Source organism: Lolium perenne, chromosome 5 (genome assembly GCF_019359855.2).
Source record: "Lolium perenne isolate Kyuss_39 chromosome 5, Kyuss_2.0, whole genome shotgun sequence".
Classification (NCBI taxonomy): Eukaryota; Viridiplantae; Streptophyta; class Magnoliopsida; order Poales; family Poaceae; genus Lolium; species Lolium perenne.
In genome coordinates, this window is record NC_067248.2 from 21,236,507 (window position 1) to 21,308,595 (window position 72,089).

At 46.8% G+C, this 72,089-nt stretch overlaps 2 protein-coding genes across 2 annotated transcripts; both read right to left on the bottom strand.

The window, feature by feature from the left end:
• Window positions 1–5,324: 5,324 nt before the first annotated feature.
• Window positions 5,325–6,667, bottom strand: LOC127304537 (uncharacterized). Its single transcript, XM_051335187.2, has one exon. The coding sequence runs from the start codon at window positions 6,621–6,623 to the stop codon at window positions 5,481–5,483; it is 1,143 nt and encodes a 380-aa protein (XP_051191147.1). The 5' UTR covers window positions 6,624–6,667; the 3' UTR covers window positions 5,325–5,480.
• An 18,297-nt stretch (window positions 6,668–24,964) lies between these two features.
• Window positions 24,965–27,102, bottom strand: LOC139831422 (uncharacterized). The gene is made up of 2 exons (XM_071820695.1): window positions 25,449–27,102; window positions 24,965–24,993 (listed from the first exon to the last, which is right to left on the bottom strand). Exons 1-2 carry the CDS (start codon window positions 27,100–27,102, stop codon window positions 24,965–24,967), a joined length of 1,683 nt encoding a protein of 560 aa, XP_071676796.1.
• Window positions 27,103–72,089: the final 44,987 nt, after the last annotated feature.

The window sequence follows — 72,089 nt, forward strand, 5'->3', positions numbered from 1 at the left end:
GTCCCTTTGGTCCAGGCAACCTCCACAACAGGTATGTATAGTGTGGCACCGCCATAAATCTAGCATATGCTGGTCGTCCCAACAGAGCGTGGTATTGCGACGGAAAATCCACGACTTCAAATTCCAGCCTCTCGATTCTATAATTTTCTCGGGTCCCAAACTGAACGTCGAGATTGATCTTCCCCAATGGATAACTTGGTTTCTCCGATGTGATGCCGTGGAACCTTGTGTCTGTTGGCTTCAAATTTGCTAAGGATATGTTCATCTTCCTCAATGTATCTGCATACATAAGGTTTAGGCTGCTGCCGCCGTCTATGAACACTCGAGAGACATCAAATCCCGCGATAACTGCTGGCAGAATAAGTGCTGACTGCCCTGGTCGAGGAACTTGCTGCGGATGATCTGCTATGGTGAAGCCAATATCTTGTCCTGACCAATTAAGATACTCAACTGTTGGTGGAGGCATTTTTTCTGCCATAAACACCTGTCGTGAGATTACTTTCTGAGCTCTATTGGACGGCCTTCCCTTCTGAATCATTGACACCGCTCCGTTGGAGTTAGGATCAACATAAGGTGGTGGTGGAGCTGCTGCCGCTATTCTGAGCTGATGCCGATTGTCGTCTGTAATCGCGGGAGGAGGCGGCAAGTGAATCTCGCTTCTGGGTTCTCGAGGATTTCTCTGTGTTGCCCGCGCATTAGCGTGCTCTGCATACCTTAGCATTGCCTGAAAATTTCGACAGTCTTTCTGCAGGTGCCCTGACTGTCTTTTACCGTTGCTGTCGAGGAAAAAGTGCATTTGACACGGCCCATTCATCATCTCTTCAGGGGATACGAAAGGCCTTGGGAACCTAGGCCCGCTATTTTGCCTGTTGTTGTGAGGATCATCCCTGTTATCACCTCGCTGTTCACTGCTTCTCTGATAATCATCTCTGTTGTTTCCTCCTGTGTTTGCCCGAAAACCTGCCGAAATTTGCCCTGGAGCGTCATAGTTCGGGTACTGCCGAGGAAATCGTCGCCTCGGTTGATAGTTTCGACCACGGTCCTCCTCTGGCGACCTGTGCCGTTTGTTGTGGACAGCATCTTCTCCATCTGCCCATCTGTTTGCTATTTCCATTAACGCGGATACTGTCTTTGGATTGGTCCTTCCCAAGTCTTCGACAAAATCTCCACGCCTGATTCCTGCGACAAACGCATCTATTGCTCTCTCGTCAGATATATTTTCTGCCGAGTTTTTGATGATATTCCACCTTTGGATGTACTTTCTCATTGGCTCATCTGGCTTTTGTCGACATGCTCTCAACTCCTCTAACGACGCAGGTTTTTTGCACGTGGACCTGAAGTTCTTGACGAACACGTCCTCGAAACTTTCCCAGCTGTCGATAGATCCTGGAGTGAGTTTCTTTATCCAAGATCGTGCGGCTCCACTCAAATGCACCTGGATGCTTTGCATAGCTGTTGCCCTGGTTCCTCCTGTGAGCTTCACTGTCTCGAGATAATCAACTAGCCAATCCTCTGGATCTTGAAGGCCGTCGAACTTCTTGAAGTTGTCGGGTAACTTGAATCCTGAGGGGACTCGAGTTTTTCGGACTCTCCTCGTGAAGCATGGCAAGCCGCACATATCTTCGTCATTAAGCTCCGGAGATTGCCGATGATCCCGTCTGCTTTGCCGCGCTCTGTCGACCCTTGCTTGTGCTGCTGTGTCTCTTGCTCCACTTGGTCCTTCAGGTGCTGCCGCTGTTGCTGCTGCAGGTCGTGGACTATTTTGCCTTGCCGCTCCTTCGGGAGGCGTTGATACAAACGCTGTCCCCATAGCTCCAACTCCTGCTACCGCCATATTGTATAGTGTCTCCCTTGGATCACCTGGAGGTGGTTTAGATGCGAGGATAAAAGCATGTGTCGCCATATACCCAGCCTCTGGTGTCTTAGGGATGATGTTTCCTCTTGTATCTATCGACATGAAGGACATGTCGAGGTTTTGGACCAAGTGCTCTCTTTCTGCCTCGGGTATATGTTGCAACCTTGATCTTGCTCTGTTCCGCGCCTCCCTGTGGCTATCACCCGAAGTTCTAGATTGTCGACTTAGATCTGCCCTTCTCCTGCTAGATGCAGAAGCTGCCTCCTTTCTTCTGTTTAACTCAGCTGTCTGTTTTTCCAATTCTCTTGCAGCTCGTGCGAGCCTATATTGATATGCTTGCAATTCCTCTGGTGTGGCTGTGGTGGCCATTGGTTCTGAACCGTTCATAGCTCTCGCGGCTCTATCCCACGCTGCTTGCGAAAGCTGAACTCTGTCTCGCGGCTGCGGCCCGACGTATTTATTGCCCAGGCCTTGTCGCAGATTGGAGGGATCGACGTATGAATTTCCCAGATCGTCGAAAGCCTCAGATGTTTCCTCTTGATCTTCAATGGCATAAATCTGATGATACTTTGTACTCAGATCTATGTTGGGTTTGGTGACATCATCGTTGAGATTGATGAAGACCTTGCCCACTGTGATAGATTTGTCGATGAAGTCGTAACTGTCGACATCGCTTGAGCCATCGCTTATATATGAGTCCGCAGATGACTCAAACGACATGTCGTTGAAGATCTTGGCGAGTTTCTCTCTTGCTCTGGTGCTGACGTAGCGTGTCGACGAAGTTTCTTCTTCTCCTGACTCGGTTGACGATGTATAGCTTGAAAAATCGGAATCGACCGCCGACGATCCCGACGAAATCGGAATTTCGTCACGATACGATCCTTCCTTCTCGACGCGAAAGTGAAACCTTCCGAACGTCATCTCCATGGGCTCCGCCAGATACGCATATGCATCCAAACGGGAGGGTGGGTGAGGAACAAAATCGACAGGACCAGCAGCGATCTGTTTACCTCGATCCATTGCGTTGCTTGCGGTTGACGATGTCGAAGATCTTGAACGTGCCATCGAGATCAGATCCTTACGCCTCTAGTTCCCACAGACGGCGCCAATTGACAGGGTATCAACTTGTCAATGCCTATGGATTGTAGGCTAGGGTTTAGTTGGAAGTAGAGGGCAAGTAGATTTCGAAGGTTTCAGCCGAAAAGTACTCGACGATTATGAGAACTAGGGTTTGCAACAATGATTCGATGATCTCTTCGTCCCTCGACTCCCCCTTTATATAGGAGGCGGAGCCGAGGGTTTCGTTTTGTACAAGTTACAGAGTCCGGGACGGTTTCTAACTCATCCCGCCAGATTACAAATAACACTTCCTATTACAACTCTAACTTTTCTTAATATATCTTGGGCTCCTGAATCTTCTTATTCTTCGGGTAGTGGGCCTTCAATAAACCCCGGGTACTATCTTCGGCAGGCCCATTTGGGATGCCTATGTCACCAGGTTCGGAGAGAAGCCTGGCGGAGCAGAGCCGGACGACACCGCAGCAGGCGGCACAGACCCGGGCGTCGACGGCGGGGTCGGTGGCGGAACGTCACCGCGTGTCGAGGACTCGCCCGTCGATGCGATCTGGGTGATCGCGGGCGCAACCGCAGGGACAAGCGAGGGCGATGAAGAGTCACCCGATGCGGGGAGCGTCGCCATGGCGTTCGATGCCATCGATGTGAAGGAGAACGTGGCGGCGGAAGCCGACGGAGGCGGAAGCGAGAGGGCGGCGGATCGGCCGACCTAGGTCAAGAGCGTTGCTCTGATACCATGAAAGCGTAACTAGGGAAAGAGAGATTGCGCTGACCCGACGTGCCTCGTCGGGTAGGGATCGTTTTATTATATATTATATATGAGGTATAAGTACAGAGTCCTATACCTATACGTATACAAGTCATACGTATATTCTAACAGCGTAAATTTTCAAGGGTAATTTCACAACATATTTCCTCCACGGTGCAATGGTCATCTTTTACCAGTTCATGCACGATGAATAGTGTCCACGCATGAACAGTGCCTTGAACCAGCATTTTTACATTTGCTGACGAAATTTATTTTAATATTTTTTCCAATGATTTAATAACTTCCGATAGTAATTTATTGGTTGAAGTCCTCAGATTTGGCAAAAAAAATTAGAGTAATTTGTTAGTGAAAGTCTTCAACTCAAACAGTAGTTCCCCTACGGTAACAATATCTAATAAAAAAAATTCAATTTCGGTCGTCAATTTCGCAATAGTATTCTTCAATGGTGCACGACAAGTAATTTTTTCCAAGTAATCCTTCGACAAAAAACTTCATCCTTACTCTGAAGCAGTTGAACTCCTCAAAGAGTCTACACCAAATACATCCATATATGCGTTCAGAGTTTCTTCCATTCGTGATTTATTGAAGGAAAGGGATATAACTGTAGTCAAAATTAGCCGTGAGGCCAATATGGTCAGCCACGAGCTAGCAAAGATAGGCAGGGTTAGTATAGATCAGACGTTTGGTTTGTGAATTTCCCCTCGGCAGTAGGTCGGGCGCTATACCATGATTGTAATCCCCCTATCAATTAATATATGTCCTTTCCCCCGCAAAAAAAAAGTCACCTAAAATAATTATCGAATAGTAATAATGATGACTATTATTATCAAATAGTAATTCAACAGTGCATAATTTTTTTAGGCCATTTTCGTACCATATTTCCTCCCTGGAGCAACTATTCTTTTTTTAGCACTTTTTCAACGAAAAAACTTCATCCCAACTGTGATTCGCCTAAAGAAATTATCCAACAGTAGCTCCAACAATGATTGTCTATTAGTAATTTTCTACCAGAGTTATTCATCGACGTTAGTTTCCCAACAATGTTTTTTCAACGGTGCAAGAACGATAATTCTTTATTTATGTTGCACTACAAAGTTGAAATTGGTTGGAGTTCCTGAGTTATGTAGATCCAGATAATATTCTTGATTTTCTACTATTCATATTTTTTGTGAGAATGTTTTAGATTTTCTCATTGATTTATGATCTAGCACGTGATTCAAAACTATTCGCTATATGAAAAATGTCAAAGCCTACATATAGATTATACGAGCTAAAAAGTAGGTACATATATATTCTATGCAGAAAATGTGTACATATAGATGATAATATATTGTGGTAATCTAGTTAGACTTAGCAATTTAATTCATAAGTAAAACTCTATTTTCCTTCATTTCGCTTATCCGACTCCACTCACGAGCTACCAAAATAGATGAAGTTGTAAATAACTAAACATGGAATTAACCATCCACAATGTATCTACTTGCTTTTTTCAAAAAAAAATTTGTACTTTCTTGCTTGTCAAACACTCTTATAGAGTAACAAGGTGAAATTGAACATGTAAGTTTAATATCATTAGAACAAAGTCGATGCATTCAATATCGCTCACACGTGCGCGGCGTGCGCGCCTCGCGAACCCATAAGAATAGACACATAGTTGTAAAATTACTCCACTGAACGTACACGCCTAATCTGAAAATAAAAGAAACTGAACACTCCTTTCTTAATAGTAGGCATTGAACTATGTATAAGAATAGGAATCTGAATTTTGATCCAACACATGCATCAGAAACTTTTCATGGCTCCCAGGCAAGACCTCAAATCCGGCATGTATGGGCACTCGTACTTGTCGCAAAAGGCATCGCATACTTTGGACGTCATCCCTGTCTCGAGGTTCACCATGAAAAGGCCACTGCCTGCATGAGTCAAGAACAAGGAGCCGCTCTGGTCGCACATTGCTGCGATAGAGGGCCTGCAAAGTGCGAAAGGATCGGACATGAGATGTACCGTCTTGTGAAGCGCCCACGTGCCGTCGTCTTGAAAATTCCAGATGGAGATGACAGGTTTATTATCCACATAAACCAAAGAGAGACACCCCAAAGCTGAACTGAACAGGCGAAGTGCCCCTTCGTTGCGGCGGTTTATGCCCGCGTGCAGCGGAAGGTCAATTCGGCGCGCCGACGCCTCGGTCTGGCCGAGGCGCACGGCCAGTACTGCGTCCACCGCGAACCGATGGTTGTAACATATCCAGTGGATGTCGCCATGGTGGACGACGGCAGGGAAGCGGAGGTAGACCGCCATGTTGTCAGGCAGTTGGGCTGTCACCGCCATGCCCCACTGTCCTGTTTGGGAGGAGAAAACGCGCAGGACGATCTCGTCTGGTGCATGTGCGTCTGGATATCTTTTCGTCGATGCAAGCAAGCGGAAAGAGGAGCCATCTCCGTCCAGAAATGCTAGGCTCTCGAGGAACGATATGTCAGGGACAGGGAGTGGGGGGAGAAAGGTGGAGGTCCCGGCCATGGGATTGCAGACACAGATCCTGATGGAGTCGCAAGAGTAGCCCTTGACACGGCGGAGCGCAATAAGCCCATGTCCGCCTGACGCGACAGCGTCGAATCCGCTGAGGCTGGCCGCGTTCGGCAAGAAGTGGGACAAGTGGAAGACGGAATGAGGGCGGCCGATGAGGAGGAATCGCGTGGGACGGCCGAGGTACCGGCGGCGACGGGGTCGCTTTGGAGAAGTGTCCCGGAAAAAGAATCCGAGGAGGGGTGAGGGAAAGGACGGCTCTAGGATGAGGCGGCGCCATGCTTTGCAGGTGGCCGCACAGCGGACGACGGCGACGGCGTCGCCCACGCGGGACAAGATCTCCATGAAGATGTCCGCCGGGAGATGTGGCAGCCGCAGAGGCGCATCCGCCGGCGAAGCCATGCACCGACGACCAAGAGGCGAAGCTCTGTTTAGACTTTAGAACACTAAAATAATTTGGTTTGAGAGAGATCGGAATACAACAAGTTTGGTCCAAGTTATTACACCGGCCCCACAACTCTCCAAACCGTTTAGGTTTAGGAGACAACTCCTTATCAACTGGGTTTGACTTTGTTTTGTCGCCCACGTCACCTAGAGAATACATATGAGCCCGCACGCCATATTCTTTCCATCTCTTCTCACTCCTATCAACAAAAGAGGGTGAGGTGGGATACGATTCTTGTAGTTACCAAACTGAAAGTCTGAACGTTGCACTGCAAAAACAGAAAACACAGATCGCATGTAAACATGCGACATTTCTGATTCTGTTATTCAGGGCATGTGCAATGGTTGATAAGACTATCTTATCTTAATCCTACCACGTAATCTAGATATAACAAAAAATATGATGTACAATGAGTTATTTTTTAGTCTTATCTTTAGCAACGAGACATCTTAAATTTGTGGTGTGAAAGATTGTGCTAAGAGATGATCTCTTAGCTAAGAGAAGGCATAGTCTTTTTTTTATCTTTCTCTTTCCTCCACCTCAGCATTTACCCTACGTGGCACTGCTAAGATATCACCATTGTACATGCCCTAAAGGCGATTACAGGGCAACTAACTAGCTCACGATCCGATTCTGTCGCGCCATCCGATGACCTCAGCGTGCGCCTGCCACTAAGAGCATCTCTATTTCTCTAGCAGATCCCCATTCCCCGCATAATAACCGCCGATTTTCGGTTCGGAGACGGAAAAAAGGGACCGTTCAGATCCCGCATCGGACCCTCATTTCCAAAAAAACGGGCCACCCGATTCGCGCCGCGGAAACCCCAACTTCTCGGGTTGGAGAGGCTGTGCGAGCGCGAACCCCATCTTCTCCCCCACGTTGGCGCGAAAGAATTTTCAGCTCGCACATTCCCGCTTCCACCCCACCTACCGCTCCGGATTCTGCCGACCCCGCCCATCTCCAGCCACTGCAACCCCAGCGTCCGGACCGACATGGATGCAATCAACCCGCCGCTGCTCCCGGGCTAGGCCGCGCCGCGCGGACCAGCTCCACCGACCGCATTTGGATCCAGCGTCGCCGCGGCAGCCGCCACCGAAGGCGCTGTGGTTGACGTGCCTCCCGTTGTTGCTGCTCCGGGAAAGCGGAAGCGACTGGGGCAGCACGTCATCCCTGCGCCTCCCGCTGCAGTTGCCCCTCCCGCTCCGGCCAAGCGGGTGAAGCGGCCGAGCAGCAAGGTGTCGGCCCTGGCGCCGGCACCGAAGAAGGCGACAAAGAAGGCTGCGAAGAAGCCACCCGCTGCCAAGATGGTGTCGCTGACTGCCTTGACGGCAGCGATGGTGACGGCTCTGCCGGAGTCGGGTGATGCGCACAAGGTGGTCGACAAAATTCCCGCCGTTGACGACACGTCGGAGTCGTACATTGACATGCTCAACCATGCTACCGTCCACATCGACTCGCCGCCGCTTGCAGATTACGGTGACTACCATCGGCGAGGGAGAAGCTGAAATGGAAGAGATCGAGGAGGGAATGTCCGATGAAGCGGTCGCCAAGGCGAAGGGGGAGTGATCCGGACCGGCAACTACACCGAACTCGAAGATGTGATCTTGATCCGTGCTTGGGAGGCAGTTTCGATGGATGCCATGACCGGCACCGACCAAACCTGCAAGAGGTATTGGTCACGCATCGAGGATAAATTCTTCCAATTGATGCCACCTCTCTCTACTACTCCGGTTCGCTCCTACCGCTTGCTCCAAGGCCGATGGGACACCATCAAGTCAGCGTGCAGCCGGTGGTCAGGTTGCGTCGAGGGCGTGAGGAACGCGCCACCGAGCGACACTAACGTCGGCGATTGGGAAGCTATTGCGCAGCAAAGGTTTCGGGAAATGCCGGGTTTGAAAACATACCGTTCAAATTCGCTCATTGCTATGCCCTTCACGAGCACAATCCGAAATGGAAGTTTAGGGAACAAGAGGCGCCACCGCCAAAGCACAAGCTTATCGAGTTGGAGGACGCGAAGGAGGATGACATGCTTGAGGCCAAGAAGAACAAGAAGCGGCCGGATGGATGCAAGGCAACCAAGGACAAGATCAAGAGACAAGGAGAGGCTGCATCATTGTCTCTCAAGATCGATGTGATGGTCAAATCCAAAGAGGAGTTGTTCATGAAAACTTTGGCGGTAAAGAAGGAGATGATGGAGGCGAAGGCCAAGGAGAAAGAGACAAAGTGGACAACGCTCTGGAAGGATGCAAAGCGCAAGGCTAGCATTGAGGAGAGGAGAGCACGCGCCGAGGTGCACCGTGCCGTGGCGGAGGTCATCGCGGCGGAGAATGCCACTATGATGATGAACCCGGCCGGATGTAACTTTTTCCCACGATCGTTTTGATATATTATACGCTTTTTTCCGACGTCGTAGGCAAAAGTTAATGCCATTTTACCTTTTTCTGTAACTTTTTATGCAAAAAAATTGAAATCCAAATTTCTTAATTTTCCCTAATAGTAGGTTGCGTAACATACATGAATCTCAATATATTTTATTTTTTGAATTTTCTATCATTTCCTTTTCTATTTTACAGTGTTAAAAAAGGCGATCCAGGGGGGTGGAGGTGCGTGGGGAGCAGAAAAACCTTTTGCACCGGTTCTTAACACGAACCGGTGCTAAAGGGTTCGCGGCTGACGCCAACCCTTTAGCACTAGTTCGTGTTACGAACCGGTGCTAAAAGTCCCGCACGAACCGGTGCTAATGCTCTTTAGAGAAAAAACCAAAGCCTTCTTTTTCTACTAGTGAGAGAACCCACGCAGAGTGTACATTAGTCAAAAGTTTACCAGACTTTTCTGACAACACCTGATTTATCAGTAATTTTTCAAAGCAATTCTTCGGTAAAAATGCCATCCTCAATTGAATTCACCTAAAAAATTATCCAACAGTAATTCTAACGATTATTATTTATAACAGTAATTCAATGTTGCGTAAATTTTCAAGGGTAATTTCACAACATATTTCCTCCACGGTGCAATGGTCATCTTTTACCAGTTCATGCACGGATGAATAGTGTCCGCGCATGAACAGTGCCTTGAACCCGCATTTTTACATTTGCTGACAAAATTTATTTTAATATTTTTTCCAATGATTTAATAACTTCCGATAGTAATTTATCGGTTGAAGTCCTCAGATTTGGCAATTTTTTTTATAGTAATTTGTTAGCGAAAGTCTTCAACTCAAACAGTTTTTTTTTGAACATTATATTAGACAAGCAAGTCGCCTCATTAAAAACCTTCCAGCCCCCTTCGGTACCCTGGAAGGAAAAGAGTGCGTCAAGAACTTGCTGTCCCCAATCAAAGTATGGTTACATCATCCACCAACTGTGGATACAAGAAAAAAGGCGGGCTCTCAAGCCAAAAATTACAATTTGGATCTTCTACAGATCTAGCTATTTGATGAGCCGCTTTGTTTTCTTCCCTTGAACAGTGTGATATGGATACTTCATTGAAGCCAGCCATCATAGTCCTGCACTCGTCCAAGTAGGCCACGCCAATAATCCTATTCTCAAGAGGGAAATTATACGCATTGACCAGATCTAGGCAGTCTGTCTCGACAATCATATTGTTACAGCCAATGCGTTCAGCCAACTGTAGCCCATCCCTTACCGCTTGAGCCTCTGCGGTAGTAACATCGATGACCCCTTCAATTTCTACTCTGCAAGCTGCCAGAAACTGACCTTGCGAATCTCTGATGATGCACCCCGTGGAGGCCCTCCTCGTCGCTAGATCAACTGCGGCATCAGTATTTAATTTAACTTTACCTCCCGGGGGTTTAGTCCAGCCTTTTTTGATCGTCCCATTTCTATTTGCTCGTGCCCGGTTACAGTTTGCCACCATTGCCTTTATGGACAGCGCCATTCTGCTTGGGGATGGCGCTTCACCTTTATGCTTCAATTCTCTGCGTCGCCACCAGATGAACCAGGCTGCCGTGGCTATCACTTCTCTCGTCTGAGAACCTCCAATTTGGTTAGCAGCTAGTTGCTTGGATCGGAGCAGCGTCTCCAAGATGACACTACCAGACCGATCCTCGTCAGCAGCTGCTTGAATAATATTCCATATACCCAGAGCCTCCCATGTTTCCTTTGCTCGATCACACTTGAAAATCATATGAGCAATGTCTTCCGCTCCCCATTCGCAAACCGGGCATTGTCCCGATCCACCAAGATGTCTATTTGCTAAAACGCACATACACGGTATGATCCCATGTAGAGCTCTCTAGGTAAATATTTTCACCTTGGCTGGTACTGTTAGCTTCCAACAAATATCCCAGACTGGGTTTATTTCAGAATTTCCAACTTCATCTCTTCTCCTCGCTCTACTCCCGTATTGGTGTTGCCATTCCATATGATATGCTGATTTTAACGAGAACATTCCATTCTTTGTACCGATCCAGGCTATAGAATCCTCCTCCGCCAGTGGTGACAGGGGAATAGCTTGAATTCTCCTTACATCTATTGGATAGAAGATATCATGCAGCATTTGCTCATCCCAAGATCCCGTACCTGGGTCTATCAGGTCCTCCACCTTGTCAATGATAACATTGTTACCCCTAGTAAGCACTCTGCCATTGGGGCTGTTTGTGTTGGAGATATGCCCAAGAGGCAATAATAAAAGTGGTTATTATATATCTTTATGTTTATGATAAAAGTTTATATACCATGCTATAATTGTATTAACCGAAACATTGATACATGTGTGTTATGTAAACAACAATGAGTCCCTAGTAAGCCTCTTAACTAGCTTGTTGATTAATAGATGATTAGTTTCATAATCATGAACATTGGATGTTACTAATAACAAGATTATGTCATTATATGAATGATGTAATGGACACACCCAATTAAGCGTAGCATAAGATCACGTCATTAAGTTATTTGCTATAAGCTTTCGATACATAGTTACCTAGTCCTTTCGACCATGAGATCATGTAAATCACTTATACCGGAAAGGTACTTTGATTACATCAAACGCCACTGCGTAAATGGGTGGTTATAAAGGTGGGATTAAGTATCCGGAAAGTATGAGTTGAGGCATATGGATCAACAGTGGGATTTGTCCATCCCGATGACGGATAGATATACTCTGGGCCCTCTCGGTGGAATGTCGTCTAAATAGCTTGCAAGCATATGAATGGTTCATAAGAGACCACATACCACGGTACGAGTAAAGAGTACTTGTCAGGAGACGAGGTTGAACAAGGTATAGAGATACCGATGATCAAACCTCGGACAAGTAAAATATCGCGTGACAAAGGGAATCGGTATCGTATGTGAATGGTTCATTCGATCACTAAGTCATCGTTGAATATGTGGGAGCCATTATGGATCTCCAGATCTCGCTATTGGTTATTGGTCGGAGAGAGGTCTCAACCATGTCTACATAGTTCGCGAACCGTAGGGTGACACACTTAAGGTTTGATGTCGTTTAAGTAGATATGGAATATGGAATGGAGTTCGAAGTTTTGTTCGGAGTCTCGGATGGGATCCAGGACATCACGAGGAGTTCCGGAATGGTCCGGAGAATAAGATTCATATATAGGAAATCATATTCCAAGTTTGGAAATGATCCGGTGCATTTATGGCATGTTTTAGAAGGTTCTAGAAAAGTCCGGAAGAAAGGCACTATGGAAGGTGGAGTCCCGGAGGGACTCCACAAGCTTGGCCGGCCAAACCCTAAGGGAGGAGTCCCAGGTGGGCTCCACCTGAGGTGGCCGGCCACCCCACCTAAGGAAAAGGTGGGAGTCCCACCTTGGGTAGGACTCTCCCCTTGAGTAGGTTTTCCACCTTTGGGAAGTTTTAGTGTTGGGGTCTTATTCGAAGACTTGGACTACAACTCTTGGGGCTTCCACCTATATAATGAGGGACAAGGGGAGGGTGGCCGGCCACTCTTGCCTCCAACCTTGGCTGCCCCCTTCATGGCCGGCGCCCAAGGCACCCCTCTCCCCAAACCCTAGCACCCCTCCTCCACATACAACTCCAGCATATGATTAGGCGAAGCCCTGCCGGAGTTCTCCATCGACACCGCCACCACGCCGTCGTGCTGCCGGGATTCCAAGGAGGATCTACTACTTCCGCTGCCCGCTGGAACGGGGAGAAGGACGTCGTCATCAACACCGTACGTGTGACCGAGTACGGAGGTGCTGCCCGATTGTGGCACCGTCAAGATCTTCTACGCGCTTTTGAAAGCGGCAAGTGATCGTCTACCGCAGCAACGAGAGCCTCCTCTCGTAGGCTTTGGAAATCTTCAAGGGTTAGTCTCGTTCATCCCCTCGTTGCTCCCATCTTCTAGATTGCATCTTGGCTTGGATTGCGTTCTCGCGGTAGGAATTTTTTTATTTTCTATGCAACGAATCCCTACAGTTTGGCAGCCATGGATCTTGCCATATGTTAATATCCGAGCCAGTACCAACTCTCCATATATAACCTCTCTTAAAAGTATTCAGGCCCGCCATCAAACTCTGCCAGGTGAAAGATGCACCTTTTTTTAGCTCAGCATGCAATAGATCACCTGAGGGATAGTATTTAGCTCGCAGGATTTGAGCACATAATGAATCAGGGGCTTCTACCAGTCTCCAAATCTGCTTGGCTAACATAGCCAAATTAAAACAATGTAGGTCACGAAAAACCATACCCCCTTGTTTCTTTGGCGTACACATTTTCCACCATGAGTACCAGTGCATCGCCTTCTTCCCATCCTTTTCACCCCACCAGTAGCGAGCAATAGCAGCCGCAATGGCCTTACAAATTCCTTTTGGCAATTTAAAAACAGACATAGCATATGATGGAATTGCCTAAGCCACTGCCTTCAGTAATATCTCTTTCCCTCCCATCGAGAGGTTTTTCATATTCCATCCACTAATGATTTTGCACACCCGGTCCACCAAGTGTTGGAAGCAATCCGAACGATCCACTCCTACATGTGATGGAAGACCAAGGTATTTTTCTGTTAAAGCCTCCGCCTCAATATGAAGGGCTGTGCATACAGCCAACTTGCTTTCTTCTCCTGTATTAGGGCTGAAGTAAATACTTGACTTTGGGTCACTCACCAATTGTCCAGAACTGGCACAATACAAGTCCAACACCCTCCGAACAGCTGCAGCATTAGGCGCATCCGCCTTCATTAGAATCAGTGAATCATCGGCAAATAAGAGGTGAGATACCGATGGTGCCCCGCGACACACTCTGACTCCTTGAATGCCACCGCTCTCTTCTTCATGTGTTAGCAAACTTGAGAGACCCTCAGCACATAGCAAAAATAGGTACGGCGAGAGTGGGTCTCCCTGCCGCAGCCCCCTTGTCGGAGTAAAAACCTCCGTCTCATCTGAGTTAAACCAAACACGATATTGGACAGTGGTAATGCAAGACATAATCAGATTTGTCCATTGCTCCACAAAGCCCAATCTGTTCATCATATCTCTCAGAAAACCCCACTTCACTCGATCATATGCTTTATGCATATCTAGCTTCACCGCACAATAACCATGCTTCCCTTCTCTTCTTCCCTTCAGAGCATGCACACATTCATAAGCTACCAGGACGTTGTCAGTAATCAACCGACCCGGTACAAAAGCACTCTGACTTATACTGATAATTTCAGGCAGGATAATCTTCAGCCTATTAGCGAGCACCTTCGAGATTATCTTATATAGCACATTACAAAGACTGGTTGGTCTGAACTGTGTAATCATCTCCGGGCTCTCCACTTTCGGGATAAGAATTATTGCCGTCTCATTCCACCCTACAGGAATTACACCTGTTTGTAAAGAAACCAAAACTTCATTAGTAATAGCACCGCCTATATAGGGCCAGAATTTTTTGAAAAAAATAGCATGCATTCCATCCGTCCCTGGTGCTTTGAAATCACCAATTGCAAAAAGAGCCTTCTTCACTTCTTCCTCCGAGAAAGGAGCAACTAGTCTTTCGTTCATCTCAGTAGTTACTCGAGGTTTTACCCTTTCAATCAAGGTCGGGTCAGTAGCTCCCACCTCCGAAGAAAACAACTGTGAGAAATAGTCCTATATGATCGGTTTAATCATAGCATCCCCTTCTCTCCATACTCCATTATCGTCTTTTAACTTTACAATTAGGTTCTTTTTGTTTCTTGCTTTTGCATAGTTGTGAAAAAAGGCCGAGTTTCGATCGCCATGAGTCAACCAGTTCACTCTACTTCGTTGCTTCTTGTAGATCTCCTCCTGCTCAAGGATCCTTTCTATTTCCTCTGTAAGTTCCTCTTGCCTCTTTGAATTTTCTTCCGACAACTCCCCTTTAATCACGTCTTCAAGTTGTCTCGCCAAAACCTTTAGCCTGGCTCTCGGTTTTTCCAAAACGGTACCATCCCAGGCATGTAAAGCTTTCTGAACTGAAGAAACAGCTCTGGCTACGTCACCGCCATTCTCAGTTAAACTTGCATCCCACGCTGCCTGTACTACCTCGCCAACTCCCTCTTCCTTCAGCCATTTACCCTCAAACCTCTTCCTTCTCACTTTCCTAGACATTGCAGTCGCTTTGTATTACTTAGTATCTAGCAGGATCGGTCGGTGATCCGATCTTAAACCCTCCTGATTGGACAAACATGCATAGGGGAAGAGCTGAGCCCATGTTTCATTACTGCATGCACGGTCGAGTCTCTCTCTCATACCCGATGCACGCCTGCTCCTCTTTCTTCTCCACGTGAAGGTATCGCCTATATATCCAAGGTCCTCCAAACCACAATCGGAGAGGCCATTCCAAAAAGCTTGCATATATTGCATGGGTCTCGGGTTGCCGCCCTCTTTCTCATGGCTATATAGGATCTCGTTCCAATCTCCAATCACCACCCATCTCATTTCTATCAGCCCATGAAGCTCCCTCAACCGCTCCCAGGTTTTGTACTTGTTCTCCCAAGACGGCTCACCATAAATGCATGTTAGTCTCCAGCTAGTCTCGTCGTCATCACCATCTACTAGGGCATCTATATAATTGGTATGGATATTAATCTCCTGTAACTTCACCTCATTTTTCCAAAGCATAACCAGGCCACCACTTCGGTCGTCACTCTCCGCAACTATGATTTCATCCATATACGTTTGTACTCGTAAACGTTCTGCTCCCTCCTTATTCAGATGAGTCTCCGAAAGAAACATCACCTGGGGGTTGTTTCGCTCCTGGATTTCTCGGAGCGCCCGAACTACCGCAGCACTCCCCAAACCACGGCAGTTCAAAGATAGGATTCTCATTGGGACTGGCGGCACCCCTCGAGGGAGCCCGCCAAATTTCCCGATTTATTGTTGTTTTCAGCTCCGCCCTTTTTAGCTCTCTTGTTTCCTTTACTGTCAACCGACGAGGAGCTGTTCTCATCGGTCTCTTCTGGCATGACCACCTCTGTTGGGTTAGCCACCACTAATTGACCATCAATCACCCCAGTCTCATTATCTTTGTCGAAGTTCAGTCTCTTCCGACCGTTTAAGCTCTGGTCCCTCATAACAATATCTCTAGTTTTTATTGGGCTTGTACCAGTATCCTTGAGCTCATCAGTATCCTCTTCCTCAACCTCCTGGGGGTGTCCCCTTCCACCCCTGCCGAGGCCACCACGTCCCATCCTTCCTCCACCCCGAGTCCTATTAAAAGCACTGCCAATATTGGTGCGAGGCAGATTATCAGCATATAACCACTCCTTATACTTCAAATCCTTTTCTTCATATACTCCCCTGCCACACTCCTTATACCCATGTCCAAGACGTCCACATGCTTGGCAAAAAAAGGCCAATTTTTCATATCGGACCACAAATAACTGCCTCTGATTATTCCTAATGAGCGATACCACCCGGGTCAGGGGGTTTCGTACATCATATTTCACCCTTACTCTGACATAATTTCCTCTTATCCCATCAGTTTTAACCGCAATGACTTTCAGTCCAGCACGCTCCACTAATTGGGTAATAATTTTCAGCTTACAAAACCCCTCTGGTAGTGCATGGATCTGAATCCAAATGGCCATGAAAGCTAGCTCTATATCTTCAGCTCTTGAGAAGCCATCGTATGGCTCAATCAACACTGCCCAATTGCGGAATAGCCAAGGACCATACTCCACAATTCGCTCCCAATCTCCCAGGCACGAAGCATGTAGAGTAAAAAGGTTTTCGCCAATCGATCTGAATTTCACAGGTTGCGCTGTATTCCATGCTGCCCTCATCTCACCGAAGAACGCCGCATGGCTAAACGACTTGTCGGTTTGCACTTTTGCAACTGCCATCCATTGAACGCTCTCCTTGATCTCCTGATCATCTTCGTCCACAACCAAGTCGTTGAATTCATCATCTTGCAAGTCTAGTTGTTCTAGCATCACATCGATACTCACCGGATCCTTGCCCTTCATCCGCAAGCTATCTCCACTTGTCGCCGATCTTGCATCCATCTCTGAAGCCATCCGATCTACGGAGGAGACGCCTGATCCGTCAGACCCCTACCCCCAGACCCAGAGCCCCCACACCAAGGCCGGGAAGGAGAGCGAGTCTCCCCCTTAGTCAGCCCGAGCGCAGGAGAGTCTGAGAGGGGAGCAGATTCCAACGGAGACGATCAACCAGGGTCAGATTGGAACTCGCCGGCGGGATCGCCGCCAGGAGGATAAAACCCTAGCGTGCTAGGGGATTAGTACGTTCAACTCAAACAGTAGTTCCCCTAAGGTAACTATATCTAATTAAAAAAATCAACTTCGGTCGTCAATTTCGCAATAGTATTCTTCAATGGTGCACGGCAAGTAATTTTTTCCAATTAATCCTTCGACAAAAAACTTCATCCTTATCTTAAGTCACCTAAAATAATTATCGAATAGTAATTATGATGACTATTATCTATTACGATGAAGGACGGCTCTAGGATGAGGCGGCGCCATGCTTTGCAGGTGGCCGCACAGCGGACGACGGCGACGGCGTCGCCCACGCGGGACAAGATCTCCATGAAGATGTCCGCCGGGAGATGTGGCAGCCGCAGAGGCGCATCCGCCGGCGCAGCCATGCACCGACGACCAAGAGGCGAACCTAGCTCTGTTTAGACTTTAGAACACTAATTTGGTTTGAGAGAGATCGGAATACAACAAGTTTGGTCCAAGTTATTTACACCGGCCACTCAACTCTCCAAACCGTTTAGGTTTAGGAGACAACTCCTTATCAACTGGGTTTGACTTTGTTTTGTCCCCCACGTCACCTAGAGAATACATATGGGCCCGCACGTCATATTCTTTCCATCTCTTCTCACTCCTATCAACAAAAGAGGGTGAGGTGGGATACAGTTCTTGTAGTTACCACTTTGAAAGTCTGAACTTTGCACTGCAAAAACAGAAAACACAGATCGCGTGTAAACGTGTAACTTTTCTGATTCTGTTATTCAGCTTATAAAGGCGAATACAGGGCAACTAACTAGCTCGCGCCCATTCGACCTCGCATAATGACCGCCGATTTTTGGTTTGGAGGCGAAAAAGGGACCGTTCAGATCCCGCATCGGACTCCCATTTCAAAAAAAAAAAAATGGGCCGATTCGCGTCGCTGAAACCCCAACTTCCCAGTTTGGAGAGGCTGTGAGCGCGAACCCCATCTTCTCCCCCAAGTTGGCGCGAAGGAACTTTCAGCTTGCACGTTCCCGCTTCCACTCCACCTACCGCTCCCGATCCCGATTCTGCCGCTCCCGGCCACCGTAGGCCCCGCGTCCGGATAGACATGGACGCAATCAACCCGTCGCTGCTCCCGGGCAGGCCGCGCCGCGCGGACCAGCTCCACCGACTGCATCTTGATCTAGGGCCGCCGCGGCAACCGCCACCGAAGGCGCTATGGTCGATGCGCCTCCCGCTGCTATTGCTCCGGGAAAGCGGAAGCGGCTCGGGCAACACGTCGTCCCCATGCCTCCCGCTGCAGTTGCCCCTCCCGCTCCGGCCAAGCAGGTGAAGCGGCCGAGAAGCAAGGTGTCGACCCCGGCGCCGGCGCCGAAGAAGGCGGCAAAGAAGGCTGCGAAGAAGCCACCCGCTTCCAAGATGGCGTCGCTAACTGCCTTGACTGTGGCGATGGTGACGGCGCCGCCGGAGCCGGGTGATGCGCGCAAGGTGGTCAATGAAATTCCCGCCGTTGACGACGCGCCAGAGTCGTATTTTGACATGCTCAACGATGCTACCATCGACATCGACTCGCCGCCGCTTGCGGATTACGGTGACTACATCGACGGATTGGAGGAGGGGCTCGAGGGCGAGGAGTTTGAGGAAGAAGAAGACGCTGACGGCGAGGAAGAAGATGAATTGGAAGAGATCGAGGAGGGGGCGTTCGATGGGGCGGTGGCCAATGCGAAGGGGAGAGCGATCCGGTCTGGCAACTACTCCGAATTTAAAGATGTGATCTTGATCCGTGCTTGGGAGGCTGTCTCGGTGGATGCCGTGACCGGCACCTACCAAACTAGCAAGAGGTATTGGCAACACATCGAGGATAAATTCTTCCAATTGATGCCACCTCTCTCTACTACTCCGGTTCGCTCCTACCGCTCGCTCCAAGGCTGATGGGACACCATCAAGTCGGCATGCAGCCGGTGGTTAGGTTGCATCGAGGGCATGAGGAGCGCGTCACCGAGCAGCACCAACGCCAGCGATTGGGAAGCTATTGCGCATCAAAGATTTCAGGAAATGCCGGGTTTGGAAAACATACCGTTCAAATTCGCTCATTGCTATGCCCTTCTTTAGTACAATCTGAAATGGAAGTTGAGGGAACAAGAGGCGCCACCGCCAAAGCACAAGCTTATCGAGTTGGAGGACGCGGAGAAGGATGACGTGCTTGAGGCCAAGAAGAACAAGAAGAGGCCACATGGATGCAAGGCAACCAAGGACAAGATCAAGAGACAAAGAGAGGTTGCATCATCGTCTCTCAAGATCGATGTGATGGTCAAATCCAAAGAGACGTTGTTGATGAAAACTTTGGTGGCAAAGAAGGACATGATGGAGGCAAAGGCCAGGGAGAAGGAGGCAAAGTGGACGACAGTCCGGGAGGATGCAAAGCACAAGGCCGACATTGAGGAGAGGAGAGCACGCGCCAAGGAGCACCTTGCCATGGCGGAGCTCATCGCGGCGGAGAATGCCACTATGATGATGAACCCGGCCGGCATGGATGAGGCTAGCTTTGAGTGGTGGAAGCTTACGAAGACGCAGATCTTAGCGCGGAGGAGGGAAGCTGCACGCGGTGCCATGGCTGCCGCGATGAATGCCGGAGGTGAAGACGCTACGGCGAGTGGTCGAGGCCATGTCGACGCGTCGGCAACCGACAGTGACGCGTGATCACTTCCCTCTTTCATGATGTGATGTTCGATCTTCTTTTGGATCCGTGTTTCATGTATGATCAAGTACTTTGAACAATCTATTTTTGCATGATTATGTTGCTACCGTTGAGAATTATCGGATGATTTGGATAAACCTTGTGCTTGCGGTTTTTGGTTGCGGGCCGAAAAATGGCTGCGCAATCCAGACGCGCCAAACGTGGCCCACATAACATCATATTCGGGAATATGTTGTTATGCGGGCCCCATTTGGCGCGTGTGGACTGCGCGGCAGTTTTTCGACCTCCAAATCACGTTTGGGGTGGCCTGAATATGCGAATTTGGGGTTTGCGATTTGAGGGTTCTGCTATAGATGCTCTGACTAAAAACTAGCTAACTACTTAACTGAAGATCCGGTCACAGCCTAGCTCTAGTGCCGTTGCTAAACTGGACGTGATCAAACAGGTGATTGTGCCTTATTACAAGAATAAGTAAAGCTAAAATGTGTGCAGAGTTTAGGATAACATTTCACCCCCTTAAACTCAGCACACCTACTTTATCTCGATGATTCCAAGGGCTTGCCTCATTTCCACGAAACGAACACGCCCGGGAGGTTTTGTCAGAATATCGGCAAGCTTCAACTTCCATCTGATCAGCTTCAGCACAGTCTCTGATGAAGTGGTGCTTGATGTTTATGTGTTTGCTTCGGTCATGGTGAACCGGGTTTCGAAGAGAGCAATTGCTGTCTCGTTGTCCATCATCAGTCTAAATTTTGCTGGAGATTTTCCTATCATATTCCCAAGGAGACAACTGAGCCACAACCCCTGAGATGCCGCTACAAGTGATGTAACTCCGCCTCACACGAATACTGTAAAGACCAGGTGATTAGGTTCTTGCCAAGGAAGAATGTCATGCCAGTGGTGCTCTTCCTACCATCCAGGTCTCCGGCGTGGTCGTTGTCACTGAAGCCAACCAACTCTGCTATGCCACTTCCTTTCCTGTAACAACACCCGTAAGACAATGTGCCCTGGATGTATCTAAGTATTTGTTTCACCGCTGCCCAATGACTCAGACTTGGCTTCTCCATGAACCCGCTAGGTATCCCACGGCATGAGCAATGTCTGGGCGAGAATTCAACAGGTAGCGTAAGCTGCCGATCACACTTCAATACAGAGTGGCATCGACCAGCTCAGCACCGTCCTCCTTCCTCAGCTTCAAGCGGCACTCCATGGGAGTGTGAGAGATGTTGCACTTGCTCATCCCAGCAGTCTCAAGTACCTTTGCAGCATAGCTCTTCTGATACAGCGTGATTGCACCCTTCGACTGCACCACCTCGATCCCTAGATATCAAGTAAAGGGACCTAGATCGCCCATCTTGAACATCCGCTGCATCTGCTGCTTGAATTCACCGATCGCCGCCATGTCCGTGCCAGTGATGATGAGGTCATCAACGTACACACAAACCAGGAGGTATGAATCAACGTTGTTGCGTCGATACAAGGCGTGCTCCAGCGGGCTGCGCACGAACCCCAACGACGTGAGCTTGTCGGAGGTCGTAGAGAGCCTTCCACGGCCTCAGCACTGCTTCCTCCTTGCCGTCGATGTTGTATCCTGGCTGCTGTCAGAGGTACACCTCCTCGCTCAGTTCTCTGTTGAGAAAAGCGGACTTGACGTCCATGTGGTGCACCTCCCAGCCGGAGTAAGTTGCCAGAGCGAGGAGAAGGCGCACCGTCTCCATCCTGGACACCGTAGCTAAGACTTCCTCAAAGTCAACCCCCTGCCGCTGCGCATATCCCTTGGCGACGAGGCAAGCTTTATGTTTGACGATAGCGCCCATCGCGTCGCGTTTGACCTTTTACACCCACTTCAAGCCACTGGCTTTGTGGCCTGCTGAGAGCGTCGCACGCTCCCAGGTGTTGTTCTCGGCGATGGAGGCCTTCTCCTCGTCCATGGCCTTTCGTCATGCAGCATCGGCGATTGTTGTGGTGATGTCCCACACTTCTTCCGCCGTGAGGATGCACAAATCCTCGTTAGGTGGCTCCGTGGTGGTGTCGCCCTCTGTTGCGTCGTACACGCATGAGAGGCGCCTATAGCGGATCGGTCCGAGGTCCACGTCCTGCCCTTCGTCATGTGAGGGTGGTGTTCACAGCGAATCGCCGGCGTGCCCGCTAGATACACTACTAGGAAAAGCCTTATTGCCGGCGCACCAAAAATGGCTATTGCCGGCGCACCAGTGCCCGCCGGTGGGAACAGGCCGGTGGTAATGGATTACCACCGGTGCACCAGCTGGTGCGCCGGCGGTAACATGAGTTATCCCCGGCGCACCTGCCTAGTTCGCCGGCAGTAAGTTATTCCAGGAAACAAAAAAAAAGCCTTGCGGGGGCGCTTTTACAAGCAGCCCCCTACGTTCAAAATAGGAAAGCAGTCGAGTCCTAGTTGTTTGTTGCACAGATCTGGATCTTGAGGCCTAGGAGGAGCTCGAGGCGGTGTCTCGGAAGAGTGGTCGTCGGATCCCGAGGCCGAGAAGGAGCACATGGTCGTCGGTGAAAGAGTAATAATCAACTGTATGTATGCATACTGTATTCATCCTCGTGGGGTTTCAGTTATATAGAAGAGTTACAGTTGAGATCCATCTAAGTAGGATTATGCACAATGTGCGATAATGCACAACGTGCGGGAGAGGTAGAGAGAATAGCTGCAGTAGAATCGGTCTTCGGTGGAGTCCGTTATCACATGTCTAACATCCCCCCGCAGTCACATCGTCGGCCCGGCGAACGGTGAGACTGGTACGGAACTCGTTGAAGACGGCAGTAGGAAGACCCTTGGTGAATATATCGGCAAACTGAGAAGTAGTTGGAACATGCAACACCCTGAATTCGCCCAAAGCCACTTTATCCCTGACGAAATGGATGTCGATCTCGATGTGCTTGGTCCGCTTATGCTGAACAGGATTAGCAGACATGTAGACAGCAGAGACATTATCACAATACACAACCGTACACCGAGTAACAGGTCGATGAAGTTCCTGCATTACCTGTCGAAGCCAACAACACTCTGCAACAACATGGGCAACAGCTTGGTATTCAGCCTCAGCACTGGAGCGGGACACGGTAAGTTGCCTTTTGGAGGACCAGGAGATCAGATTATCGCCGAGAAAGACGCAGAACCCTGAGGTGGAGCGACGGGTGTCGGGACAACCCGCCCAATCCGCATCAGAGTAGGCCACAAGGGAGGAATCAGAGGTGGGAGTGATGGAGAGGCCGTGATCAAGGGTACCTTTGACATAGCGAATGATTCGTTTGACGAGATTGAGATGAGGGGTGCGAGGTGCATGCATGAATAGACATGCTTGTTGAATGGCGTAAGAGAGATCGGGACGGGTAAGGGTGAGGTATTGCAACGCACCGGCGAGGCTGCGGTAATGAGTGGGATTATCCAGGAGGTCACCGTCATGGAGAGAGAGTTTGGAGCCGGCGTCGATAGGGGTGTTGGCAGTGTTGCACTCGGTCATGGCAGCACGATCAATAATGTTGAGGGCGTACTGGCGCTGAGAGAGAAACATACCCGCAGAAGAGTGAGAAACAGAGATGCCTAAGAAATGGGAGAGAGGGCCGAGATCGGTCATGATGAATTCGGATTTGAGAGAAGAGATGATTGTCTGAAGGAGAATGGTGGAGGAGGCCATGAGCACTATGTCGTCTACATAGAGAAGTAAATAAGCAGTTCCGGTCGAGGAATGATGGATAAAAAGAGAAGTGTCGCAGCGAGATGATGTGAAACCGGAGGAGGTGATGAAGTGGGCAAAACGCTGAAACCAAGCACGTGGTGCTTGCTTTAGACCGTATAGGGATTTTTGGAGAAGACAAACATGATCGGGTAGAGCAGAATCTTCAAATCCCTTGGGCTGCTGACAGTAGACTAGTTCGTTGAGGGTGCCATGAAGGAAGGCGTTTTTAACGTCCATTTGATGGACGGGCCAGTGAGAGGAAACGGCAATGGAGAGTACAAGTCGAATGGTGGATGGCTTAACGACGGGGCTGAAGGTTTCGTCGTAATCGATGCCATGTTCTTGGCTAAAACCGCGAACAACCCAGCGCGCTTTGTAGCGAGCGAGAGTACCATCGGAGTTGTATTTGTGGCGATAGACCCATTTGCTGCTAACGATATTGGCACCGGGAGGAGATGGAATAAGACGCCATGTATCGTTGAGGAGAAGGGCATCGAACTCTTCACGCATAGCGCGAGCCCAATGAGGATCCTGGAGAGCAGAGCGGTAAGTACGAGGAATGGGTGAGATGGAAGAGGTGGTGATGAAATTCAGATGCTTGCGGGGAAGCTGAAAACCAGATTTGGCTCGTGTGCGCATGGGGTGAGGATTGGCTGGTGGTTGCACGAGAATGGCATGAGAGGGGATCACCGGAGACGGAGTGGGGTGATCGGAAGATGAGGCAGAAGAGGTGGGCGCCGGAGAAGTAGAAGGAGTGCTGGTTGTCCGTGGCAGAGAGGGTGGGGAGGAGACTGCGGTGGCAGCCAGCCGGGGCAGAGATATAGGAGAAGCTGGTGCCGTGGTAGGCTGCCGCGGCAGAGGATCGGGGGGAAAGTATGCCGAGGCAGCGCCGGTAAAGGAAGAGGATGGGGAATCAGGGATGGGTTCATCGTGGGGAAAGTCATAGGATGGAAGATCGGGAATAGGGTTGGTAGAGAACGGAAAGATGGCTTCGTCGAACGTGACATGGCGGGAAATGATGACTCGATCCGAGTGGAGATCAAGGCAGCAGTATCCTTTGTGTTGAGTGGGGTAGCCGATGAAAACACAAGGGATGGATCTAGGGTCAAGTTTGTGGCAAGTCTGAGCTTCGATGTTTGGGTAACATAGGCAACCAAAAACCCGTAGATGATCGTAGGTGGGCGGCGTAGAGAAGAGAGCTTCGTGAGGAGTGGAGTTAGGGATAGATTTAGTTGGGCGCAGGTTGATGAGATGAGTGGCAACGTGCATGGCCTCAGCCCAAAACCGAGGAGGCATAGAGGCCTGAATCAGAAGGGTACGAATGACGTTGTTAGTAGTCCTAATGGCGCGCTCGGCCTTGCCATTTTGGGGAGAGGTATAGGGGCAGGAAAATCGGAAGAGAGTACCATGAGGGAGAAAAAGAGCACGATTCAGTTGGTTATCAAATTCCCTACCGTTGTCACATTGGATGTTAGCAATTTTTAAGTTGAAATGAGTACTGACATATGCTTGGAAAAATTTAAAAACGTCATGTACTTCAGATTTCGCTTTTAGAGGATATGTCCACATGAAGTGGGTATAATTATCAACGATTATTAAATAAAACTTATAACCAGAAGGAGTGACAACAGGGGCAGTCCAGAGATCACAATGTAGAAGAAAGAAAGGCCTAGATGAAGTGCTAGTAGATGGAGAAAAGGGCAGCCTGACATGCTTGCCTAATTGGCAGGCTTGACAAAGGCGCCGTGAATTATTACATGGAAAAAGTTTTCGAAAAAAGCTAGAGACGCCGGGGTGTCCAAGGCGACGCTGCCAGAGCTCCGAGGCGGCTTGAGTGGTGAGGAGCAGCGCCGTGGACTGGGGAAGCAGCGGATATAGATCGCCGTCACTGTTGGTACGAAGTAGATGAGCCTTGGTGCGCAGATCCTTCAAAGATAAACCCCAGGGGTCAAACTCCATAGAAATGAGATTATCACGGGTTAATTTGCGGACAGAAAGAAGATCCTGGATAATATTCGGAGCCACTAGGATATCATTGACAGATAGGGATCGAGCAACAGTAGGTATAGTAGATGAACCGATATGAGAAACAGATAGATGAGAACCGTTGCCAACAATGACAGGTGGGAAATTTGAGACGGGAGTGAGAGAGGCAAGATTACCATGTGCTGCAGGCATGTGTGAGGTAGCACCCGAGTCCGCAACCCAGCCGCTGTTGGAGCTGTTGATCGACAGGTTATGCAGGGCCTGCGTGAGACCTGCCTGCTCGACGGAGGTGTTGTACGGTGAAGTCATCTGCTGCTGCTGCTGAGGCGGAGGCGGCTGCTGCATGTGCTGGGACGGCGCGGTCATGGTGAACGCGGATGGAGCAGCATAGGGCGACGGAGTGCCGTAGGGTGGTGTAGGAGCGAACTGGTGCGGGGCGGTCGGCGTAGCAGCGAACGGCGACGGGGCGTCGTACTGCACCGGCGACGGGGCGCCGTACTGTACGGGCGCGAGGGTGGTGAAGGCATACGGGCGGGCCCCGAGGACGCCTGGACCAGCGACGCCGGGAGGCGGCGCGTAGACGGGGACGATGCCAGTCAGGGGCGGACGCGCACTAGCGTTGGCAACGGGGGTGTAGCCCGTGTGCTTGTCGGTGCGTTTGCGCTTCTGCTTGCCCTGAGTAGGAGAGGGCGAGACTTGGCCGCCGCCGCCATATGGAGGCCCGTAGGAGCCTTGCCCACCATGAGAGCCGCTGGAGTAGAGGGCGGTGGGGGTGTCGGGCTCAGCAGCCCGTGGGCCGCCAAGCCTGTCCTCGTCGAGCTGGACGGTCGACTGGGCGGACGCGAACGTCGGCGCGGTCGTGCGTTCCTCCAGGAGCTGCCCGGCGGTGCGGTGACGTTTGTCGAGGCCGCACAGGAAGTAGACGACGAGGTCTTCGTCATCCAGAGGCTTGCCGATGTCGTGCAGTCCGTGGGCGATGCGCTGAAGATCGGAGGCGTAGACGGCGACGGACTGGTGACCCTGGCGCAGATCATGGAGGTCAGAGAGGAGTTTCACCTTGCGCGAGCGGACATTGCCGGTGAACATGGTCTCGATGGTGCTCCAGAGGGCGAAGGCGGTGGCCTTGGTGTTCATGATGAGCTGCTTGAACACCGGCGTGCAGGTGTTGTAGATCCAAAGCTTGACGACGAACTGGGTGCGGCGCCATTCGCGATCTCCTTCGTGGTTGTCGAAGTCGGCGGCAATGTGGTCCTCGACGCCGTGGAGGCTGATGGCGAGCTCCATGTCTTGACGCCACATGGAGTAGTTGACGCCGGCGAGATCGAGCTTGTGGTGGACGTAGAAGCCGATGTTGAGGCCGGCGAGGTAATTGACGCGGGCCTCGGGAGACAGGGTAGAGAGATTGGGTAGGGGGGCAGAGTCCATAGAGAGGGAGGAGGAGGTTTGGGAGGCGGCCGGCTGTCTACATGGCTCTGATACCATGAAAGAGTAATAATCAACTGTATGTATGCATACTGTATTCATCCTCGTGGGGGTTCAGTTATATAGAAGAGTTACACACGAAGGAGGAGAGGAGAGTACAGTTGAGATCCATCTAAGTAGGATCATGCACAACGTGCGATAATGCACAACGTGCTGGAGAGGTAGAGAGAATAGCTGCAGTAGAATCGGTCTTCGGTGGAGTCCGTTATCACATGTCTAACAGTCGGAGCTCTAGGCCGTCGTCGAAGCTCTAGGCGGTGTGGTCGTCGGAGCTTGAGTCAAGGAGGAGCTCGAGGCCGAGGGGTGGAGGAGGAGGTTGTGGCTCTTCGTCAGTAAAGCTCGAGGCGATGTGGTCACCGGAGCTCGAGGCCGAGCAGTAGGAGGAGGAGGCGGTGGCTCTTGGTTAGTGGAGCTTGAGGCCAAGAACACGGCGTTGTGGAGGAAGAGCAAAAAAGGAAGAGAGGAAGAGGGAGGAGAGGAGAAGAGGGGGAAATGATGAAGGCGAACAGGAGGACCCGTGGTTTCAATGTATATACCTAAGGTTACTGCCGGCGCACCTAGTAAGGTGGTGCATCGGGGGTAATTTTTTATTTCTTTTCACCAAAATCTAAAACCTGAAAAAGTCATGTTTCTGTTATGAATTTGACAAATCCATTTTTTGTCCAAACGACCGTAGGTGGTTGAATTCGAATAGGAAATTTCGCGTAGATACTTTTTGATATAAAAAAGTTTTTCATCGGAGGTCGTATGCAACAAGAATTCCCGTTTTACCGAAAAATGACGCCATTTTGCATAATATATCGAAATTCATGTTTCTAAATTTTCATTACAACTAGATGGCATAACTATTGGTCATCTCGAAGGATTTATTTTTTTGAAATTTCTATCATTTTTCTTTATTTTTTCCAAAACTGAAAAGGCGGGTCCGGGGGGTGTGGAGAGAAAAATCTGTGCACCCTTACCACCGGTGCACCTCTATGGTGGTGCACCGGTGGTAAATAGTCTACCACCAACGCACCAACATAGAGGCGCGCCGGGGGTATGTTGGAGATATGCCCAAGAGGCAATAATAAAAGTGGTTATTATATATCTTTATGTTTATGATAAATGTTTATATACCATGCTATAATTGTATTAACCGAAACATTGATACATGTGTGTTATATAAACAACAATGAGTCCCTAGTAAAGCCTCTTAACTAGCTTGTTGATTAATAGATGATTAGTTTCATAATCATGAAACATTGGATGTTATTAATAACAAGGTTATATCATTATATGAATGATGTAATGGACACACCCAATTAAGCGTAGCATAAGATCACGTCATTAAGTTATTTGCTATAAGCTTTCAATACATAGTTACCTAGTCCTTATGACCATGAGATCATATAAATCACTTATACTGGAAAGGTACTTTGATTACATCAAACGCCACTGCGTAAATGGGTGGTTATAAAGGTGGGATTAAGTATCCGGAAAGTATGAGTTGAGGCATATGGATCAACAGTGGGATTTGTCCATCCCGATGACGGATAGATATACTTTGGGCCCTCTCGGTGGAATGTCGTCTAATGTCTTGCAAGCATATGAATAAGTTCATAAATAGACCACATACCACGGTACGAGTAAAGAGTACTTGTCAGGAGACGAGGTTGAACAAGGTATAGAGTGATACCGATGATCAAACCTCGGACAAGTAAAATATCGCGTGACAAAGGGAATTGGTATCGTATGTGAATGGTTCATTCGATCACTAAGTCATCGTTGAATATGTGAGAGCCATTATGGATCTCCAGATCCCGCTATTGGTTATTGGTCGGAGAGAGATCTCAACCATGTCTACATAGTTCACGAACCGTAGGGTGACACACTTAAGGTTTGTTGTTGTAATAGTAGAACTTGAATATGGAATGGAGTTCGAAGTATTGTTCGAAGTCTCAGATGAGATCCCGGACATCACGAGGAGTTCCGGAATGGTCCGGAGAATAAGATTAATATATAGGAAGTCATATTCCAAGTTTGGAAATGATCCGGTGTATTTATGGAAGATTCTAGAAGGTTCTAGAAAAGTCCGGAAGAAATCACTAAGGAAGGAAGAGTCCCGGAGGGACTCCACCTCCCCATGGCCGGCCAACCCTAGAGGGGGGAGTCCAAGGTGGACTCCACCAAGGGGGCCGGCCACCCCCCTTCATGGAAGGGTGGGAATCCCACTTGGGTGGGAGTCCCACCTTGGGTAGGTTTCCCTACTACATGGAAGGTTTTGGGTTGGGGTCTTATTCGAAGACTTGTAGTCCAACACTTGGGGTTCCACCTATATAATGAGGGGCATAGGGGAGGGGGCCGGCCACCACAAGCCACCAAGATGGCCGCACCCCATAGAGGCTGGCCACCCTGATACGTCTCCGACGTATCGATAATTTCTTATGTTCCATGCCACATTATTGATGTTATCTACATGTTTTATGCACACTTTATATCATATTCGTGCATTTTCTGGAACTAACCTATTAACAAGATGCCGAAGTGCCAGTTCCTGTTTTCTGCTGTTTTTGGTTTCAGAAATCCTAGTAACGAAATATTCTCGGAATTGGACGAAATCAACGCCCAGGTTCCTATTTTGCCCGGAAGCATCCAGAACACCCGAGAGCCACCAGGGAGGGGGCACAGGCCCACCAAACCCTAGGCCAGCGCGGCCAGGGGGGGGGGCCCGCGCCACCCTATGGTGTGGGCACCCCTTCGACCCTCTGGCGCCGCCTCTTCGCCTATTTAAAGCCTCCGTCGCGAAAACCCTGATACGTTCGACGAAACCCACAGAAACCTTCCAGAGCCGCCGCCATCGCGAGGCCAAGATCTGGGGGACAGGAGTCTCTGTTCCGGCACGCCGCCGGAACGGGGAAGTGCCCCCGGAAGGCTTCTCCATCGACACCGCTGCCATCTCCACCACCATCTTCATCACCGCTGCTGCTCCCATGAGGAGGGAGTAGTTCTCCATCGAGGCTTGGGGCTGTACCGGTAGCTATGTGGTTCATCTCTCGCCTATGTACTTCAATACAATAATCTCATGAGCTGCCTTACATGATTGAGATTCATATGATGATGCTTGTAATCTAGATGTCGTTATGCTAGTCAAGTGAATTTTACTTATGTGATCTCCGGAGACTCCTTGTCCCATGTGTGTAAAGGTGACAGTGTGTGCACCGTGTGGGTCTCTTAGGCTATATTTCACAGAATACTTATTCACTGATGAATGGCATAGTGAGGTGCTTATTTATATCTCTTTATGATTGCAATGTATTTGTATCACAATTTATCTATGTGCTACTCTAGCAATGTTATTAAAGTAGTTTTATTCCTCCTGCACGGTGTAATGGTGACAGTGTGTGCATCCGTGTTAGTACTTGGTTTATGCTATGATCATGATCTCTTGTAGATTGCGAAGTTAACTATTGCTATGATAATATTGATGTGATCTATTCCTCCTTTCTTAGCATGAAGGTGACAGTGTGCATGCTACGTTAGTACTTGGTTTAGTCGTATTGATCTATCTTACACTCTAAGGTTACTTAAATATGAACATTGAATTGTGGAGCTTGTTAACTCCGGCATTGAGGGTTCGTGTAATCCTACGCAATGTGTTCATCATCCAACAAAAGTGTAGAGTATGCATTTATCTATTCTGTTATGTGATCAATGTTGAGAGTGTCCACTAGTGAAAGTCTAATCCCTAGGCCTTGTTCCTAAATACTGCTGCGTTACTACTGCTTGTTTACTGTTTCACTGTGTTACTACTGCTGCAATACTACCACCATCAACTACACGCCAGCAAGCTATTTTCTGGCACCGTTGCTACTGCTCATATATATTCATACCACCTGTATTTCACTATCTCTTCGCCGAACTAGTGCACCTATTAGGTGTGTTGGGGACACAAGAGACTTCTTGCTTTGTGGTTGCAGGGTTGCATGAGAGGGATATCTTTGACCTCTTCCTCCCTGAGTTCGATAAACCTTGGGTGATCCACTTAAGGGAAAACTTGCTGTTGTTCTACAAACCTCTGCTCTTGGAGGCCCAACACTGTCTATAGGAAAAGGAGGGGGAAGTAGACATCAAGCTATTTTCTGGCGCCGTTCTTGCAGTGAGGAAAGGTAAAAGGTACTCACACTCCGGATCTCGGCTACTAAGCTATTTTCCGGCGCCGTAAGTACTCAAAGCTATTTCCTTTAGATCCTGCAATTGCAACTTTTTGTTTCTTGTTTACACTAGTAAGGCATAATGGACAACAATGAGCTTTTTACTCTATTTCCTGATTTAAGACATGGATGGTTTGATCCGAAAATTAAAAAACCCATGGAACATATTAGTATGAACACTTTGAACACCATTGTTGCTAATGATGTGGAAAATTCTAAGCTTGGGGAAGCTGGTTTTGATGAGCATGATCTTTTTAGTCCCCCAAGCATTGAGGAGAAAATTTACTTTGATGATATTTTGCCTCCTATTTATGATGATTATAATGATATTGGTCTTTTAGTGCCGCCTACTATGGAGAGTAATTTTTATGATGATAATACTATGCCTCCTACACTTGATGAGAATAATAATGATAGCTACTTTGTTGAATTTGCTCCTACTACAATTAATAAGAATAACTATGCTTATGTTGGGAGTAGTAATAATTTTATGCATGAGACTCATGATAAGAATGCTTTATGTGATAGTTATATTGTTGAGTTTGCTCATGTTGCTACTGAAAGTTATTATGAGAGAGGAAAATATGGTTGTAGAAATTTTCATGTTACTAAAACACCTCTCTATGTGCTGAAATTTTTGAAACTACACTTGTTTTATCTTCCTATGCTTGTTACTTTGCTCTTCATGAACTTGTTTATTTACAAGATTCCTATGCATAGGAAGCATGTTAGACTTAAATTTGTTTTGAATTTTCCTCTTGATGCTCTCTTTTGCTTCAAATACTATTTCTTGCGAGTGCATCATTAAAACTGCTGAGCCCATCTTAATGGCTATAAAGAAAAGAACTTCTTGGGAGATAACCCATGTGTTATTTTACTACAGTACCTCTATTTTATTTTGTGTCTTGGAAGTTGTTTACTACTGTAGCAACCTCTCCTTATCTTAGTTTTGTGTTTTGTTGTGCCAAGTGAAGCCTCTAATCGAAGGTTGATACTAGATTTGGATTTTTGCGCAGAAACAGATTTCTATCTGTCACGAATCTGGGCTGTTTTCTCTGTAGAAAAATCAGAAAAATATGCCAATTTACGTGCGTGTTCCTCAGATATGTACGCAACTTTCATTAGTTTTGAGTTTTCTGATCTGAGCAACGGAAGTATTTATTAAAAATTCGTCTTTACGGACTGTTCTGTTTTGACAGATTCTGCCTTTTATTTTGCATTGCTTCTTTCGCTGTGTTGGGTGGATTTCTTTGTTCCATTACCTTCCAGTAGCTTTGAGCAATGTCCAGAAGTGTTAAGAATGATTGTGTCACCTCTGAACATGTGAGTTTTTGATTATGTACTAACCCCTCTAATGAAGTTTATGAGAAGTTTGGTGTGAAGGAAGTTTTCAAGGGTCAAGAGAGGAGGATGATATACTATGATCAAGAAGAGTGAAAGCTCTAAGCTTGGGGATGCCCCGGTGGTTCACCCCTGCATATATCAAGAAGACTCAAGCGTCTAAGCTTGGGGATGCCCAAGGCATCCCCTTTTTCATCGACAAATTATCAGGTTCCTTCTCTTGAAACTATATTTTTATTCGGTCACATCTTATGTGCTTTACTTGGAGCGTCTGTATGTTTCTTATTTTTGTTTTCGTTTGAATAAATTGGATTATATCATGCTTGTGTGGGAGAGAGACACGCTCCGCTGTTGCATATGAACACATGTGTTCTTAGCTTTTAATATTCATGGCGAAGTTTCTTCTTCGTTAAATTGTTATATGGTTGGAATTGGAAAATGATACATGTAGTAATTTGCTATAATGTCTTGGGTAATGTGATACTTGGCAATTGTTGTGCTCATGTTTAAGCTCTTGCATCATATGCTTTGCACCCATTAATGAAGAAATACATAGAGCATGCTAAAATTTGGTTTGCATATTTGGTCTCTCTAAGGTCTAGATAATATCTAGTATTGAGTTTTGAACAACAAGGAAGACGGTGTAGAGTCTTATAATGTTTTCAATATGTCCTTTATGTGAGTTTTGCTGCACCGGTTCATCCTTGTGTTTGTTTCAAATAAGCCTTGCTAGCCTAAATCTTGTATTGAGAGGGAATACTTCTCGTGCATCCAAAATCCTTGAGCCAACCACTATGCCATTTGTGTCCACCATACCTACCTACTACATGGTATTTTCCGCCATTCCAAAGTAAATTGCTTGAGTGCTACCTTTAAAATTCCATCATTCACCTTTGCAATATATAGCTCATGGGACAAATAGCTTAAAAACTATTGTGGTATTGAATATGTACTTATGCACTTTATCTCTTATTAAGTTGCTTGTTGTGCGATAACCATGTTCACTGGGGACGCCATCAACTACTCTTTGTTGAATTTCATGTGAGTTGCTATGCATGTTCGTCTTGTCTGAAGTAAGAGCGATCTACCACCTTATGGTTAAGCATGCATATTGTTAGAGAAGAACATTGGGCCGCTAACTAAAGCCATGATCCATGGTGGAAGTTTCAGTTTTGGACAAATATCCTCAATCTCATATGAGAAAATTATTAATTGTTGTTACATGCTTATGCATAAAAGAGGAGTCCATTATCTGTTGTCTATGTTGTCCCGGTATGGATGTCTAAGTTGAGAATAATCAATAGCGAGAAATTCAATGCGAGCTTTCTCCTTAGACCTTTGTACAGGCGGCATAGAGGTACCCCTTTGTGACACTTGGTTAAAACATGTGCATTGCGATGATCCGGTAGTCCAAGCTAATTAGGACAAGGTGCGGGCACTATTAGTATACTATGCATGAGGCTTGCAACTTATAAGATATAATTTACATGATACATATGCTTTATTACTACCGTTGACAAAATTGTTTCATGTTTTCAAAATCAAAGCTCTAGCACAAATATAGCAATCGATGCTTTTCCTCTATGGAGGACCATTCTTTTACTTTCAATGTTGAGTCAGTTCACCTATTTCTCTCCACATCAAGAAGCAAACACTTGTGTGAACTGTGCATTGATTCCTACATATTTGCTTATTGCACTTATTATATTACTCTATGTTGACAATATCCATGAGATATACATGTTACAAGTTGAAAGCAACCGCTGAAACTTAATCTTCCTTTGTGTTGCTTCAATGTCTTTACTTTGAATTATTGCTTCATGAGTTAACTCTTATGCAAGACTTATTGATGCTTGTCTTGAAGTACTATTCATGAAAAGTCTTTGCTTTATGATTCAGTTGTTTACTCATGTCATATACATTGTTTTGATCGCTGCATTCACTACATATGCTTTACAAATATTATGATCAAGATTATGATGGCATGTCACTCCAGAAATTATCTTTGTTATCGTTTTACCTGCTCGGGATGAGCAGAACTAAGCTTGGGGATGCTGATACGTCTCCGACGTATCGATAATTTCTTATGTTCCATGCCACATTATTGATGTTATCTACATGTTTTATGCACACTTTATGTCATATTCGTGCATTTTCTGGAACTAACCTATTAACAAGATGCTGAAGTGCCAGTTCCTGTTTTCTGCTGTTTTTGGTTTCAGAAATCCTAGTAACGAAATATTCTCGGAATTGGACGAAATCAACGCCCAGGTTCCTATTTTGCCCGGAAGCATCCAGAACACCCGAGAGCCACCAGGGAGGGGGCACAGGCCCACCAAACCCTAGGCCGGCGCGGCCAGGGGGGGCTCGCGCCACCCTATGGTGTGGGCACCCCTTCGACCCTCTGGCGCCGCCTCTTCGCCTATTTAAAGCCTCCGTCGCGAAAACCCTGATACGTTCGACGAAACCCACAGAAACCTTCCAGAGCCGCCGCCATCGCGAGGCCAAGATCTGGGGGACAGGAGTCTCTGTTCCGGCACGCCGCCGGAACGGGGAAGTGCCCCCGGAAGGCTTCTCCATCGACACCGCTGCCATCTCCACCACCATCTTCATCACCGCTGCTGCTCCCATGAGGAGGGAGTAGTTCTCCATCGAGGCTTGGGGCTGTACCGGTAGCTATGTGGTTCATCTCTCTCCTATGTACTTCAATACAATAATCTCATGAGCTGCCTTACATGATTGAGATTCATATGATGATGCTTGTAATCTAGATGTCGTTATGCTAGTCAAGTGAATTTTACTTATGTGATCTCCGGAGACTCCTTGTCCCACGTGTGTAAAGGTGACAGTGTGTGCACCGTGTGGGTCTCTTAGGCTATATTTCACAGAATACTTATTCACTGATGAATGGCATAGTGAGGTGCTTATTTATATCTCTTTATGATTGCAATGTATTTGTATCACAATTTATCTATGTGCTACTCTAGCAATGTTATTAAAGTAGTTTTATTCCTCCTGCACGGTGTAATGGTGACAGTGTGTGCATCCGTGTTAGTACTTGGTTTATGCTATGATCATGATCTCTTGTAGATTGCGAAGTTAACTATTGCTATGATAATATTGATGTGATCTATTCCTCCTTTCTTAGCATGAAGGTGACAGTGTGCATGCTACGTTAGTACTTGGTTTAGTCGTATTGATCTATCTTACACTCTAAGGTTACTTAAATATGAACATTGAATTGTGGAGCTTGTTAACTCCGGCATTGAGGGTTCGTGTAATCCTACGCAATGTGTTCATCATCCAACAAAAGTGTAGAGTATGCATTTATCTATTCTGTTATGTGATCAATGTTGAGAGTGTCCACTAGTGAAAGTCTAATCCCTAGGCCTTGTTCCTAAATACTGCTGCGTTACTACTGCTTGTTTCTTTGTTTCACCGTGTTACTACTGTGCAATACTACCACCATCAACTACACGCCAAAGAAGCTATTTTCTGGCACCGTTGCTACTGCTCATATATATTCATACCACCTGTATTTCACTATCTCTTCGCCGAACTAGTGCACCTATTAGGTGTGTTGGGGACACAAGAGACTTCTTGCTTTGTGGTTGCAGGGTTGCATGAGAGGGATATCTTTGACCTCTTCCTCCCTGAGTTCGATAAACCTTGGGTGATCCACTTAAGGGAATACTTGCTGCTGTTCTACAAACCTCTGCTCTTGGAGGCCCAACACTGTCTACAGGAAAAGGAGGGGGAAGTAGACATCACACCCCCTCTCCCAAACCCTAGCCGCCCCCTCTCTCCTCCACCTCTCCGGCACGCTTAGCGAAGCTCCGCCGGAGTTCTCCATCGCCACCGCCACCACGCCGTCGTGCTGCCGGAGTCAAGGAGGAGCTACTACTTCCTCTGCCCACTGGAACAGGGAGAAGGACGTCGTCTTCATCAACACCGAACGTGTGACCGAGTACGGAGGTGCTGCCCGATCGTGGCACCGTGATCAAGATCTTCTACGCGCTTTTGCAAGCGGCAAGTGATCGTCTACCGCAGCAACAAGAGCCTCATCTTGTAGGCTTTGGAAATCTTCAAGGGTGAGTCTCGATCATCTCCTCGTTGCTCCCGTCTTCTAGATTGCATCTTGGCTTGGATTGCGTTCTCGCGGTAGGAATTTTTTTGTTTTCTATGCAACGAATCCCTACAGTGGTATCAGAGCCGTGTCTATGCATAGATGGTTGCACGAGTAGAACACAATGGTTTTGTGGGCGTTGATGCTTATGTTGTCTTTAGTTTGAGTACTTTGCATCTTTGTGGCATATGAAGCGGCTCGAGCTAACTTTACATGACCGCGTTCATGAGATTTGCTCCACGCTCGACATGCAACTTGTATTGCATAAGTGGCTTTGCGGGTGTCTGTCTCTCCTACTATAGTGAAGATTCAATTTACTCTTCTATTGACAACACTAGTATCACCGTTGTGGTTCATGTTCGTAGGTAGATTAGTTCTTACTCGAAAACCCTAAACCACGTAAAATATGCAAACCAAATTAGAGACGTCTAACTTGTTTTTGTAGGGTTTGGTGATGTGATATGGCCATAATGTGATGATGAATATGTATGAGATGATCGTTATTGTATTGTGGCAACAGGCAGGAGCCTTATGGTTGTCTTTAAATTTCATGTTGAGTAGTATTTCAAAGAAGTTGTAATAGTTGCTACATGGGAGAACAATCATGAAGACGGCGCCATTGACCTTGACGCTACGCCGATGATGATGGAGATCATGCCCGTTGATGATGGAGATCATGTCCGTGCTTTGGAGATGAAGATCAAAGGCGCAAAGACAAAAAGGCCATATCATATCACATATGAACTGCATGTGATGTTAATCCTTTATGCATCTTATTTTGCTTAGATCGCGACGGTAGCATTATAAGATGATCCCTCTCACTAAAATATCAAGATAATAAAGTGTTCATCCTTAGTAGCACCGTTGCCAAGACTTGTCGTTTTGAAGCATCTCGTGATGATCGGTTGTGATAGACTCCACAAGTGCATACAACGGGTGTAAGCCAGTTTTGCACATGCGGATACTAAGGTGGCCTTGACGAGCCTAGCATGCACAGACATGGTCTCGGAACACATGATACCGAAAGGTAGAGCATGAATCATATGATTGATATGATGAACACTTTGAGTGTTCGCCATTGAAATTACATCTTGTCTCGTGATGATCGGACTTGGTGTGGTGGATTTGGTTCGTGTGATCACTAAGACAATGTGAGGGATATTGTTTTGAGTGGGAGTTCACCTAGTTTTTAATTTTTTTAAATTAAAATTTGAACTCAATTTGTCATAAACATTAGTCTAAACTATTGCAAATATATGTTGTAGATATGGCGTCCCCAATCAATTTTAACCAGTTCCTAGAGAAAGAAAAGCTTAAGAGCAACGGTAGCAACTTCACCGACTGGTTCCGTCATGTGAGGATCTTCCTCAATGGCGGAAATCTGCAATATGTGCTTGATGCACCGCTAGGTGACCCTCCTGCAGAAACTGAAACCGATGAAGTAAAGAATGTTTACGCGACTCGGAAAACTCGGTACTCTCAAGTTCAGTGTGCCATCCTATGCAGTCTGGAAGCCGATCTTCAAAAACGTTTTGAGCACCACGATCCTCATGAGTTGGTCAATGAGTTGAAAACTATCTTTGAAACTCATGCGACCGTGGAATGCTATGAAGCATCGAAACACTTCTTCAGTTGCATGATGGAAGAAGGCAGCTCCGTTAGTGAGAACATGCTCGCCATGACCGGGCATGCGAAGAAACTCAGTGATTTGGGAATAGTGATTCCTAACCGACTGGGGATTAATCGTGTCCTTCAATCACTGCCACCTAGTTACAAGAACTTTGTGATGAACTACAATATGCAAAACATGAACAAAGAGTTACCTGGACTCTTCTCCATGCTGAAATCTGCTGAGATTGAGATCAAGAAAGAGCACCAAGTGTTGATGGTCAACAAGACCACCAGTTTCAAGAAACAGAGCAAGTCTAAGGGAAAATTCAAGAAGGGTGGCAAGAAAGCTGCCACGCCTCCTGTGAAACCTAAGACTGGCCCTAAGCCTGATGCTGAGTGCTATTACTGCAAGGAGAAGGGACACTGGAAGCATAATTGCTCCAAGTATTTGGCGGATCTGAAGAGCGGCCTTGTCAAGAAGAAGAAAGAAGGTATATCTGATATACATGTTATAGATGTTTATCTTACTGGTTCTCGTACTAGTACTTGGGTATTTGATACTGGTTCGGTTGCTCATATTTCTAACTCAAAACAGGAACTAAAGAATAAACGAAGACTATTAAAGGATGAAGTGACGATGCGCGTTGGAAATGGATCCAAAGTTGATGTGATCGCTGTCGGCACACTTCCTCTACATCTACCTTCGGGATTAGTTTTAAACCTCAATAATTGTTATTTTGTACCCGCGTTGAGCATGAACATTATATCTGGATCTTGTTTAATGCAAGACGGTTATTCATTCAAGTCTGAGAATAATGGTTGTTCTATTTTTATGAATTAAATCTTTTATGGTCGAGCACCTGAAAAGAATGGTTTATTTCTGTTAGATCTCGATAGTAGTGATACACATATTCATAACATTGATGCTAAGCGAATTAAATTGAATGATAATTCTACTTATATGTGGCACTGTCGTCTTGGTCATATTGGAGTGAAACGCATGAAGAAACTCCATACTGATGGATTACTTGAATCACTTGATTTTGAGTCACTTGATAGATGTGAAGCATGTCTAATAGGAAAAATGACTAAGACTCCATTCTCTGGTATTATGGAGCGAGCTACTGACTTATAGGAAATCATACATACCGATGTATGCGGACCAATGAGTGTAGCATCGTGCGGTGGTTATCGTTATGTTCTAACCTTCACAGATGATCTGAGTAGATATGGGTATATCTATTTCATGAAACATAAATCCGAAACTTTCGAGAAGTTTAAGGAATTCCAAAGTGAAGTAGAAAATCAACGTAACAAGAAGATTAAATTTCTACGATCTGATCGCGGAGGTGAATATCTGAGTTATGAGTTTGGCATGCATTTAAAGAAATGCGTAATACTTTCACAATTGACACCGCCGGGAACACCACAATGAAATGGTGTGTCCGAACGTCGTAATCGAACTCTCTTAGATATGGTTCGTTCTATGATGTCTCTTACTGATTTACCGTTATCATTTTGGACTTATGCATTAGAGACAGCTGCATTCACTTTAAATAGAGCACCATCAAAATCCGTTGAAACGACGCTGTATGAATTATGGTTTAATAAGAAACCTAAGCTGTCGTTCCTAAAAGTTTGGGGTTGCGAAGCCTATGTAAAAAAGTTACAACCGGACAAGCTAGAACCCAAAGCGGAGAAATGCGTCTTCATAGGATACCGTAAGGAAACTATAGGGTACACTTTCTATCACAGATCCGAAGGCAAGATCTTTGTTGCTAAGAATGGAACCTTTCTTGAGAAAGAATTTCTCACTAAAAAAGTGACTGGAAGAAAAGTAGAACTCGATGAGATTGATGAATCTTCACTCATTGATCAGAGTAGCGCAGTACCGGAAGATGTTCCTATGCCGCCTACACCGTCAACAGAGGAAGCTAATGATAATGATCATCAAACTTCAAACGAGATAGCTACTGAACCTCGCAGATCGACAAGGGAATGTGCCACTCCTGATTGGTATGATCCTTGTCTAAATGTCATGATTGTGGACAACAATGATGAAGACCCTGCGACGTATGAAGAAGCGATGATGAGCCCAGATTCCAACAAATGGCAAGAAGCCATGAAATCCGAAATGGGATCCATGTATGATAACAAAGTGTGGACTTTGGTAGACTTACCTGATAGCCGCAAGGCTGTCGAGAATAAATGGATCTTCAAGAGAAAAACAGATGCTGATGGTAATATTACTGTCTATAAAGCTCGACTTGTCGCAAAGGGTTTCCGACAAATTCAAGGTGTTGACTACGATGAGACTTTCTCACCTGTAGCGAAGCTAAAATCTGTGAGGATTTTGTTAGCAATAGCTGCATTTTTCGATTATGAGATTTGGCAGATGGATGTCTGATACGTCCCAAACGTATCTATAATTTCTTATGTTCCATGCTACTTTTATGATGATACTCACATGTTTTATACACATTATATGTCATTATTATACATTTTCCGGCACTAACCTATTGACGAGATGCCGAAGAGCCGATTCTTTGTTTTCTGCTGTTTTTGGTTTCAGAAATCCTAGTAAGGAAATATTCTCGGAATTGGACGAAATCAACGCCCAGGGTCCTATTTTCACACGAAGCTTCCAGAAGACCGAAGAGGATAAGAAGTGGGGCCACGAGGCGGCCACACACTAGGGCGGCGCGGCCTGGGCCTTGGCCACGCCGACCTGTTGTGTGGGGCCCTCGTGTGGCCCCCTGACCTGCCCTTCCGCCTACTTAAAGTCTTCGTCGCGAAACCCCCAGTACCGAGAGCCACGATATGGAAAACCTTCCAGAGACGCAGCCGCCGCCAATCCCATCTCGGGGGATTCAGGAGATCGCCTCCGGCACCCTGCCGAAGAGGGGAATCATCTCCCGGAGGACTCTTCATCGCCATGATCGCCTCCGGATCGATGTGTGAGTAGTTCACCCCTGGACCATGGGTCCATAGCAGTAGCTAGATGGTCGTCTTCTCCTAATTGTGCTATCATGTTCGATCTTGTGAGCTGCCTATCATGATCAAGATCGTTTATTTGTAATCCTACATGTTGTGTTTGTTGGGATCCGATGGATATTGAATACTATGTCAAGTTGATTATCAATCTATCACATATGTTGTTTATGTTCTTGCATGCTCTCCATTGCTAGTAGAGGCTCTGGCCAAGTTGATACTTGTGACTCCAAGAGGGAGTATTTATGCTCGATAGTGGGTTCATGCCTCCATTAAATCTGGGACAATGTGTAAAGTTCTAAGGTTGTGGATGTGATGTTGCCAGTAGGGATAAAACATCGATGCTATGTCTAAGGATATTTGTGTTGATTACATTACGCACCATACTTAATGCAATTGTCTGTTGCTTGCAACTTAATACCGGAAGGGGTTGGGATGATAACCTGAAAGTGGACTTTTTAGGCATAGATGCATGCTGGATGGCGGTCTATGTACTTTGTCGTAATGCCCTGATTAAATCTCATAGTACTCATCATGATATATGTATGTGCATTGTTATGCCTTCTTTATTTGTCAATTGCCCAACTGTAATTTGTTCACCCAACATGCTATTTATCTTATGGGAGAGACACCACTACTGAACTGTGGACCCCGGTCCTATTCTTTACATCTGAAATACAATCTACTGCAATACTTGTTCTTTACTGTTCTTCGCAAACAATCATCTTCCACACAATACGGTTAATCCTTTGTTCACAGCAAGCCGGTGAGATTGACAACCTCACTGTTACGTTGGGGCAAAGTACTTTGGTTGTGTTGTGCAGGTTCCACGTTGGCGCCGGAATCCCTGGTGTTGCGCCGCACTACACTTCGCCGCCATCAACCTTCAACGTGCTTCTTGGCTCCTCCTGGTTCGATAAACCTTGGTTTCTTTCTGAGGGAAAACTTGCTACTTTCTGCATCACACCTTCCTCTTGGGGTTCCCAACGGACGTGTGTTAATTGCACGCATCAATGTCAAAATGGCGTTCCTTAATGGAGACATTGAGGAAGAGTTGTATATGGTACAACCCAAAGGTTTTGTCGATCCTAAAAATGCTGACAAAGTATGCAAACTTCAGCGTTCAATTTATGGACTGAAGCAAGCATCGAGAAGTTGGAACCGACGCTTTGATAAGGTGATCAAAGACTTCGGGTTTATACAGTGTCATGGAGAGGCATGTATTTACAAGAAAGTGAGTGGGAGCTCTGTAGCATTCCTGATATTATATGTAGATGACATATTATTAATTGGGAATGATATAGAACTATTAAGCAGTGTAAAAGGTTATTTGAATAATAGTTTTTCAATGAAAGACCTTGGTGAAGCATCGTATATATTAGGCATCAAGATTTATAGAGATAGATCAAGACGTCTAATAGGGCTATCACAAAGTACATACCTGGACAAGATTCTAAAGAAGTTTAGAATGGACGAAAGTAAGAAAGGATTCTTACCTATGTTACCAGGCAAGGTCTTGAGTAAGACTCAAGGTCCGGCTACGGTAGAAAAAAGAGAAAGGATGAGTCAGATCCCCTATGCTTCGGCAGTAGGCTCTATCATGTATGCCATGCTATGTACTAGACCGGATATAGCACATGCTGTTAGTTTGACTAGCAGATATCAAAGTGATCCATGAATGGAACACTGGACAGCGGTCAAGAATATCCTGAAGTACTTGAAAAGAACTAAGGATATGTTTCTTTGTTATGGAGGTGACCAAGAGCTCGTTGTAACAAGTTACACCGATGCAAGTTGGAACACTGATCCTGATGACTCTAAGTCTGTTATCACCAGAATTTGACCAGATCAGAGGTGGGCCGCGATTGGAGATGGGCTTGAAGAATACACATGGAAGGAATACATGAATCGGCCTTATATGCAAAGTTTGGGCTAGTTTGCCCATGTATCTGTAATATAGTAGGATACGTGTCGGTTAGATAGAGTTTGGCTCGTGCCCGGTTGGGATTATTCCCACGTTAGAAAGTCTACGGACTATAAATATGTATCTAGGGTTTATGAAATAAACAACAATCACGTTCACCACAAACCAATCTAGGCGCATCGCCAACTCCCTTGTCTCGAGGGTTTTCTTCCGGGTAAGCATCATGCTGCCTAGATCGCATCTTGCGATCTAGGCAGTACACGTTTATTCGCTGTTCATGCGTTGCTCGTGTTGAAGCCTTGTTGATGGCGAGCAACGTAGTTATCTTAGATGTGTTAGGGTTAGCATTGTTCATCGTATCATATGCTGTCGTCGTGCAACCCTTAGACGTCTAGCCGCCCTTACACCTATCTTAGGTGTAAGGGCGGCACCCCGCTTGTTCATTATTTAGTAGATCCGATCCGTTATGATTGCTCCTTGTTCTTCGAGGATTAGTTTAATATCTGCATAGTTAGGCCTTACAAACGGGTTGAAGGATCCAGTGGCGCGTAGGGTGTAGTTTGCTAGCCCTAGACAGGATGTTCCGGGGATCAACTTCGTGTTGGTTTTTAGGCCTTGTCTAGGGTCGGTTTACGATCACCGTGCGTGGCCGCCAGGCTCAATCACGAGTAGGATGTTCCGATTATGTGGTGAAAACCCTAAATCGTAGTAGGTCGTTTTAGCTTTATATTGATCAAGCAGGACCACCATATATTCGTACACCTCGTACGGATCATGGGTGGATCGGCTCTTTGAGCCGATTCACAGACAACCCGAGAGCCGATCGAGGCTCGTATTTAATGTTTACGTGTATGCCATGCAGGAAACTAAGCGAGGCACATCCATCACCTTCCTGACCAGGTATAGGTCAGGTGGCACGCCCTTGCACCAGCATCGGACGTGCGTGCCGAGTCTTTGCGGGCCGTCGCTCGGAGGGACCAGGGCCAGCCGCAGTCCTGGGAGCCTCCCGGCTCTACTGTGTTACCCGTCGCTGCTCGCCGGTGGGTTTCTGGCCGCAACACATTCTGGCACGCCCGGTGGGACAGTCTTCGACATCAACCGCATCGCCATCTACATCTGAGATGGCGGAAGGCACTCCAGTCACGTACGAGGATCTGACCGAGGAGCTCAAGAAGAAGTATGACGAGGTCAAAGCAATCCTCGAAGCCGACCTCATCGGCTCTTTTCACGTAACCCGCTCACATGGCATCGGGTGGAAAGGGTTCTCACCTGAAGGCGCGCTCGATGGAGTGGACCTGTCCGCCCCGTCAGAAGAACGCACCAGGTCTCTGCGTCAGGAGATTAACTTCATGGTAGCTCATTCGCTACACCGCCATTCTGAGAGCCTGGTGAACACTTTGGAGCGTGTCGCTCTTCGGGTGATCCAGAAAATCATGAGGCATCAGTACTCTCCGTCAGGACCAGCTCTAGGGACTTACCAGGGAGAGATGCCACTCCAGTCCCGTCCACCGCTGCCATTCGCGTTGGCAGCACCAGAAGTGCCGAATTCACCGGCATACGTCGTCTACAAGATCGGTGGTGACCCTAGTGACTACCATTTCTTGCATGAGGCGCCTAAGGAGATCCCTCACGGATACACGTGCACATACGTGCCGGTGCAGAATCGGGCACTCACAAACCAGATCGCAACAATAGGACTTCCGGAACAGCAGGAGGAACTTCGGGAACAGATCTTGAGAAGCGTACGTGGCTAGCTAAGTATGCCACTTCGACAAACCTCCGCAGCTCAGCTCCTGCAGCTTGGCTCAGAGCTGGAAAAGCAAGCATGGCTGGCTAAGTATGCCACTCCGGCGAATCTTCAGAGTTCGACTCCTGCAGCCAGCACCGCGGATCAGATCAGTACAATCCTGAGAGACCAGTTCGGCATGGTGCCGAAAAGGAGGACAATCGGCTATTCCAAGCCGTACCCCAACGAGTACGAGTTGATCCCGCTACCACCCAAATATCGGCTCCCTGATTTCTCCAAGTTTAATGGATCAGATGGTTCCAGCTCCATCGAGCATGTGAGCCGATATTTGGCACAGCTGGGCACGATCTCAGCATCAGATGAGCTACGTGTGAGGTTCTTCGCACGATCCCTCACAGATCGGCTTTCGGGTGGTACATATCGCTGCCACCGGACTCAATCCGGACTTGGAAGCAGTTGGAAGAGCAGTTCCACATGCGGTATCACTCGAGAGGCTTCCGAGGCCGGCATTGCCGATTTAGCACAAGTACGACGTGCGCGGAGAAACAGTGTCAGAATACGTCCAGCGCTTCAGGACCGTTAGGAACCGATGCTATTCGGCTCGTGTGACTGAAAAAGAAGCAGTCGAGTTGGCGGTGGTGGGTCTCGCATCACCGATCAAGGACGTGGCCTCCCAAGCAGACTACCCTTCACTGGCGCACATGGTGCAGAAGCTGTCAGTATATGAACAGCGCCACCCAGATGTATACCAGGATAAATTCAAGCGTGCGGTGGTCCTGGTTGAGGCAGATGAAGACGAAGGCTCTTCGGGAGATCAAGAGGTAGCAGTGGCTGAATGGACTCGGGGGGCAAGCCCCGTGTCCTGCAAGTGGGTTAAGCCACAAGGTCCTCCAAGAGGGTTTGACTTCGACGTTACCAAAGCTGAGCAGATTTTCGACCTCTTACTTAAGGAGAAGCAGCTAAAGGTACCCGAAGGCCACAAGATCCCCACGGCGCAGGAGCTGAACGGAAAGCCATACTGCAAGTGGCATAACACGTTCACCCATGCCACCAACGACTGCAGGGTGGGGCGGCAGCAGGTCCAAATGGCGATAGAACAAGGGCGTCTAATTTTCAGCCAGTACGCCATGAAAGTCGACACACACCCCTTCCCCGCCGTTAACATGGTGGAGTTGTTATCACCAGAATTTGACCGAGTCAGAGGTGGGCCGCGATCAAGATGGATTTGAAGAATATATAGATGGAAGAAAGACGTGAATCGGCCTGTTATGCAAAGTTTGGGCTAGTTTGCCCGTGTATCTGTAACATAGTAGATTACGTGTCGGTTAGTTAGAGTTTGCCTCGTGCACGGTTGGGATTATTCCTACGATTAGAAAGTCTACGGACTATAAATATGTATCTAGGGTTTATGAAATAAACAACAACCAACGTTCAACCACAAATCAATCTCGGTGCATCGCCAACCCCTTCGTCTCGAGGGTTTCTACCGGTAAGCATCATGCTGCCTAGATCGCATCTTGCGATCTAGGCAGCACAAGCTTTTTCGTTGTTCATGCGTTGCTCGTACTGAAGCCTTTTTGATGGCGAGCAACGTAGTTATCTTAGATGTGTTAGGGTTAGCATTGTTCTTCGTATCATATGCTGTCGTAGTGCAACCCTTATACATCTAGCCGCCCTTACACCTATCTTAGGTGTAGGGGCGGCACCCCGCTTGATCATTATTTAGTAGATCCGATCCGTTACGGTTGCTCCTTGTTCTTCAAAGATTAGTTTAATATCTGCAATAGTTAGGCCTTACAAAGGGTTGGAGGATCCAGCGACGCGTAGGGTGTCGTTTGCTAGTCCTAGACAGGATGTTCCGAGGATCAACCTCGTGTTGGTTTTTAGGCCTTGTCTAGGACCGGTTTACGATCACCGTACGTGACCGCGAGGCCCAATCGTGAGTAGGATGATCCGATTATGCGGTGAAAACCCTAAATCGTCGTAGATCACTTTAGCTTTATTTTGATCAAGCAGGACCACCATATATTCGTGCACCTCGTACGAATCATGGGTGGATCGGCTCCTTGAGCTGATTCACAGGATAACCTGAGAGCCGATCGAGGCTTGTATTTAATGTTTACGTGTATGCCATGCAGGAAACTAAGCGAGGCATCTCCATCACCTTCCTGACCAGGTATAGGTCAGGTGGCACACCCTTGCACCAGCATCGGACGTGTGTACCAGAGGCTTTGCGGGCCGTCGCTCGGAGGGACCAGGGCCAGCCGCAGCCCTAAGTTGTTCCCGGCTCTACTGTGTTGCCCGTCGCTACTCGTCGGTGGGTTTCTGACCGCAACACATTTCTGGCACGCCCGGTGGGACAAGCTTCGTCATCAACCACATCGCCATCTACATCTGAGATGGCGGACGGCACTCCAGTCACGTACGAGGATCTGACCTACGAGCTCAAGAAGAAGTATGACGAGGTCAAAGCAATCCTCGAAGCCGACCTCATCGGCTCCTTTCACAGAACCCGTTCACATGGCATTAGGTGGAAGGGGTTCTCGCCTGATGGTGCGCTCGATGGGATAGACCTCTCTGCCCCGTCAGAAGAACGCACCAGGTCCCTACGTCAGGAGATCAACTACATGGTGGCTCACTCGCTGCACCGCCACTCTGAGAACCTGGTGAACACTTTGGAGCGTGTCGCTCTCCGGGTGATCCAGGAGATCATGAGGCACCAGTACTCTCCGTCAGGACCAGCTCTCGGGACACACCAAGGAGAGATGCCACTCCAGTCCCGTCCACCGCTACCATTTGCGTTGGCAGCACCAGAAGTGCCGAATTCACCGGCATTCGTCGTCTACAAGATCGGTGGTGACCCTAGTGACTGCCAGTTCTTGCATGAGGCGCCTAAGGAGATCCCTCACGGGTACATGTGCACATACGTGCCATCGCGGTAATCGGGCGCTCACAAACCAGGCCGCGGCAGCGGGACTTCGGGAAAGCAGAGGAACGTCGCAACAGATCTTGAGAAGCGAGACGTGGCTAGCTAAATATGCCACCCCGACGAACCTCCAGAGCTCAGCTCCTGCAGTTGGCTCAGAGCTGGAAAAGCAAGCATGGCTGGCTAAGTACGCCACCCCGGCGAATCTTCAGAGTTCGACTCCTGCAGCCAGCACCGTGGATCAGATCAGCACGATCCTGAGGGACCAGTTTGGCATGGTGCCGAAAAGGAGGACAATCGGCTATTCCAAGCCGTACCCCGATGAATACGAGTTGGTCCCGCTACCACCCAAGTATCGGCTCCCTGACTTCTCCAAGTTCAGTGGATCAGATGGTTCCAGCTCCATCGAGCATGTGAGCCGATATTTGGCACAGCTAGGAACGGCCTCAGCGTCGGATCCACTACGCGTGAGGTTCTTCGCACAGTCCCTCACGGGATCGGCTTTCGGGTGGTACACTTCGTTGCCACCGGACTCGATCCGGACTTGGAAGCAGTTGGAAGAACAGTTCCACATGCAGTTTCACTCAGAAGCTTCCGAGTCTGGCCTTGCCGATCTAGCACAGATACGTCAGAAGCGTGCAGAAACTGTGGCAGAATACATCCAGCGCTTCAGAAATCTAAGGAACCGATGCTATTCGGCTCGTGTGACTGAAAAAGAAGCAGTCGAGTTGGCAGTGGTGGGCCTTGCCTCACAAATCAAGGATATGGCTTCCCAAGCAGACTACCCTTCACTGACGCACATGGTTCAGAAACTGTCAGCATATGAACAGCGCCATCCGGACTTGTACCAGGACAAATTCAAGCGTGCGGTAGTCCTGGTTGAGGCAGATGAAGATGAAAGCTTTGCGGGAGACCAAGAGGTAGCAGTGGCTGAATGGACTCGGGGGGCAACCCCGTGTCCTGCAAATGGGTTAAGCCACCAGGTCCGCCCAGAGGGTTTGATTTTGACGTGACCAAAACTGAGCAAATCTTCGACCTCCTACTTAAGGAGAAGCAGTTGAAGATACCCGAAGGCCTCAAATTCCCCACGGTACAGGAGCTGAACGGAAAGCCATACTGCAAATGGCATAACTCGCTCTCCCATGCCACCAACGACTGCAGGGTGTGGCGTCAGCAGATCCAAATGGCGATAGAACAAGGACGTCTGATTTTCAACCAGTACGCCATGAAGATCGACACTCACCCCTTCCCCGCCGTTAACATGGTGGAGTGCACTTACCCTGAAGGTTGCCAGCCAGGATCCTCGTTCAGCATCAACATGGTAGGACCTGGGCACCACTCTGGCAAGGATGGAGATGAGGGCAGCTGCTCTCGTAGCAAGGACACAGAGGAGGCTGCTCCACGCGATCGGCTCCGTCATGATGGCAAGCGCTACATCACAGAGGGAGAAGTGAAGAACATAAGATATCAGCGACCCCTCTCTGATCACCTCCTCAATAAGTATGGGAGTCAATATAGCCAACGCCGACGATCCAGCGACGATGATGATAGAGACCGTCTGGCTAGGGACGCCAGGAGACATCGTCGGCATGATCGCGATGAGGAGGAGTACGAGCGCCGTGCCAAGGAAAAGTCGAGGGAGCAGGACGACGAAGATAGGCACTGGGACTGCCCCTTCTTCAGACACTGCTGGGATTCAGGAATGAGCCGATTGCCTACAATCGGCAATTGCCCAGAATGCAACCAGAAGAAGAAGGAGGCAGCCAACGTGTCCGTGTCCAAACGTCTAGGGCCTCTCCAACCACCAAGCAAACGCGCTGAGTCCCCTCGGATGGAAGATCTCAAGGATTCGGAAGACGAGGGAGAAGAAGAAGACAGGTACCACCGTCCAAGGTGGTGCCCTGATGGACTCAGCCGTTCCCAAAAGCGTAGGGTTCAGCGATTGCGCGGCTTGGAGGAAGCCGAAAGGTTATATCTGCACACGCTAAGAAAGGCGCGGCCTGATCTGGCCGCGAAAATTCAGCGAACCCTGGATGAAGAGGGTCGACCACAAAAGGTGGTGTGGCGCCCCAAGCCAAGGAAAGCCGACGATGAAACATCGGCTGGCACAAACATGGTGTTCATCCTTCCTTCGGAGTTCAGTGCTCCAGGATTAGACGAGGCACCTGTGGCACAACTTGACTGCGGCCCACGGCCGGTTTTCTTTGAGAAGCCACGAGAAAGAAGCTACAGACATCTGAAGGCCCTGTACTTGCGAGGTTATATCGATGGGAGGCCTGTCAATAAGATGCTGGTGGACACCGGAGCGGCAGTCAACATTATGCCATACTCTATGCTACGTCGGTTGGGACGCTCTAGCTCGGATCTAATCAAGACCAACGTGACATTGAGCGATTTCAACGGCCAAGCGTCTGACGCACAAGGTGTTCTGAACGTGGATCTGACCATAGGAAGGAAAACTATCCCTACGACGTTCTTCATCGTCGATAGCAAGAGCACCTATGCTGTTCTGCTAGGAAGAGATTGGATCCACGCCAACTGTTGCATTCCCTCCACGATGCACCAATGCATAATACAGTGGGATGGAGATGAGGTAGAGGTCGTCCAGGCCGATGACTCAGCCGAAATTTCAACGGCTGGCATGAACGCGTGGGAAGCAGCAGGCCAAGAGCCCCTCTCAGGTATCAATTTGGACGACTGCGAGCGCATCGACGTGACGAAGGGCAGGGTTAGGCTGGTCTTATCCACTGGCCTGACCGAGTAGCAAGAACAAACCGACGAGAAACGTGGCGAGGCCGATCCTTTGGATCGGCCCCATAGATCTATGAAGGAACATTACAAAACCTTCATTGAGTGCTTCGATCAATATGGAGGCCGATTCCAGCAATCGGCCAAAATTTATCCTCACCACATGTTCTGCTTGTATGCAACGTCGATCTACTAGGCAGCGGTTTACGTCGGCTGATGAGTCACGGAAAATCAACATTGGTCCTACTGAAGCCGACGTGCAAATACGGTGCCTTGGCTAAACTACAGAGCCGATATCTGCAGTTACCTGACCGATTCGGCTCGGGGGGCACCTAAGCAGATGAACATGTGTGCAGTGAAATATTGGGGGCCGATAGAAAAAAATCGGCCAGTAAAAAAAAAAGGTTTTCAGTTCGGCTTCAAGGAGCCGACAACCCTTTGCGCCAGTTAAGCTGTTGGTGTTTCATCTACAACATCGGCGGTCAGTGGAAGAAAGCCTTTTTGACCTGTGCATCCTCGCCGGTATTCTCGCCTTGATTAAGGCTCGGGGGGCAACTAACTTGGTAGATGCTCTGTTTTTAGAGCCGATTGGAGTTCCATCGGCTGACCCTGCATCGTAATCTTCTCCGAAAGCAGTGAGGTGTTGTAGAAGAAGACTGCTGAAGCTACGGAAAGGAGTTGGGAAAGGGAGCCGTCGGCTTTTACGGGGTTTGGACCGTCCTGTTGCTGCAGGAAAAGGAAAGAGACTGGATTCTCAAAATAGCCGATGAATAGTCATCGGCTATGGGATTGCGAAATATTATGGTCAGGTATCAAATCGCAGTCTGAATTTGAGAAGTGCTTGACTGACGGTCTAATCGATATTTGAGTCCGGCTTCATGGGCGTCTAAGGAAAAAGAATCCGATACGTTGCTATCGGTCTTGGTGTGGCAAGCGGAAGGATTGAAATTGGATTAATTGAAAGATAAATTGGAAGAACAATTCTCATTAATTCAAAGGAGCGGCTTTACAGGAAAGAGCCGATGGCTCTCAAAAGGGGGATCTGGTGCCTAGTGCACTGCTACTACTAGTCCTACTCTACTAGTTGTCGATGTCCTCATCGTCGCCGTCGTCGATGCCGTCGGTGCTGCTCCCAGGAAGCTCCTCGTCGCTGCTGCCCCAGCCCTCGGCTGGAGCTTCTTCTTCCTCATCATCATCATCATCCTCGCTGTCCGCCCAAGAGCGGAAGCGCTTTGTCGGCGGGTATCCGATGGAGGAGGAGGATTCATCCTCCTCCTCTTCCTCCTCGTCATCATCATCGTCTTCGCTGTCCGCCCAAGCGCGGAATCGCTTGGCCGGCGGATGCTTAGCGAGGGAGGAGGAATCTTCCTCCTTCTTCTCCTCTTCTTCCTTTACTTCTTCTTCTTCCTCCTTCCCGTTGGAGGAGGTGGGTTTCACCCAGGGATGGAGGTCGTCTTCGCTCTCGCTTATCAGCTCCCCTTCAATGAGGAACTTGAGGTCGTCTTCCCCATCGGTCAGAGGCAGGTCGCCATCTGACCCGACGAGTGCTTCGGGTGGACCGTCTGGCACCTGGTCGAAGTTCCACTCCGGCTCGCTCGAGGAGAAAGACTGGAGGGAGAGGCCGGAGGAGACGGAGGAAGAGGAAGACATTGCTACAGGGAAAGAGGGTTTTTTGGTGCCGATAGCTAGAACAGAGGAAGGGGATGAAGAGGGCTAATCAATCGGCACGGTAAAATAATGAGGAGCCTAGTGGAGATTTAATGCCATTGCAGTTTCCGAGGAGATGGAGCCAAAATTGTCAAATCATGCAGAGAAGATGAGAAGGCAAGTCATCATGATGAAGAATACTGCGACGATTCTGATCTGCCACGACATGACCCGACGAGAGAAAAAACAGAGTGATTTTGGAATTATCAATTCCAAAACCAGGGGGGCATGTGTTATCACCAGAATTTGACTGAGTCAGAGGTGGGCCGCGATCAAGATGGATTTGAAGAATATATAGATGGAAGAAAGACGTGAATCGGCCTGTTATGCAAAGTTTGGGCTAGTTTGCCCGTGTATCTGTAACATAGTAGATTACGTGTCGGTTAGTTAGAGTTTGCCTCATGCACGGTTGGGATTATTCCCACGATTAGAAAGTCTACGGACTATAAATATGTATCTAGGGTTTATGAAATAAACAACAACCAACGTTCAACCACAAATCAATCTCGGCGCATCGCCAACCCCTTCGTCTCGAGGGTTTCTACCGGTAAGCATCATGCTGCCTAGATCGCATCTTGCGATCTAGGTAGCACAAGCTTTTTCGTTGTTCATGCGTTGCTCGTACTGAAGCCTTTTTGATGGCGAGCAACGTAGTTATCTTAGATGTGTTAGGGTTAGCATTGTTCTTCGTATCATATGCTATCGTAGTGCAACCCTTATACATCTAGCCGCCCTTACACCTATCTTAGGTGTAGGGGCGGCACCCCGCTTGATCATTATTTAGTAGATCCGATCCGTTACGGTTGCTCCTTGTTCTTCAAGGATTAGTTTAATATCTGCAATAGTTAGGCCTTACAAAGGGTTGGAGGATCCAGCGACGCGTAGGGTGTCGTTTGCTAGTCCTAGACAGGATATTCCGAGGATCAACCTCGTGTTGGTTTTTAGGCCTTGTCTAGGACCGGTTTACGATCACCGTACGTGACCGCGAGGCCCAATCGTGAGTAGGATGATCCGATTATGCGGTGAAAACCCTAAATCGTCGTAGATCGCTTTAGCTTTATTTTGATCAAGCAGGACCACTATATATTCGTGCACCTCGTACGAATCATGGGTGGATCGGCTCCTTGAGCCGATTCACAGGATAACCTGAGAGCCGATCGAGGCTCGTATTTAATGTTTACGTGTATGCCATGCAGGAAACTAAGCGAGGCAGCTCCATCACCTTTCTGACCAGGTATAGGTCAGGTGGCACGCCCTTGCACCAGCATCGGACGTGTGTACCAGAGGCTTTCGGGCCGTCGCTCGGAGGGACCAGGGCCAGCCGCAGCCCTAAGTTGTTCCCGGCTCTACTGTGTTGCCCGTCACTACTCGCCGGTGGGTTTCTGACCGCAACAGGAGTGCACTTACCCTGGAGGGTGCCAGCCAGGATTCTCGTTCAACATCAACATGGTAGGACCTGGACACCACTCTGGTAAGGACGGAGACGAGGGCAGCTGCTCTCATAGCAAGGACACAGAGGAAGCCGTTCCACGCAATCGGCTCCGTCACGATGGCAAGCGCTACATCACAGAGGGAGAAGTGAGGAATGTGAGATATCAGCGACCTCTCTCTGGTCACCTCCTCAACAAGTATGTGAGTCAATATGACCAACGCCGATGACCCAACGACGATGATGAAAGAGATCGTCTGGCTAGGGACGCCAGGAGACATCGTCGGCATGATCGCGACGAGGAGAGATATGAGCGCCACGCCAAGGAAAAGTCAAGAGAGCAAGACGACGAGGATAGGCACTGGGACTGTCCCTTCTTCAGACACTGCTGGGATTCAGGAATGAGCCGATTGCCTACAATCGGCAACTGCCCAGAATGTAGACAGAAGAAGAAGGATGCAACTAACGTGTCCGTGTTCGAACGTCTAGGGCCTCTCCCGCCTCGGAACAAGCACGCTGAGTCCTCTCGGGTGGAAGATCTCGAGGATTTGGAAGACGATGACGAAGAAGAAGAAGATAAGTACCACCGGCCAAGGTGGTGCCCTGATGGACTCAGCCGTTCCCAAAAGCGTAGGGTTCAGCGACTACGTGGTTTGGAGGAAGCCGAAAGGTTATACCTGCACACGTTGAGGAAGGCGCGGCCTGATCTGGCCGCTAAAATTCAGCGAACCCTGGACGAAGAAGGTCGACCACAAAGGAAAGAGTGGCGCCCCAGACAAAAGAAAGCCGATGATGAAACATCGGCTGGCACAAACATGGTGTTCATCCTTCCGACGGAGTTTAGTGCTCCAGGATTAGACGAAGCACCTGTGGCACAACTTGACTGCGGCCCACGGCCAGTTATCTTTGAGAAGCCACGAGAAAGAAGCTACAGACATCTGAAGGCCCTGTACTTGCGAGGTTATATCAATGGGCAGCCTGTCAACAAGATGCTGGTGGACACCGGAGCGGCAGTCAACATTATGCCATACTCCATGCTACGTCAGTTGGGACGCTCTAGCTCGGATCTGATCAAGACCAACGTGACACTGAGCGATTTCAACGGCCAAGCATCTGACGCACAAGGTGTTCTGAACGTGGATCTGACCGTAGGGAGGAAAACCATCCCTACGACGTTCTTTATTGTCGATAGCAAGAGCACCTATGCTGTCCTGCTAGGAAGAGATTGGATCCATGCCAACTGTTGCATTCCATCCACGATGCACCAATGCTTAATACAGTGGGATGGAGATGAAGTCGAGGTCGTCCATGCAGATGATTCGGCCGAGATTTCAACGGCTGGCATGAACGTTTGGGAGACAACAGGCCAAGAGCCACTCTCAGGCATCAATTTGGACGACTGCGAGCGCATCGACGTGACGAAGGACGGGGTTAGGCTGGTCTTATCCACCGGCCTGACCGTATAGCAAGAACAAACCTATGGACAAACGTGCCGAGACCGATCCTTGGGATCGGCCCCAAAGATCTATGGAGGAACATTGCAAAACCTTCATTGAGCGATTCAATCAACATGGAGGCCGATTCCAGCAATCGGCCAAAATTATCCTCACCATACGTTCTGCCTGTGATCAACGTCGATCTAATGGGCAGCGGTTTTACGTCGGCTGATGAGCTGGAAAAAGTCAACATTAGTCCTAACGGAGCCGACGTTCAAATACAGTGCCTTGGCTAACTACAGAGCCGATATCCGCAGTTACCTGGCAGATTCGGCTCGGGGGGCACCTAATCAGATAAACATGTGCGATACATGTGCAGTGAAATATTGGGGGGGGGCCGATAGAAAAATCGGCCAGTAAAAAAAAATTCTCATGGTATACAGCCGATGCACGGACATCGACTTTAGAGCTAAGAAACAAAGCCGATGCACAGCCATCGACTCTAGTACAATTACACAGGATCTACCCGCTGCGTGTTCAAGACGCGAATTTTCACCAAGTCGGTCTTCAGTTCAGCTTCGAGGCCTTCTGCTTCCTTGAGGGAGTGAACAATGAGAGCTTCCTTAGCTGCAATGAGCCGATTTTGGTGCCCGAACTTTCTCTTCGAGGACTTCCAACCCTTTGCGCCGATTCGCGATCTTATCGAAGCGTCAGTTTTGGCATGCAAGGCAGCCTTTTGCTCATTAAGCCGTTGGTGTTTCGTCTACAATATCGGCTTTCAACGGAAGAAAAGGTGATCGATAGGGGCAAGTTTGGCTGGCTCTGCATGGTGGCTGTCTCAGAATTACCTGAGTTCAAAGCCCTTTGTCTGATCTATGCATCCTCACCCCTATTCTCGCCTTGACTGAGGCTCGGGGGGCAGCTGGCTTGGTAGATGCTCTGTTTTTAGAAGCCGATTGGGGTGTCATCGGCTGGTCGTGCGTCGCAACCTTCTTCAAAAATGGTGAGTTCTTGCAGAAGAGGATCACTGGAGCTGGTGGGAGGGATTTAAGGGCTCTCTTGAAGGCAAGGGTCTTCCACATTATCCACCAGATCTCAAAGTCATCAGTCGAAGAGTTGAAGGATAGATTGTGAAGGACCGATGCGTTGCCATCGGCTCATTGAGCATTGGCTAAGTGAACAATCGGCAAAGTCAGTATGAGGGGAAATCGGCTAAATTAGCTTAAAAGAAATCGGCAAAATCAAATTGGGGGAAATTCTTCATTGATAAACAGGATTTCTTACATAAAGAGCTGATTGCTCTCAAAAGGAAGTACTAGGGGATACGTTGCCCCATCTACTACTACTGATCCTATGCTAAGGGTCCTATCTACGGGCCGTCGCTGCCCTCGTCGTCGCCGTCGTCGCCGCTGTCGGCGCTACTCCCGGCGGGCTCGTCGTCGCTGCTGCAGCGGCCGCCGGCAGGGCCCTCGTTGTCCTCGTCCTCCTCGTCAGCATCGTCGTCGTCGCTGTCGAAGTCGCTGAGGTTCCCCGGCCAGGGGCAGAAGCGCTTGGCCGGCGGTTCGTCGGAGGAGGTGTCGTCCTCCTCCTCCTTCTCCTCCTCCTCCTCCTCGGAGGAGGTGAAGTCATCCCCGAAGAAGCGATCGTCATCGCTCTCCTCCTCCGTTTCCCCGTCGGCAAGGAAGCGGAGGTCACTTTCCCCGTCGGTCTAGGACTTGTCGTCCTCAGACCGGACGGAGAAATCGTGACTGGACTCCTCCCCGGCTTCGATGGCGCGGCGGATATTGGCCGCATGGGCCTCCTCCGGGTCCCACTCCGGCGTCGGCTCGCGGGAGGAGGAGGATTGGGTGGAAAGACCCGATGAGGCAGAGGAGGAAGAAGACATGGTGGCGCAGGAGGGCTTTTGGAGTGCTAATGCGAAGGGGATGAAGAAGCAAACTGTTTGGAGCGGTTAAATAAAAGGGGATATAGTGGAGATTCAATGCCACAGCAGTTTCCGAGGAAGTGGTGCCCAACAAAAAAAATATTGCCAGGTCACGCGGAGAAGTGGAAGAGGCAAGGCATCATGATGAAGGATACTGCGGCGGTTCTGCTCTGCCACGGCATGACCAGACGAAGAAAAAGCAGAGTGATTTTGGAATTGTCATTTCCAAAACCAGGGGGGCATGTGTTATCACCAGAATTTGACTGGATCAGAGGTGGGCCGCGATTGGAGATGGGCTTGAAGAATACACATGGAAGGAATACATGAATCGGCCTTATATGCAAAGTTTGGGCTAGTTTGCCCGTGTATCTGTAATATAGTAGGATACGTGTCGGTTAGATAGAGTTTGGCTCGTGCCCGGTTGGGATTATTCCCACGTTAGAAAGTCTACGGACTATAAATATGTATCTAGGGTTTATGAAATAAACAACAATCACGTTCACTGATACGTCCAATTTGCATCACTATTTTATATCATAATTTGCTGTTATTCATTGATATATTTCATATTGGGACACAATACTTATGTTATTTCATCTATTTTGCATGTTTCATCATTATTGGAGGATCAAGCACCGGAGCCAGGATTATGCTGGAAAAAGCACCGTCAGAACGCAATATTTCGGAAGATCAACTATGGAAGGAAATTATACCAAAAATCCTATTTTTCAAGATGACGAAGGAAGCCATAAGGAGGAGCCAGGAGGACCCAGGGTGGGCCCACACCATAGGGCGGCGCGGCCCATGGCCTGGCCGCGCCACCATGTGGTGTGGGGGCCCCACAGCCCCTTTCGCCTCCTTTTCTTCGCGAAACCCTTCGTCCCGAAAACCTAAGCCACAGAGGGTACCTCGTGAAGAGTTACAGCCGCCTCTGCGGGGCGGAGAACACCAGAGAGAAAAGAGCTCTCCGGCGGGCAGGAATCCGCCGGGGAAATTCTCTCCGGGAGGGGGAAATCGACGCCATCGTCACCGTCATCGAGCTAGACATCATCACCATCACCATCATCATCATCTCCACCATCATCACCGCCGTCTCCACCGCTGGACACCGTCACCGCCGTAGCAATTTGGGTTTGATCTTGATTGTTTGATAGGGGAAACTCTCCCGGTATCGATCTCTACTTGTTGTTGATGCTATTGAGTGAAACCATTGAACCAAGTTTATGTTCAGATTGTTATTCATCATCATATCACCTCTGATCATGTTCCATATGATGTCTCGTGAGTAGTTCATTTAGTTCTTGAGGACATGGGTGAAGTCTAAATGTTAGTAGTGAACTATGGTTGAGTAATATTCAATGGTATGATATTTAAGTTGTGGTGTTATTCTTCTAGTGGTGTCATGTGAACGTCGACTACATGACACTTCACCATTTATGGGCCTAGGGGAATGCATCTTGTATTCGTTTGCCAATTGCGGGGTTGCCGGAGTGACAGAAACCTAAACCCCCGTTGGTATATCGATGCAGGAGGGATCGCAGGATCTCAGAGTTTAAGGCTGTGGTTAGATTTATTCTTAATTACTTTCTTGTAGTTGCGGATGCTTGCAAGGGGTATAATCACAAGTATGTATTAGTCCTAGGAAGGGCGGTACATTAGCATAGGTTCACCCACACAACACTTATCATAACAATGAAGATTATTTAGCCGTATGTAGCGAAAGCACTAGACTAAAATCCCGTGTGTCCTCGAGAACGCTTGGTCATTATAAGTAAACAAACCGGCTTGTCCTTTGTGCTAAAAAGGATTGGGCCACTCGCTGCAATTGTTACTCTCGCATTTTACTTACTCGTACTTTATTCAACTGTTACATCAAAACCCCCTGAATACTTGTCTGTGAGCATTTACAGTGAATCCTTCATCGAAACTGCTTGTCAACACCTTCTGCTCCTCGTTGGGATCGACATTCTTACTTATCGAAAATACTACGATACACCCCCTATACTTGTGGGTCATCAAGACTATTTTCTGGCGCCGTTGCCGGGGAGTGAAGCGCTATTGGTAAGTGGAATTGGTAAGGAAAACCTTTATTGTTTGTGCTGATTTTATTTCTGCCTGCTGCTATAAGTCATTATGGAGAGATCTTCTCTTCAATTTTTATTTGGGAAATCTACTACTACTGCAACGGTAGTGGATGAGGCGCCAGGTGAGGAAGTGATACCATATAAAATACCTATGAAAATTATTGAACGTGTTATGGATAACCGCTATGAAGGGGATGGAACTGTCCACCCTGGAGATCATTTATTGTTCTTACATGAATTATGCGGTTTATTTAAGTGTGCAGGTATTGCTATGGATGAAATGAGGAAGAAACTATTCTCTTTATCGCTGTCTGGTAAAGCGGCGCATTGGTATAAATTACTGGATAATGGGGATTCTCTTGAATGGAATGATATTGTGCCCCGGTTTTATTCTAAGTTCTATCCTCCAAGTGAAATTCACAAGGATCGGAATCGCATATATAATTTTTGGCCTCATGATGGAGAGAGTATTGCCCAAGCTTGGGGGAGATTGAAGTCTTTAATGCTCAAATGCCCCATTCATGAGCTTCCTGGTAATGTTATTATTGATAATTTCTATGCAAGACTTTCTTTTCAAGACAAGACCTTGCTGGATACTTCTTGTTCTGGATCATTTACACGCAACAAAGAAGAGTTTAAAAGGGACCTTCTTGATCGGATCCAAGAAAATACTGAAGGTTGGGAGAACGACAAGGACAGAGAATCAGGTATAATTTATGATTATAAATGCATTGAAGCTTTTATGGATACTGATAAATTTCGTAATATGAGTGCTACATATGGTCTTGATTCTCAAGTTGCTGTAAATCTTTATAAAGCTTTTGCCTCTCATTATGAATTGCCAAAGAAGAATTTTGATAAGTATCATGAACCGTATAAAGATAAAATTGATTCATCTATTAATAAATGCGTTGTAGTTGAAACTGCTGATCATGTTATTCCTGAAGCTTATATTGAAAGAACTCCTTTCCCTGCTAAAATGAAGGAGTACTCTGTTATAAATAGTGCGGTTCATAAAAGTGAAAAGAAACCTGTAGAACCTGAAGAACAAATAAAAGTTGAACCTGCTGTTGCAATAGTTAAAGATCTTGTGACTGAAAATGTGGAGGATGGTCATATTATTTTCTGTGAAGATGCTTCTAATATTGTTTCACATCCTAATAAACCCAAACAAGCTAGTGTTCCTATGCTATCTGTTAGAATTGGTGATCATTGCTATTATGGATTATGTGATATTGGTGCAAGTGTTAGTGCTATTCCTTATGAGCTTTACACGGAGATTATACACAAGATTGATTCTTGTGAGCTTGAAGATATTGATGTGGTTATTCAGCTGGCTAATAGAGAAACTATTTCTCCAATTGGTATTGTTCGAGATGTGGAAGTTTTATGCGGTAAGATTAAATATCCTGCTGACTTTTTGGTACTTGGATCTGCTGCTAGTGATTATTGTCCTATTATTTTCGGTAGACCTTTTCTAAATACTTGTGGAGCTATTATAGATTGCAAGAAAGAGAAAATTTTGACTAAATTTGTTGGTGAATCTTATGAGTTTAACTTCTCTAAATTTACCAAAACTCCTTATAAAGCTGATTTGCCTAGTGATGATTTTAAAATGGAACAGTGTGCATCTATTGTTCTTGTTCCTAATAATCATTTGCAGCAACATTTGGAGGATAGCGAGAGTGAAGTTTTTAGGAAAGAAAGAGATGAGCTTGAAGAAATTTTTCTTCGCCAACCTATTCTCAAGCATGATTTACCGGTGGAAGATTTGGGTACAACACCGCCACCAAAGGAAGATCCTGTTTTTGATTTAAAGCCTTTGCCTGATAATCTTAAATATGCTCATATTGATGATAAGAAAATATATCCTGTTATTATTAGTTCTAAGCTTTCAGAGATTGAGGAAGAAAGGTTATTGGAAATATTGAAGAAGCACCGAGGAGCTATTGGCTACACTCTTGATGATTTGAAAGGGATTTCTCCTTCTATTTGCCAACATGCTATTAATATGGAAGATGATGCAAAGCCTGTTGTTGAACATCAGCGTCATCTAATTCCGAAGATGAAGGAAGTGGTAAGGAATGAGGTATTAAGACTTCTTGAAGCTGGTATTATATATCCTATTGCTGATAGTAGATGGGTTAGTCCTGTGCATTGCGTTCCCAAGAAAGGAGGAATGACTGTTGTGCCTAATGATAATGATGAGCTCATCCCTCAAAGAGTGGTTGTAGGGTATAGAATGTGCATTGATTTTCGAAAAGTTAATAAAGTTACTAAGAAAGATCATTACCCTTTACCATTTATTGATCAAATGCTAGAAAGATTGTCTAAAAATACTCATTTTTGTTTTCTTGATGGTTATTCTGGGTTTTCACAAATTGTTGTTAAAGCTAAAGATCAAGAGAAAACTACTTTCACTTGTCCCTATGGAACTTATGCTTATAGACGCATGCCTTTTGGTTTATGTAATGCTCCTGCTACTTTTCAAAGATGCATGTCTGCTATTTTTCATGGTTTTTGTGAGAGTATTGTAGAGGTATTCATGGATGATTTTTCCGTCTATGGGAATTCTTTTGATAGCTGCTTGCGAAACCTTGATAAAGTTTTGCAGAGATGTGAAGAAACTAACCTTGTTCTTAATTGGGAGAAATGCCACTTTATGGTCAATGAAGGAATTGTATTGGGACATAAAATTTCTGAGAGAGGTATTGAAGTTGATAGAGCTAAAGTTGAAGCAATTCAGAAGATGCCTTATCCTAGGGATGTTAAAGGTATTCGTAGTGTTCTTGGTCATGTTGGGTTTTATAGGAGGTTTATTAAAGATTTCTCCAAGATTTCAAAACCTCTTACTAATCTTCTTCAAAAAGATGTACCATTTGTTTTTGATGATGATTGTAAGGAAGCTTTTGAAACTCTAAAGAAAGCCTTAACAACTGCTCCTATAGTTGAACCTCCTGATTGGAACTTACCATTTGAAATTATGTGTGATGCTAGTGATTTTCTTTGTAGGCGCTGTTCTTGGACAGCGAGTAGATAAAAAACTGAATGTTATTCATTATGCTAGTAAAACTCTTGATGCTGCTCAAAGAAATTATGCTACAACTGAAAAAGAATTATTAGCTGTAGTCTTTGCTTGCGATAAATTTAGATCTTATATTGTTGATTCAAAAGTTACGATTCATACTGATCATGCTGCAATTAGATACCTTATGACAAAGAAAGATGCTAAGCCGAGGCTTATTAGATGGGTACTTCTTTTGCAAGAATTTGATTTACATATTGTAGATAGGAAAGGTGCTGATAATCCTGTTGCTGATAATTTGTCTAGATTGGAAAATATTGCTTATGATCCTGTTCCTGTTAATGATAGTTTTCCAAATGAACAATTGGCTGTAATAAAGGTGAGCTCGCGAGACAGTCCTTGGTATGCTGATTACGCTAACTTTATTGTTTCCAAGTACTTGCCTCCAACCTTTTCAGCTCAGCAAAGGAGGAAATTCTTTTATGACTTGAGGCATTATTTCTGGGATGACCCACACTTATATAAAGAAGGAGTGGATGGTATTATGCGAAGATGTGTTCCCGAATATGAACAACAAGAGATATTGAGTAAATGTCATGGTAGTGCTTATGGAGGACATCACGCCGGAGAAAGAACCGCGCAAAAGGTTCTACAATCAGGTTTTTATTGGCCAACTCTCTTCAAGGATGCGAGAAAGTTTATTTTATCTTGTGATGAATGCCAAAGGGTTGGTAATATCTCCAGACGTAATGAAATGCCTATGAATTATACTCTTGTTATTGAACCATTTGATTGTTGGGGATTTGACTTCATGGGACCTTTTCCGTCTTCAGAAGGTAACACTCACATACTTGTTGTTGTTGATTATGTTACTAAATGGGTGGAAGCCATACCTACAAAAAGTGCTGATGGTGAGACCTCTTTAAGAATGCTTTTAGACATTATTTTTCCTAGATTTGGAGTGCCTAGATATATTATGACTGATGGAGGTTCTCATTTTATTCATGGAGGTTTTAGAAAAACTCTTGCTAAGTATGGTATTAATCATAGAATTGCTTCTGCTTATCATCCTCAAACTAGTGGTCAAGTAGAATTATCAAATAGAGAGATTAAATCTATTTTGGGAAAGACCGTTAATAAAACTAGAAAAAATTGGGCTAGTAAATTGAAGGATGCACTATGGGCTTATAGAACTGCTTATAAAAATCCCATGGGAATGTCACCTTATAAAATGGTTTATGGGAAAGCTTGTCATTTACCTTTAGAACTAGAGCACAAAGCTTACTGGGCTGTTAGAGAATTAAATAAAGATCCTAAACTTGCCGGTGATAAGAGGTTGTTGCAATTAAGTTCTCTAGATGAATGGAGAAATGAAGCTTATGAAAATGCTAAACTTTTTAAAGAGAAAGTTCAAAAATGGCATGATAGAAGGATTATCAAAAGAGAATTTAATATTGGGGATAAAGTCCTATTGTATCGGTCTCGCCTCAGATTCTTTGCAGGGAAATTACTCTCGAAATGGGAAGGACCATATGTTGTCGAGGAGGTGTATCGTTCAGGAGCAATCAAAATTAGCTCTCTCCAAGGCAATGCTACGCAAGTGGTGAATGGACAAACACTCAAGCATTATATCTCAGGTGATTCCTATAATGTTGATGTTGATATTATTCAAGTGGAAACACCGGAGGCTTTCATTAAAGGACAAATTGACAGTCCGCCAGAACTCGACTTTGAATAGGATCTGTTTTCGGTCTAGAAGCACCATGGCCTCCAACAACAAGGGCAAGGGGCTTTCGGAGGAAGAAGTGAAGAAGGTGCCATCAAGACAAGAGCAGCAAGCCGGTGGAAGCAAGCAAATCTTGGTGGGATCTGTTGACACTCGACGTTCTTTTTCTCATAACCTGCAGGGACCTTTACCACCCGCTCTTAGCCTCGACTCCTTCCCTATGTTGGAAGAAGTTCTACGGACTACCGATGAGTTTTGTGATCAATATCGGGCTCTAAGAAGAGAAGTGGAGATACTCCAGGAGGAGAATTGCCGTCTCCGAAGAATGCTGGAATACCACTCGATTCGCATCACAAGGTCATCATCGCCAATTTCAGATAACGATGAATCTCTTCGAATCTTAGTGCAGAATTGTCAAGCTGAGAAACTGAAGTTGAAGGAGTTCTGTAAGAAGCGCGGCGGGAGTTCATCACCACCATCGCCGCAGGAGTAATTCATCATCGGTATTGGCATCCCCTTGGTTTGTTCCAAGCTTGGGGGAGTGCCGCGGTATCACATCATCACTACCTTTTACTTTTATTGTCAAGTAGTGTCATATCATGAGTAGGGAAGTTATCATATAAGATGGGTTGCAGTTGGAAGTATCTCTCCTTTAGTTGATTGTCTATGTATCCCTTGGTGTGAGTTATCGTTATGGAATATTAATGAGAAGTCTTATCATTTACATATTACACATCTTATTCTAGTTTGCAATCTCTATCATATGATTTACCTTGTTGTTAGTATTGGTATCACTTTGGGAGCATTGAACAAATCTATTTGGTTTTGGCAAACTTAGCATTGGTCAATAGCAACAACACTTTGAGGTTTAAGTAGAAAAGAGAAATACATGTAGATGTTTCATTATCTTTCTTTCTTATTAGCTCATAGCTTTTTATTCTGAAGTTAAAACTGTTTGTGCTTACAAGGAAGATGCATGATTGTTTCTATCACATGTATATTTGTTTGTTTCCCTCAACTCTTATGCTTGCTAATTAACCTTGCTAGCCAAAGACCTATACTGAGAGGGAATACTTCTCGTGCATCCAAACCTTAACCCAAACCTATGTCATTTGTGTCCACCATACCTACCTACTACATGGTATTTTCTGCCATTCCAAGTAAATACTTCATGTGCTACCTTTAAACAATTCAAAACTTAGTATCTCTTATTTGTGTCAATGTTTCATAGCTCATGAGGAAGTATGTGGTGTTTATCTTTCAATCTTGTTGGGCAACTTTCACCAATGGACTAGTGGCTTCATCCGCTTATCCAATAATTTTGCAAAAAGAGCTGGCAATGGGATTCCCAGTCCCAAATTAATTAAACTAAATAGACACTCCTCCATGGTATGTGATTGATGGACGGCACCCGAAGGATTCGGTTAGCCATGGCTTGTGTAAGCAAAGGTTGGGGGGAGTGTCATCATCATAATAAAACTAAAATAAAAAGGCACTCCTTCATGGTATGAGATTGTTGGCAGGCACCCGAGGATTCGGTTAGCCATGGCTTGTGAAAGAAAGGTTGGAAGGAGTGCCACACAAAATAAAAATAATATGGGAGCCGCTCTTTGAAGGTTGTCTGGCAAGGGGGTTAGAATACCCACTACCAGTCGTTGACAACAACAAACACCCCTCAAAATGTTACTTTTATTCTCTTTATATGATTGCAAAACTGAAAAAGCTCTAGCACATGATTTAATCACTGCTTCCCTCTACGAAGGGCCTGTCTTTTACTTTATGTTGAGTCAGTAAACCTATTTCCCTCCATCTCAAGCAAGCATTTGAGTAGTTGTGATCAAACCATTATATTGTGATTTGCTTCATCATGTCTTTTATTCTTCCTTGATTAGTACAAGTTTTATCTGAATGAATATAGCTTTGCAAGTTATCAATGATCATGAAGAGACCATTATGATTGAGTATGCAAGTTGTGCCTTATAAACTTTAACATGAGAGCGCTGCTCAATGAGATAAGTATAATCTGTTAATTGTTCTCTGACCAAGAACGAAGTTTGCCATCACCAATTATGATTTCTTATGCACCTTTATTTGTGATTACCTTATACTTGTTTCAAGTTGAGTTATATGAGGAAGTTGTCTACTATAATGTCTTGTGTGAATGAATATGATGCTTCTTGTCCGTATTTTATTTATCGACTCTTCACTCCATAAACATGTGGTCCTGTTTATCGAGCTCAGTTTCGCTTGGGGACAAGCGAAGTCTAAGCTTGGGGGGAGTTGATACGTCCAATTTGCATCACTATTTTATATCATAATTTGCTGTTATTCATTGATATATTTCATATTGGGACACAATACTTATGTTATTTCATCTATTTTGCATGTTTCATCATTATTGGAGGATCAAGCACCGGAGCCAGGATTCTGCTAGAAAAAGCACCGTCAGAACGCAATATTTCGGAAGATCAACTGTGGAAGGAAATTATACCAAAAATCCTATTTTTCAAGATGACGAAGGAAGCCAGAAGGAGGAGCCAGGAGGACCCAGGGTGGGCCCACACCATAGGGCGGCGCGGCCCATGGCCTGGCCGCGCCACCATGTGGTGTGGGGGCCCCACAGCCCCTTTCGCCTCCTTTTCTTCGCGAAACCCTTCGTCCCGAAAACCTAAGCCACAGAGGGTACCTCGCGAAGAGTTACAGCCGCCTCTGCGGGGCGGAGAACACCAGAGAGAAAAGAGCTCTCCGGCGGGCAGGAATCCGCCGGGGAAATTCCCTCCGGGAGGGGGAAATCGACGCCATCGTCACCGTCATCGAGCTGGACATCATCACCATCATCATCATCTCCACCATCATCACCGCCGTCTCCACCGCTGGACACCGTCACCGCCGTAGCAATTTGGGTTTGATCTTGATTGTTTGATAGGGGAAACTCTCCCGGTATCGATCTCTACTTGTTGTTGATGCTATTGAGTGAAACCATTGAACCAAGTTTATGTTCAGATTGTTATTCATCATCATATCACCTCTGATCATGTTCCATATGATGTCTCGTGAGTAGTTCGTTTAGTTCTTGAGGACATAGGTGAAGTCTAAATGTTAGTAGTGAACTATGGTTGAGTAATATTCAATGGTATGATATTTAAGTTGTGGTGTTATTCTTCTAGTGGTGTCATGTGAACGTCGACTACATGACACTTCACCATTTATGGGCCTAGGGGAATGCATCTTGTATTCGTTTGCCAATTGCGGGGTTGCCGGAGTGACAGAAACCTAAACCCCCGTTGGTATATCGATGCAGGAGGGATCGCAGGATCTCAGAGTTTAAGGCTGTGGTTAGATTTATTCTTAATTACTGTCTTGTAGTTGCGGATGCTTGCAAGGGGTATAATCACAAGTATGTATTAGTCCTAGGAAGGGCGGTACATTAGCATAGGTTCACCCACACAACACTTATCATAACAATGAAGATTATTTAGCCGTATGTAGCGAAAGCACTAGACTAAAATCCCGTGTGTCCTCGAGAACGCTTGGTCATTATAAGTAAACAAACCGGCTTGTCCTTTGTGCTAAAAAGGATTGGGCCACTCGCTGCAATTGTTACTCTCGCATTTTACTTACTCGTACTTTATTCAACTGTTACATCAAAACCCCCTGAATACTTGTCTGTGAGCATTTACAGTGAATCCTTCATCGAAACTGCTTGTCAACACCTTCTGCTCCTCGTTGGGATCGACATTCTTACTTATCGAAAATACTACGATACACCCCCTATACTTGTGGGTCATCATTCACCACAAACCAATCTAGGCGCATCGCCAACTCCCTTGTCTCGAGGGTTTTCTTCCGGGTAAGCATCATGCTGCCTAGATCGCATCTTGCGATCTAGGCAGTACACGTTTATTCGCTGTTCATGCGTTGCTCGTGCTGAAGCCTTGTTGATGGCGAGCAACGTAGTTATCTTAGATGTGTTAGGGTTAGCATTGTTCATCGTATCATATGCTGTCGTCGTGCAACCCTTAGACGTCTAGCCGCCCTTACACCTATCTTAGGTGTAAGGGCGGCACCCCGCTTGTTCATTATTTAGTAGATCCGATCCGTTATGATTGCTCCTTGTTCTTCGAGGATTAGTTTAATATCTGCATAGTTAGGCCTTACAAACGGGTTGAAGGATCCAGTGGCGCGTAGGGTGTAGTTTGCTAGCCCTAGACAGGATGTTCCGGGGATCAACTTCGTGTTGGTTTTTAGGCCTTGTCTAGGGTCGGTTTACGATCACCGTGCGTGGCCGCCAGGCTCAATCACGAGTAGGATGTTCCGATTATGTGGAAAAAACCCTAAATCGTAGTAGGTCGTTTTAGCTTTATATTGATCAAGCAGGACCACCATATATTCGTACACCTCGTACGGATCATGGGTGGATCGGCTCTTTGAGCCGATTCACAGGACAACCTGAGAGCCGATCGAGGCTCGTATTTAATGTTTACGTGTATGCCATGCAGGAAACTAAGCGAGGCACATCCATCACCTTCCTGACCAGGTATAGGTCAGGTGGCACGCCCTTGCACCAGCATCGGACGTGCGTGCCGAGTCTTTGCGGGCCGTCGCTCAGAGGGACCAGGGCCAGCCGCAGTCCTGGGAGCCTCCCGGCTCTACTGTGTTGCCCGTCGCTGCTCGCCGGTGGGTTTCTGGCCGCAACAAAGTCACAGTCTGGGTACGTGTTTATATTGAATGGTGCTGCAGTAAGCTGGTCAAGCTCGAAGCAGTGCACGGTGGCGAAGTCTTCAACAGAATCGGAGTACATAGCAGCTTCAGAGGCTTCATCAGAAGCGGTATGGATGAAGAGGTTCATTGTAGAGCTCGGTGTGGTTCCTAGTGCATTGGACCCACTAGTCATCTACTGTGACAACATGGGTGCCATCGCCAATGCACAAGAACCAAGGTCACACAAGAGGCTGAAGCATATCAAGCTGCGTTATCATTCGATTCGCGAGTACATCGAAGATGGAGAAGTAAAGATTTGCAAAGTACATACTGATCTGAATGTAGCAGATCCGTTGACTAAAGCTCTCCCTAGGGCAAAGCATGACCAACACCAGAATGCCATGGGTGTTAGGTACCTTATAATGTAATCTAGATTATTGACTCTAGTGCAAGTGGGAGACTGTTGGAGATATGCCCAAGAGGTAATAATAAAAGTGGTTATTATATATCTTTATGTTTATGATAAATGTTTATATACCATGCTATAATTGTATTAACCGAAACATTGATACATGTGTGTTATATAAACAACAATGAGTCCCTAGTAAAGCCTCTTAACTAGCTTGTTGATTAATAGATGATTAGTTTCATAATCATGAAACATTGGATGTTATTAATTACAAGGTTATATCATTATATGAATGATGTAATGGACACACCCAATTAAGCGTAGCATAAGATCACGTCATTAAGTTATTTGCTATAAGCTTTCAATACATAGTTACCTAGTCCTTATGACCATGAGATCATATAAATCACTTATACTGGAAATGTACTTTGATTACATCAAATGCCACTGCGTAAATGGGTGGTTATAAAGGTGGGATTAAGTATCCGGAAAGTATGAGTTGAGGCATATGGATCAATGATGCGTGTAGTTGACACGTCCGTTGGGAACCCCAAGAGGAAGGTGTGATGCGCACAGTAGCAAGTTTCCCTCAGTAAGAAACCAAGGTTTAATCGAACCAGTAGGAGTCAAGAAGCACGTTGAAGGTTGATGGCGGCGGGATGTAGTGCGGCGCAACACCAGGGATTCCGGCGCCAACGTGGAACCTGCACAACACAACCAAAGTACTTTGCCCCAACGAAACAGTGAGGTTGTCAATCTCACCGGCTTGCTGTAACAAAGGATTAGATGTATAGTGTGGATGATGATTGTTTGCAGAAAACAGTAAAGAACAAGTATTGCAGCAGATTGTATTCATTGTAAAAGAATAGGACCGGGGTCCACAGTTCACTAGAGGTGTCTCTCCCATAAGATAAATAGCATGTTGGGTGAACAAATTACAGTCAGGCAATTGACAAATAGAGAGGGCATGACCATGCACATACATGATATGATGAGTATAGTGAGATTTAATTGGGCATTACGACAAAGTACATAGACCGCTATCCAGCATGCATCTATGCCTAAAAAGTCCACCTTCAGGTTATCATCCGAACCCCTTCCAGTATTAAGTTGCAAACAACAGACAATTGCATTAAGTATGGTGCGTAATGTAATCAATAACTACATCCTCGGACATAGCATCAATGTTTTATCCCTAGTGGCAACAGCACATCCACAACCTTAGAACTTTCACACTGTCCTGCATTTAATGGAGGCATGAACCCACTATTGAGCATAAATACTCCCTCTTGGAGTTAAGAGCAAAAAATTGGCCAGAGCCTCTACTAATAACGGAGAGCATGCAAGATCATAAACAACACATAGGTAATAGATTGATAATCAACATAACATAGTATTCTCTATCCATCGGATCCCGACAAACACAACATATAGCATTACAGATAGATGATCTTGATCATGTTAGGCAGCTCACAAGATCCGACAATGAAGCACATAAGGAGAAGACGACCATCTAGCTACTGCTATGGACCCATAGTCCAGGGGTGAACTACTCACTCATCACTCCGGAGGCGACCATGGCGGTGAAGAGTCCTCCGGGAGATGATTCCCCTCTCCGGCAGGGTGCCGGAGGCGATCTCCTGAATCCCCCGAGATGGGATTGGTGGCGGCGGCGTCTCTGGAAGGTTTTCCGTATCGTGGCTCTCGGTACTGGGGGTTTCGCGACGGAGGCTTTAAGTAGGCGGAAGGGCAGGTCAGGGGGCCACACGAGGGGCCCACACACCAGGGCCGCGCGGCCAAGGCCTGGGCCGCGCCGCCCTGTTGTGGCGGCGCCTCGTGGCCCCACTTCGTAAGTCCTCCGGTCTTCTGGAAGCTTCGTGGAAAATTAGGCCCCTGGGTGTTGATTTCGTCCAATTCCGAGAATATTTCCTTACTAGGATTTCTGAAACCAAAAACAGCAGAAAACAGCAACTGGCTCTTCGGCATCTCGTTAATAGGTTAGTGCCGGAAAATGCATAAATATGTCATAAAGTATGCATAAAACATGTAGATATCATCAATAATGTGGCATGGAACATAAGAAATTATCGATACGTCGGAGACGTATCAGCATCCCCAAGCTTAGTTCCTGCTCGTACCGAGCAGGTAAACGATAACAAAGATAATTTCTGGAGTGACATGCCATCATAACCTTGATCATACTATTGTAAGCATATGTAATGAATGCAGCGATCAAAACAATGGTAATGACATGAGTAAACAAATGAATCACAAAGCAAAGACTTTTCATGAATAGTACTTTCAAGACAAGCATCAATAAGTCTTGCATAAGAGTTAACTCATAAAGCAATAAATCCAAGTAAAGGTATTGAAGCAACACAAAGGAAGATTGAGTTTCAGCTGTTGCTTTCAACTTATAACATGTATATCTCATGGATATTGTCAATGTAAAGTAATATAACAAGTACAATATGCAAGTATGTAGGAATCAATGCACAGTTCACACAAGTGTTTGCTTCTTGAGGTGGAGAGAGATAGGTGAACTGACTCAACATAAAAGTAAAAGAAAGGCCCTTCGCAGAGGGAAGCATTGATTGCTATATTTGTGCTAGAGCTTTGGTTTTGAAAACAAGAAACAATTTTGTCAACGGTAGTAATAAAGCATATGTGTTATGTAAATTATATCTTACAAGTTGCAAGCCTCATGCATAGTGTACTAATAGTGCCCGCACCTTGTCCTAATTAGCTTGGATTACCGGGATTATCATCGCAATACACATGTTTTAACCAAGTGTCACAAAGGGGTACCTCTATGCCGCCTGTACAAAGGTCTAAGGAGAAAGCTCGCATTTGGATTTCTCGCTTTTGATTATTCTCAAATT

Coding starts and splice junctions, on each gene's coding strand:
- LOC127304537 (XM_051335187.2), bottom strand. CDS start 6,623: ATGGCTTCGCCGGCGGATGCGCCTCTGCGGCTGCCACATCTCCCGGCG.
- LOC139831422 (XM_071820695.1), bottom strand. CDS start 27,102: ATGGACTCTGCCCCCCTACCCAATCTCTCTACCCTGTCTCCCGAGGCC. Junction 24,994..25,448: donor TTTTCGAAAACTTTTTCCAT/GTAATAATTCAC, acceptor CTTCTGATTCAG/GCCTCTATGCCTCCTCGGTT.